Source organism: Nicotiana tabacum, chromosome 8, assembly GCF_000715075.1.
Source record: "Nicotiana tabacum cultivar K326 chromosome 8, ASM71507v2, whole genome shotgun sequence".
NCBI lineage: Eukaryota > Viridiplantae > Streptophyta > Magnoliopsida > Solanales > Solanaceae > Nicotiana > Nicotiana tabacum.
Window position 1 is genome coordinate 1,762,799 of NC_134087.1, and position 72,089 is coordinate 1,834,887.

Sequence of the window (72,089 nt, forward strand, 5' to 3'; positions counted from 1 at the left end):
CCGAGACATCTGACGATTAAAGATGAAGGAGTATGACTTCACCCTTATTTCATTTCATTCTCTTCCTTCTTAATTTCTTGGACTCTCACCACATTTTAGGACGTTTACCAAAAATAAAATAGAGGGAAATAACATCATATTGAGTCCGTTTCTGTCTTGTCCATACCTCATTCCACATATTTTTTTAACGAAAGAAAAAAAGATCAAAATTAATAATTTGTACCAAATCAAACTTTAACTAAATTTATAATTAAATGAGAATACTTATGTGCATTTACCTTTCTTCTTATTCAAATTAAAGATAATATTATTAATGCTAATAATATACATATAGTTAAAGGTAATAGTCTAGTGAACTTAGTCCCTTTGTTTAGATTTGTACAAAAACACTAAAAACAAAGGGATCATAGAGCAAAACATATTCATATGTAGCTAACTGCGTAATGTTTCCTTTCCGTACATGTCATTTATATTTATCTATACATGCAGCTTAAGTGATAATTTTTTTTTAGTAAGGACACATATTTTGCATTTATTATAATTTGAGGCAAATAGTAAGTTATGATTTGGGACTACACTTGTTGCATCCTTTGTCCCAACGGCACTTAATTTTAGTAATATTTGTTTCAAAGTTAATAGAAAGGTAAACCAATTGGATGATCAAAACATGATCTTTTTCTGATTTTTGTATCCAATTTTAATTTATAACAAACTTTCCAAATATTGCTTTTATTTTTTTGTAAATTCTGATGCATTATTTTTTAACATATCTTTTATTCGAGAGCTTCCAAAACTTGCATACTTACAAGGTTTTAATTTACATTATCCTCTTCTCTTTTTTCTCATTATCGATATTTGCAAGTCCACTTTTATAACCCAAATGAAGAATGTTGATCTTTCTAATTTTCATAGAAAATTGAACATATCAAACGCGCAGACAGATCATTAGTACGTTAATTATATGCATCATTTATTCTGTTATTGATATTTATAAATTGTAAATTTAAAATATAAATTATTCAATGCTAAAATATTGACCTCATCCAATCAAGAGATTGTGAGTTCGAGTCTCCCCAAGAGCAAGGTGGGAAGGGAAGGATGCCGGGGGTCTATTTGGAAAAGGAATGAAGAATGAAGAAATTTCCATCTGAAAATATGTAAGCATTTTATTATATATCAGTAATAAATAAAGTGTAATGAATTAAAAAGGTATAAAAAAAGAAAGAAAGTCATGTTCTGATAAAATTGCCTTTCCACTAGCAGAATATATGCTTTTTTTATTTCAATCAGTTGCTTCATCAATTCTCAGCTTGATAAGGCAAGCAAAACATGGAGGTGAATTATTCAAATTGTTGCTTAAAGAGGCAAAAGCCAACAAACTGCATGACCAGTTTAGCTTAATATGGGAATGATCAAATCATGGTACTTTATATATATGATTTTATTCAAGAAAAAAAAAAGTCAGGACAACTCAAACTTAGGGGTATGATTATAATAAAAGAAACTAATATTGTATTACAATTTTTTACGTTGAACTAAATAATTATTGAATCACTCGTGGTTTAACATTTTCATAGCTGAAAAATAATTACTGAATCACTCGCGGTTTAACATTTTCATAGCTGAAAACTTGAATCTTGATCGCTCGAAACTTTGATGTTACTATTCTCTTATATATATATATATATATATATATATATATATTTAACATTTGAACCAAAAAATGTAGAAGCATCATCATTAATATCATATCGCGGGATGGATGACATCTTTCACGTTTAATTGTCTTAAATTTGAGTTCGGGAATCATGCATATATATATATATATATTTTGGTTCAATTTGTAGAGCAATCAACAAATTAAAAGAAAATATAAAGGCCGGTGTTTCATTGTGTGAGTTCGAAAGAAAGAGTTCGTATTTGATGGGTGGACTGAGAGTTTTTTCTTACTTAGAAAATTTCTAAATAGAGTAACTTACTTTTTATAAGTCCATTATACGATTTGGACCACCTCTTTTTTAGGTAGACCATCTCTTTTTTTAAATTTTCATAGTTCTGGGTTTGATCAAAGATCCCCATGTGATGTTAAATTTTTTGTATATGCAATAGCTATATACTAGTTTCTTATTGACTTGATGGATTAGCATTTATTTTATCTATCTTGTTAAATCGTTCACAAATTAATCACGAGGGAAAGCCATATTTTGATACTAAGTTATTTTATCTAGTTAAATTATTCGTGACGGTATAACATGACTTGGTATTATCTTCGTTACCTACCTTGTTTAATGGTTCACAAGTCATGATAAATGTTACGCAACGCCTTCCTGATATTCTTTGGAAGGGCAACGTAAGGCTAAGCAACCGATGTTAGTGCGGTTGCTGTCCGCCAATGAGGTCCCCTCCGCACGCTAGACTAGATTGTCAGTGTCGTGCGGGAAAACCAATGTCATGAGCAATTGCGGAAGCTGAGAGAGAATTGGGTTTTGAATGATGATGATGATTTTATTGATGAATAAATTTGCTGATTACAAAGATGTGGTGTCGAGGGGGAGAGACACCAGGAAATGCTTGCTTGAAATGTTTGATTGTTTGGTCCCCCTTAATAATGCTTAAAAAAATAAACCAACATTACAAGATTAGTCCTAATAAAGCTGTAGAAGCACACTGAAATGAAAATGATGTAAACTAGCCTATGATTACAATGAAAAGGACTTAGATTATTACAAGGTAAAACTAAGTCCGATGGCAGCAACTTTGTCTTGCGGGTCAGGATCTGCGCGCGCGTTGTTGTGGGCGCGCGCGACACTTGATGTGCTGGCCTGAGGTTGGGCACTGGTGCTTGGCATCAGGGTCTGTGCGCGAGGCGCTGTTGGAATGGGCCTGCAGCTGGGCGCTGGCGAGGCATCAGGATCTGCGCGCGCGGCATTGTCAGGGCGCGCGGCGCTGTTGTCATTGGCCAGCCTTTGGACGCTGGCGAGAGGCATCGGTGGGGCGGCAGAGGCACATGCGCGCTTGTCACTTGGCGCAGCCAAGACCACGGGGCCGACCATGGCGCTAGGCATTGTGAGGCTTGCTAGGCCGCCATGGGGCGCGGCCAAGGGGTCATGGGGCGTGTCTGGAAAGCAGCCCATGACATTCTCCCCCACCTGAGTTGGCGCCGTCCTCGGAGCCTTATGATGATGATGATGATGATGATGATGATGATGATGTTTCTGGTGGTTGTTGGATGGGAGGTCTGCGCCCCTCTGTTCTGTGAGCTTGATGTTGTGGCGACGCAATGATTTCATGCGGCTGACATGGAAGACTGGATGGATCTTCCACCAGGATGGAGTTTTTACCTGGTATGTGGACTTCCCAATGCGTTTTTCAATGGGCAGGGGCCCGATGTATTTTTGTTGCAGGCGAGGGTCATGGGTCCTTTCTGCAAACAAGTACCGCTTTGGGATGCATAGCATTACTTTGTCCCCTGGTTGATGTTGGGCAAAGCAAAGCTTTTGTTCGGTGAACCTTTTTGCTCGCTCTTAGGCCTTGATGAGATAGCTCCGCACTATCCCCATATTGCGCTCCCATTCGCTCGAGAAGTTGGCAGCTCGAGGAGATTTCGGCATGGTTGATGCATTCACCGTTTGCGGGAGAAGCGGTTGTTGTCCGGTAACAATTTCAAAAGGGCTTTTGTTTGTATGATGGCTCTTTTGAGAATTGAAACACAGTTGAGCAGCATCCAGGAGCTTCACCCAATGCTTCTGTGATCCGGTTGCAAAGTTGCGGAGATATTCCTCTAGCATGTCATCGAACCGGTCTGTCTGGCCATCCGAGGGTGGATGGATGTCTGAGTTATGACTCAATGTTGACCCAAAGCACCTGAAGAGATGGGTCCAAAAGTTGCTAGTGAAGCGTGAGTCGCGCCTACTAACAATGTCTTTGGGCAGGCCCCAATGTTTGACAATGTGCGAGAAGAAGAGTCGAGCTGTATCTTCTGCTGATGCATTTTGCGGGGCTGCTATGAAAGTTGCATAGTTTGAGAACTGATCTATGACAACCATGATGGATGCAAGATTGCCGACTTGGGGCAATCCCGTGATGAATCTGAGGGAAACACTTTCCCATGGTCTTTGAGGGACATGTAATGGCTGCGAGGGTCCCGTCTGTGATGAGTGATCCGACTTGTCCTTGTGGCATGGCTGACAAGTCTTCACACGATGATGAGCGTCACCAGTATTTTGAGGCCGATGACATGATGGCTGATTGTTGCTGCGAAGGGTAGCCGGAACCAGGGGTTCATGTCTGTCGACTACCTTCTCCAACTGTATGGCCGAGATGTTTTCAGCGGCCATCTTTATGGGAAAACATGGTATGGTGCAGGGCTTGGCCCCTTTTTCTCCCATCATCAGGAGTATGTTGGCATATGGTACCGGAATGGTGTTGGTTTCCCTCATGAACTCCAAACCCACTATGATGTCGAAGTCATCTATGATTGCGATGCGCAGGTCGATGCTTCCTTTGTATGGGCCAAGTTTCACTGAGACATTTGTAGTTGTTCCACCCAATGTCTGAGGTGGTGAGTTGATAGCCTTGACGCGGCCTTTGCTCTTTTGTACAACAAGACCTGGGCGCTCTACTTGCGTTGATGACAAGTAGTTATGGGTGGCACCCATGTCTATCAATGCGTGAAGGGGCTTGCCGTTCACTTTCAATTCGACGAATATTAGGGTCCTCGCTTGTTTAGGAGGGCTCTCGTCCATCTTTTCTTTCCCTTTCTTGGTGATCGGGATTGATGTTTTCTTAGGAGGACATGCACTGGTCCCCGCTAAGGCATGTGGGATAGAGCCAACAATTGCATTGAAGGCGCCTACCTGGCCATCTTCTGATGTGTCTGATGTGTCTGACTCATCCTCGACAGTCTGATGAGCATTGACCTTGATGTTTGGGCATTCATTATTCCAATGTGCCCCGCCGCAATGACGACATTCTGAGGGAGGCTTTCTCCCCTGATTGTTGTTGATGGATGCAGCACTGTTGCTGTTGGAGGGAGGAGTCTTAGTTTTGGATGCACTCCGATCTCCCCACTTTTGCTTGGGCCACCATTGCTGGGATGGTGCCCGTTGAATCCCCCTCGGACAGACGGCTGGGGTCTGTCGTTCTGAGTTCCCAAATGATAATCGCCAATTCATTCTGCAGCTTGAATGGCCTTGGGCAGGGTGTCTACCCGTTGTCGCTGTAGTTCCATACAGGCATGAGGTTTCAAGCCTTCTATGAATGCGAAGAGTTTGTCTTTGTCCCCCATGTCGCGTATGTTTAGCATGAGTGCGGAGAATTCGCGCACGTACTCCCGCACTGATTTTGTGTGGCGGAGGTCCCGTAGCTTTCTCCTTGCATTGTATTCCACATTTTCGGGGAAGAACTGCAGGCGTATGGCTACCTTCAATTCATCCCATGTCTGGAGAGTATCTTCACCGGCCTTGATGGCTTCGTATTTGACCCGCCACCAAAGTTTGGCATCGCCTTGAAGATACATGGCAGCAGTCGCTACCTTTTTGGATTCTTCCAAATGGCCCACAGCATCGAAGTATTGTTCGATGTCGAAGATGAAGTTTTCCACTTCTTTAGCATCCCGGGATCCGTCGTATGGCTTTGGCTCCGGTATCTTAAGTTTTTGTGGAATGGGGGTGAGATTTGCTGCACCCCTGATGTTGTTGTCGCCTTCTCGAAGTAGGCTCTGTAAGGAAGCATTGACAACATTGAGCTTGTCTGTCAAGTCGTCTATGGTTTGTTGCATGGCAGTTAGTCTGCCTGCCTCTTGTTGTTGATGGGCTAAATCGTCGGCACGCTCCTGTTGGAGGTCCTCAAATTTGCCATGAATATTGGCAGTTTCGATGGCTGCCGTTTGTCGGTCCTCGTCAGAGTCACGACTGATGTTTGCAATGTCATTTTCCGCCTGCCGCATTTGGCGGTCCAGGTCGTCCAACCTTTGCACTAGGTTGTTATTTTGATCAGGCACCGTATCCACGATGGGTCGTAATCGGTCAACCGTCTCTTCTAGGGATGCTAGACGCTCCCCATGATTCACCAAGGTCAGAAATGGTGATGATGGAAAATGTTCCCTCGTCCGATGTCGAGCCTAGGCTCTGATACCAACTGTTACGCAACGCCTTCCTGATGTTCTTTGGAAGGGCAACATAAGGCTAAGCAACCGATATCAGTGCGGTTGCTGTCCGCCAATGAGGTCCCCTCCGCACGCTAGACTAGATTGTCAGTGCCGTGCAGGAAAACCAATGCCATGAGCAATTGCGGAAGCTGAGAGAGAATTGGGTTTTGAATGATGATGATGATTTTATTGATGAATGAAAATGTTGATTACAAAGATGTGGTGTCGAGGGGGAGAGACACCAGGAAATGCTTGCTTGAAATGTTTGATTGTTTGGTCCACCTTAATAATGCTTAAAAAAAATAAACCAACATTACAAGACTAGTCCTAATAAAGCTGTAGAAGCACACTGAAATGAAAATGATGTAAACTAGCCTATGATTACAATGAAAAGGACTTAGATTATTACAAGGTAAAACTAAGTCCGATGGCAGCAACTTGTCTTGCGGGTCAGGATCTGCGCGCGCGTTGCTGTGGGCGCGCGCGACACTTGATGTGCTGGCCTGAGGCTGGGCACTGGTGCTTGGCATCAGGGTCTGTGCGCGAGGCGCTGTTGGAATGGGCCTGCAGCTGGGCGCTGGCGAGGCATCAGGATCTGCGCGCGCGGCATTGTTAGGGCGCGCGGCGCTGTTGTCATTGGCCAGCCTTTGGACGCTGGCGAGAGGCATCGGTGGGGCGGCAGAGGCACATGCGCGCTTGTCACTTGGCGCAGCCAAGACCACGGGGCCGACCATGGCGCTAGGCATTGTGAGGCTTGCTAGGCCGCCATGGGGCGCGGCCAAGAAGTCATGGGGCGTGTCTGGAAAGCAGCCCATGACAAATAATGAATTGGCATGACTTAATACTATTTTTTGTTCTACCTATCTTGTCCAATTATTTCAAATCATGACAGATTTGGCAATTTGCAATTATAGAAATGGCACTGACAACAAGTTGTCCTTACTCTAAACACTCTTTCATCTAATCTACGTCCCATGGGAAATCTGCTGGGCTTTTGTATCCAGTCAAGTGGCAAATTTAGAATTTTTTGTTCGTGAGTGATTAACTTTGTTGAGAAAAAGTAAGTATACATAATATAATTAAGTACACAACTATTTGAACATAATAGTGAAAACAATTAATGAGAAAACTCACTGAGCATCGTGAATCTGTAATGAGAATGCAATTAGCAAGAAAATGATGGTGCACGTTATCATTCTAGAGGAACAGTTCGTCTTTAGAAAGGGTCCAATGCGAGAATCTTTGTTTAAGCAGATTTGTTTTTTTTGCTATAGAGAATTAGGTTGAGTTTATAAAAAAAAGGGGGGGGGGGGGTAAAACAAAGGTCAGCTAAGAAGAGTTTTTTTTTTTAAAAAAAAAGGTAGTATTAGCTTAAGAAAGTGTACTTGAAAGAATAAAAAAGAAGACCCACACTTGAGGGAATGATTTTAAGAAAGAACAGAAAGAAGAAAGAAAGTAGCCTCAATATAAGGGGGAAAAAGCAATAGTTTGCTTGATTAAGAACCCGTTTGGTCAAGCTATAAAAAATTATTTGTAACGATCCGGCCGGTCGTTTCGAGAATTGTAGTCTTGTTCCCTCATTTTTTGCTCCTTTTGTATTCTGCAACTGTTATATGACTTACTGGGTTAGTTGGTTTGGGTCCGGAGTGATTTCAGAGTGAATTAAGACACTTAGTCTCTTAATTGAAAGCATAAGTTGGGAAAATTGATCGGATGTTGATTTATGTGTAAAGAATCTCAGATGTAAATTTTGATGGTTTCGTTAGCTCCATTAGGTGATTTTAGACTTAGGAGCGCGTCCGGATTGTGATTTGGAGGTCCGCATTAGAGTTAGACTTGAAATAGCGAAAGTTGGAAATTTTGAAAAGTTTGAACGGGAGTGGACTTTTTGATATCGGGGTCGGATCGGCTTTCCGGATGTTGGAGTAGGTTCGTGGTATCATTTATGACTTGTGTGCAAAATTTGAGGTTAATCGGACGTGATTTGATAGGTTTCAGCGTCATTTGTAGAATTTGGAAATTTCAAAGTTCATTAGGCTTGAATCCGTGTGTAATTTGTATTTTTGACGTTGTTTGAGGTGATTTGAGGGTTCAACTAAGTTTGTATCGTGATTTAGTACTTGTTAGTATGTTTAGTTGAGGTCCTGGGAGCCTCGGGTTGATTTCGGGTGGTTAACGGACTTGAAATGGGAGTTGAGGAATTGTTGAAGTTTGGTGTTTTGCTGGTGTGATCGCACCTGCAAGGTGCAATGCCGCAGGTGCGGCAGGTTGAGCCCAGGTGCGAAGAGGGGTGGAAACCAGTAGAGGTCGCATGTGTGATGGTTTCTCTGCACTTACGATAGTGCAGATGCGAACCCGTGGTCGCAGGAGCGGAGGCAACCAGAGTTAGTAGTTTTCACAGGAGCGCTCATTTTTCACACAAACGGGCGTGCAGGTGCGAGCCCAGGCTCCGCAGGTGCGTAAATGCCTGGGCAGAACCTATATAAGCGAGGTTCAGAGATTTTTGGCCATTTCCAATGTTTTGAACTCAGATTTTGGAGGGTTTTTAGAGGGTTTTTGAAGAGATTGTTGAGGTAAGCTTCTTGTGCTTGTTTTTTTATCAATAATATTGTTTCCCATTGTTTTTCCCACCTAGATTGTATAGTGTTGTGGTGAAATTTTTGGGTTTGAGGCTAGGATTTTGGAGAGTGATTTTTGGGGATTTGAATGACCATTTGGTGTCGGAATTTGGTAAATTTTGTATGGTTAGACTCGTGAGTGAATGAGCTTTCGAGTTTTGTGAATTTTGTGCGCCCGGGGGCTGGTTTTTGGCCAATTTCGGATTTTGGCTTATAAATTCGTATTTTTCTTGTGGAATTGATTCCTTTAGCCTATATTGATTGTATTGTACTGCTTGTTGCTAGATTCGGGACGTTTGGAGACCGATTTGAGATGCAAAGGCGTGTTGGAGTAGAGTTTTGCCTGGATTGAGGTAAGTAACACTTTCAAATTTGGTTCTAAGGGTTCAAAACCTCGAATTATGTGTTATGTGATTGGTATTGAGGTAACGCACATGCCAAGTGACGGCCTTGCACCGTGAAAATTGTGGCTTGGTCGATTCCATGGCACTGTATAGTGGTTCTATCTTGTTGATATTCGTGTGTTTTATCATGTGATAAAGTAATTGAGCTTTTAATCTTGCTAGATATCATGTTTAGGCTTTATGCCGATACTGTTGAGACCCATAGTGATCGTTTCTTGCTGTCATTTTACTGATTTCATTGATATTTCGTACTTAGTCATATTCATTCATTTCATATCATATCTCAATCTCAGTTATTATTCATTAGCACATCATATTATTGTTCCGGGTTAGTCTTCATGAAATTATGATCCCGTGGCTGAGACTGGAGAGATTGATGACTGAGTGAGGCCGAGAGCCTGATTACGAGTGACAGTTATGGGATCAGGTTGCATGCTGCAGCATGTTATATTGATTTATGCCTGGACCTAGCTTGTGATAGCATTTGGGCTGAAGGAGCCCCAGTGAACACAATTGATATTATTGACGGATGGGTCTTCCTTGGACATCGATCTTGTCCGAAGCATTATATACCTGGAGATGGATCTTCTCCACGGGATGGATTGGCCTTACTCGATACTGGGTGACTGATGGTCAGTGATGTATATATTCCGGGATGGATCTTTCTTGGGTCGTATGTGCCATATACAGTACCGAGTGATTGAACATTTGAGAGTGCGAGCACATGAGGCTGTCAGCATAGGGCATGGCATACAGCATGTGCATTGGCATGTAGAAGTAGCAGAGTTATATTCTTCACATTGTTTAGATTTGATCTATTTTACTATCTTGAGCTATCTATTTTATTTGAAAGTATGCCTACGTTTCTGCACTGTTATTTCTATTTTGAACTGTGCAGGTTGAATTCGTCACTACCTTTCAGCCCAAAGGTTGGACTTTTTACTTACTGAGTTAGTTGTACTTATGTTACACCTTGGACCTCGTGTGCAGATCCAGGTGCTTCTGGTCACGGCGGCTGCTGATTGAAGAGTCGGGATTCGGAGACTATCGAGGTAGCTGCATGGCGTTCGTAGGCCTTGACTCTCCTTCATTATCTCTATCTGTATTTCAGTTCTTATTCCCTAGACATTGTAGTAGACTTTACTCTGGTATAGATGCTCATGTACTCTGTGACCCAGTTTGGGGTAGATTGTATCATATTTTGGATTATTTCTGTTTCAAAGGATTTTCCTTAAATATTAATTGCTTTCGTCTTTATTTTTAAGTTTTTACTGTGTTGAGATGTTGACTAGTAGCTTGCCTAGTTCCACAATAGGCGTCATCACGACGGTTGGTTTTGGGTCATGACACTATTTATTTTGAAAAGTACCTTTGTTCAAAAGCGCTTTTCGAAAAAGTAACTTTTGAGATAAGCAATTTGTGTTAGGTCTATTTGTTTGAGAAGTACTTTTTGTCATATTAGATATATAAATTGTGTTTGACCAATCTTTTCAAAAAATAATTTTGCATGTCAAATTACAATAAAGGATAGTAAAGATTTACTTTACAATTAGCATCATTTTAAAAAGATAAATTTTAAATATTTATTATACATAGGAGATTTTAATTAATTTTTTATTTTTATGCAGTTAAAGTATAAAATATAAAGTAATATGTATTAAAGATTTAATCAATATAAAATATAATTATATAAAAGTAATAATATTGGTAGGAACATATGTGCAAGCAAGTTACATGTATGAAACTAATTAGTATTATGTCAACTATATTATATGCATGCACGCCAAAAAAATATAAACAAAACTACAAAATGGAGATAATATAATATTGATATTGTACAAAAGAAAAAAAGAGATCATACATTATGAAAAAGGTTGCTGTCACACCTCTTTTTTTCCTACCCCGAGGGTATAAGGGAGTTTTTCCAATTAAAGTGACATTCAAAACTAGATTATTTATTTAGAATTCAGAGTCGCCACTTGGAATAATTTATGGTGTCCCAAGTCACCGGTTTTTTTTCTTAATCCCAAATCGAGGAAAGATTGACTCTGTTTTATAGTCTGCGAACACAGAAATCCAGGTAAGAAATTTTGTTAACCCAGGAGAAGGTGTTAGACATTCCCGAGTTCCGTGGTTCTAGCACGGTCGCTCAACTATTATTATTGGCCTAATTATCTGATCTTTTACATGTTTGAAACCTATGTGCATTTCTATTCTTTTAAATCGCTTTTAATAATTCGATTGTTATACAACTAATTATTTGATTACACGTTGCGAATCATGTCACGGGAGTCGTACCCACGATCCAAAACATATTTATTTTATTAAAAAAAGATTAAATCGTGGCAGGGTCACATAAATGTACCCCGAATTTTAGAATTTAAGCGTCACAACTACGTCACGGGAACCGTACCCGTAATTGTTATGTTCTAATTACATACCTAAAGCTCAAGAGAAAAGAATTCATTTATGCTATTGTCTTATACCAAAGACTAAACAATCGCAAAAGATCAAATCTTCCACAGATCAAATGGATTCAACCACTAAACAATTATAAACAAAGATCATAACTTTAACAGATTAAACTTATCCAAAACAAAACTATTACTACTACCCGTACCTCAACCAAATACCAAGTTCTTCCTAAACTACTATCAAACAAAAATGACATAAATCAATTTGTGCAAATTCCGAAGAGAAAAAGAAAGGAAGAACGAAAAATGATAAATAAAACAAAGTGACTCTTTCAGTTAAAAGCCAACAGAAACAGCTCACTACTTACCCAAGAAAATTATACTACATTTCAAGAAACCTTAGTCCAACAAATAATAACCATGAAATATTTTCCCAAAATGCTTCCTCAAACAACCCAGAACTCTCTGACAATAATATTAATTTTCAAAGAAAAGGTGTAGCACTACAAGGAGAAGAATTAATTCTCCTAAAATTGTCACTTCTTCTGTTACAGCTAGTTGTAGTTGTCGTGCTTCTCTTGAATCAGTTTGGACTAACCTATTTCCACCCCAGAAGATTATCTACCCAGAAAATCTTCCTACGTCCATTATTGTTCTGTAAACATGCTCTCAACCAACAAATATACTGATGGAACGAAACAAATATACATACACAAGCCAAATTTTAGTGATTCAATAGACCCTTTATCCGGTTAGATCAACTCAAATCTAAACCTTGCAACTCTAAAAAGTAGCCGAAACTGAAGCAAATTATCCGGCTTAAAGCAGAAATTATTATTCAAAATATCGCATAACATCACGTAATTGGACAGCAGCCGAAACTGAAGCATCGAATCATCACATAAGTAACGGAATGAAACAGAGGAAGAAGAAACCGAGTAATGAAATTTTCAGAGAGAACAAGGAAAAATTATTACACATTTCAACCTAATAGAGCATCCAATGACGATTACAGCATTTCAAATCGAAAGTTCATACCTGAAATGCGAATAAAAATCAAAAAATAAACTAGAACAAAGACCAAATCGCCACCGGAACTTCAGTAACTGAACATCGCTTGAAATCGGAAATGATTTGACCCTGTTTTTGGCTCGTCCAGATCTGTTTTCACTACTGTTCCCTCGATTGTTTTGGACTGAAATTCCCCATCTCTGTTTCGTATGGGTGTGTGTATTCAGAAATGAAGAAGAAGATGAAGAACGGAGGGTCGTTTGATTTTGGTTGCTGCAGTGTAAGAGCTTTTCCGATGGGGGAGGTCTGTGGTATTTTTCGTTGGTTGTTCAGCTGGAGAAGAAGAAGATGGGGTGGGGTTCTGTATTGTTTGGAAAGCGGCACAGCTTTTCAGCTCTAGGCCGCTCCTCATTCTTAAGAGTCTAGGCCTAACTTTATAGTCCTTGTTCTTATTAGTATATATTAGGGGTCTAGGTTATATCTTGTGTATTTCTTTGCTAATTGCTCTTAGGTCATAAGGTATTTTTATTTATTTTTTGTTCCAAAGAAGAGTCTTGAATGGTCCTTAGGGTTAGCTTAATAGGTATTGGGTATTGGGCTTAAAGAATGAGCTAGAAACTTGGACATTTATGACTAGTTATGCTTAAAATTAGCTTAATTAACTAAAAATCTATCCATATAGAAATATTATCAAAAATATTAATTCACCCTACTTAAGTAAAAATAATTACTAAAATAAAGACTGACCGTTAAAACAAAACTAGTTTTTTGGTATTTTTCAAGATTAAAAATGACTACAAAACATTAATAAAATTATTTTTTGTAATTTTTATTTTCTTGTAATAAAATAAAGTAAAAGAGTCAAAATTAGTTAAAATAACGCTATTAGGCCTAAATTAAATATTTACATACTAAAATATAAAAAATCTTGGGAAGGGTCAAAAATCACATGTCTACGGTTGCTTGAATATGGTGATTAGCCATGTTATTTCGAAGAGTAATAGGAGACTAAGAAAAGAAGAAACGGCGCAAGAGAATAGAAGAGATCTATTTATAGTAGAGAGATTATTCCAAATAAGAATAAGAGAAGAAGAATAAAAGTAAAATAAAAATAAAAAAGAGGATAAATAGAGAAAGCAAGAAATTATCCGAAGCCAAATGACTGAATAAAACAGGCCACCATTTCTTTTGAGTGTTCTGTTCATAGATGATTTAACCATTTCATGAAATGGAAAAAAGAACCAACCAAAATGGGGAAAACCATAGAGCCGAAAAATAGTTTTATGATAAAGTAGCCATTTTGAGGCAATTCCCCCCCCCCCCCCCCAAATGGTGATAAACCATAAAATTTCTCATAGGGGAAAAAATAAGATCGAAGGTTAGCATTGCTAATTGAGATGGTTTAGTCAAATATTCTTACATAGACCTCTAGATACATCCGTCCATAAGTGTGAAATCATGATGCATGGTTAGAGGTGTTAAAACGAGCCTTGTAGTTCAAAATATCACATGAAAGAAATGGTAATGAAATACCTTTAATTTTAATTTCTTAGAATATGTGAAACTTAGCCAAAATAAATTAAAATACAACGAAAGAAAAATACCCATAAAGCCGTTATAACTTATAAACTAAATAAGGTTATGTCAATTATTTACGCTCGTCTAAAATTTGCTTGAGATGATCATATCAATCTTGTCGCGATTTTATAATGTCAATAGACAAAATCTAGATAGCTTTTTAAGTTAGAGAATTTAGTGAAATGTGACTAGGCATATCCTAGCTACTTAAACTTGTACTGATTTGTCATTCCAGTATATAAACTTTTATTTTTTTTCATTTAGACACCTCTATTTAATGAATGGAATAGTGAATAGTCTAAACACATCCGACTGAACGTGTCCTTCACTTGCTGTGATATGACTGACACGTCATATACTAAGCCTTTTATTCTTTGACATGTGTAATCTGTGGGGTCTTACTTTTAAAAAAATTATTTTATCAGATTTTTATTCTCCTCCTTTTTAAAATAAAATTAATTTTTTGTCTTCTTCTTCATAGTCAAAGCTCCTGCCGGTGCACCACCATTCCACCATATTCAATACTCAGCCATCATTAATTATTTTTTTCCATTCTCTTCATCTTAAAATGGTCCTCTCAAAAGATGTCCTAAATCAGTAAATTAGTCATTACCTCAACGAGTCATCATTAAAAGGCCAAAAAAATTTATTTGCCGCCGACAATCCCTCAAACAAGAAAAACTTAAAGATTATATTTATTTTAATTTTTGCAGTGAAGCTTTTAATGAAGAAAAATGGCTGTCTATTTTGATTCCCAAGGATGATGCGTTTTTGGGTATTTTTCAGTAGTTTTAATGGGGAATGAGACATAGGTTAGTAGATCTAGGAGATATTGTGATGTTTGGGAAGCCAGACCATTAGATTATTTGAAGTATTTTTATAGAGAATAGATGCACCGTTGTTGTACAGTGAAGAGCTTCAAAGTCATCCACCGAACGCCTTGGCTTTCTTTTTAGTTTTTCAATCTTCTGTCCTTCATTCTTGCAGATGCAAATCATAGATGACCTAGTGGCATTTATGCCAGACCAGAGCATTCTTCTCAAGAAAAGAAAGCGGAAAGGGTGACTAATATCACTCATTATCATTCCTTACTACTCCTCAATTCCCATCAAAATATTGTCTTATTTTCCAAGCCAATGCTCAATCCTCCTTTTCTGATTGATTGAAAGTAGCATGGAAAGGCCAGCAAAAACTTTGTTGGCTCTAATGGAGATAAAAAGGAAAAAAAAAAAGGAGAAGGACACGACAATATTCATTACCAGTGAATATTTTAGCCAAAAGTAGATGATATAGGATAAGTAATAATCCCACCTAAAGGGCACGAAGATAATAAATATCCGTGGAACTGAGAGGAGAACTTCTGCAACCTTATGTCGGGGCGAAAGAAAAGAAAAGAAAAGAAAGGGAACGGAGATGAGGTGTCGGGTGGTTATTTGAGATTTTTTTTTAAAATTCTTTTTCACTTTTTATCTTTTCTTTTTAGTTTTAGTTACTTAAGCAAACAGCTTTCTCTCGTCTGATTTGCGTGATATGCACGCACTATTGCCACATCATACATATTGTTGCCACATAGATTCGTCAACCGTTAAAGGTGTTTATTGGTACTCATTTCTCAAGTACGATCCAACGCCGAAGCCGCTCAAGCTCGAGCAAAGGAAGTTGTCGAAGTTTCTCAAGTTCGAGCACATTGGGTTGCTGAGTTTGCCAAGTGCCAGTCTCGAGGGGAGAGTCTTGAGGAGGTCCACGCTCGTGGCTTTGATCTTACTACCGAAGTGTTTGGGAAACTTGTAAGTTCGTTTACCGGATTGACAAAGAGATACAAGTTTAGGTGGCTGGGAGGCCATCATTTTGGAACAAATTAGATATTAAGGATTCATATATTGCCCACCTTAACTACTTTTTGGTTGAAGATTAGTTGTTGATTAAGTTAACGTCATTTCTTGTTTCTAGCTACAGAATGCTGGACCAAGCATAAGTATTCAGCGATGAGAAAATAAGATACTCTTCTCTTTTAGTAGATAAAAAGTAGTAGCTAGCGTCGTATGCATTACATGCATACAGACAGATTACATTATTAGAAAGCATAAAGATTACAAAACATAAGAGTACATAACATGCCTCACTTATTTACTACTACTACTAAACACTGGAAGTAGAAACAGTAGTGTACTTCCATTTGAGGAGGCGATAGTATTTACATAAATTTAGGGCAATCATTTCTTCAAGGTGCAACCTCAACAGGACAAGTCATTTTGCCCTCGCGGCAGTATTCCATGCAGCAGTTGAACCTCTTCTCATCTGCATCATTAACAGATAAATAAAACATGTGAAGAGAAGCATATTAGAGAGAGATCATTTGACCCTTTTATGCTACTATTAATTTTGAATATATAAAGCCTATACAGATTGTGTGTGTTCTTTCTAACAGCTTAATTAATCTTTTAAATGAGATGGTGACGCAGAACATGATACCAAAGAAATAAACTACTAGCTAGGCTTGAGTTCACTGCCATATTTAATTGGTAGAAGAAAATGAAGAAGTTTACATAATAAAGTGCAAGAACTGTGGTCGAGTCTACACTCGTCGTCCAAAGGAGGGCACGGGCTGTTTAAGGAGGCATATAAAGAGTTGTTTTGCGCGTTCTCCAGACATTCGTATTTAAGATTTTAAGTTGATTTGAGACAACTTGTGTTATTTTAAAATTATTAGATGTATTATGCTTAATATTTTAGTTTGTTAGATTAATTTAAAGTATTACGTTGAAGGCATTGAACTTTAATTTGAAGTATTAAATGTATATATATATATATATATATATATATATATATATATATATATATATATATATATATATATATATATATATATACACACACACACACACACACACACACACACACACACACACACACGTCAACTGATAGTCAATATATCGAAATTCGAATATAGCTTATATACTATACACTTAGTATATACAATCTTATATAAGGCAATATACTATATAAGGCAATTTCTTGTAAATTATCTAAATTATATATATATATATATATGTTATAGATGTAAATAATATTGCCTTTGTTGTTCAAGTATTGAGTCAACACATGCATGCTCCTAAGCAGTCACATATGGAAGCAACTATAAGAGTAGTCAAGTATATCAAAGGAACTGCAGGTTTGGGACTGTTTATGCCAGCAAAAGGTAACAAGGAACTAGTTGCATATTGTGATTCAGACTGGGGTTCATGTGTGGAAACAAGAAAGTCTATCACTGGTTATATAGTTAAGTTTGGTGAAGCTGTAATCTCTTGGAAGTCCAAGAAACAAAGCACAGTTTCCAGAAGCTCTGCAGAATAAGAATTCAGGAGTATGGCAGCTACTGTTGCCAAAGTCACTTAGCTAGTTGGTTTGTTTGGAGAGCTTGGAGTTGCAGTGACCAACCCTGTGCAGTTGTTCTGTGATAGCAAAGCTGCTATACAAATTGTAGCACATCCCATATTCCTTGAAGGAACAAAATACTTTGACATTGATTGTCACTTTGTAAGGGAGAAGATTTAGAGTGGCCAAATTCAGACTCAACACATAGGGACTAAAGAACAACCTGCTGATCTGCTTACCAAGAGTCTATGCAAACCACAACATGAGTATTTGATTAGCAAGCTGGGAAGGAACCTCTTCCATCCCTCAGCTTGAGGGGGAGTGTTGAGAAGAATGCATAGTGTAGAAGTTAGTTAGGATGTTAGAAGTTAGTTAGTAGGCCACATGTACAGATGTCAATGGCTAATATATTATTAAGTAGTTAGTGGCTAAGTGATGTATATCTATACACTAAGGGTGGAAAGTGGGCCGGTTAGGCCCGTGCCCGACCCAGGCTCGCGAGCCCATATGTGTAGTGGGCCTAAATGGGCCTACCCGTTTAAGCCCGGGGCCAGGTGGGCAAAGTCAAAAAATTCAATAAGGGTGTTCAACTATTGAACACCCTTTGCTAGTGACTATATATGCAAGAGTGTTCAAAGTCTAATTTTTTGTCAATAAAAAGTAGTAATATTTTATCATATACACAATATAATTTTCGGCGAAGGATATTCAATTGACCACTCTTGGCCACACATAACTTCACCGGCCCTGCGCACATCATAAGCATGCTAAAGACACAATTAATTAATACATAAAATTGTGCTCGATCGATCTCAATAACAGTTTAAACTTTTATATATATGATTGGTAACACAATTCAAGAGAGGGAGAGAGATATATATACCATAATTCAACAGGAACGCAGAGCAGTAGCCAAGGGCACATCCAACAATATACTGGTTGTTAATTAATTTGAAAAGCACTTCTAAGCAGTAATTAGTATTTGGCCAGACTTTTAAACAGTGCTTTAAGTGTATTTTCTCGAAAACACTTTTTTGAAAAATACTTTTGGGGAGAAGCTACTTTTTCTGCTTCTGCTTCTCCTAAAAATACACTTTTTTCTTTCTTCAAAAACTTCGCCAAACACTTCAAATTTGAAGAAGCTTGGCCTAACAGTTTATAAGTATGATTGTTGTAACAATAAATTAGAGATTAGATGATTTGAATATTATGCTCCGAGTTCAGAATTTTACCATAAGTTATTTAATTTATTAGATATAAATTCTATATTTGTAAATATTTAATAAATTGTTTAATAAAGTTTGAACTAAAATTATTGAATTTCAATAAATTTGTAACATATTAACTATATCCGCCTGACCGCCTCTAGATAGTAAATGGATAGTTAAGTTTTATATCGATATGATAAATAAAGTGAAATGTATAATATATGCTTCCTCTAACTAACAAAAAAGAAAGACAAAAAGCTCTTACACACTTTGATTTTGTCGGTATTTTTAATTTTTTCAGGTACATATTTCAACTTGTAGTCTTGTACAAAGTATACAAGATATCCTCTTACACAGTCACTGAACATCTTATGATTATTTTACTTGTTATGTTTGTCAAAAGTAATTAACTTTCCCAAAATATCATCAACAAGGTTGTGGTGGAGTGGTAAATACTTCTTTATCCTTAACCAGAGGTCTCGGGTTTGAGTCCCTAGATATGGAGTCGCCTTTGTTAGGAAGCGCCTTACTCTCAATGTGGAACTTTCCGGTGCGAATCCGACTTTAGTCGGGCCCCAATGTGGATAATGGACATCGGGTGGGAAACCAAAAAAAATATATTAATCTAAGGAAGAATTATTGATCTTTTTTTCTTCAAACTTTACCCTACAGAAAGTATTTATTAAAGGAAGATCAATGTAATAAAAGATCAAAGCATAAATAAGAGTAAAATAATCAAATAAATCTTATCATTACTATTTTCTTTAACGGATGTGCAAAACGTGCTAATAGGACAAATAAATAGAAACAAAGTACTAAATCAAAGAACCTACGCAGAAGCAATAAGGCAACAAGGCAAATCTATCATAATAACAACAACAACAACAACGACCCAGTATAATCCCACAAGACAAATCTAGTAAGGCATTAATATTAATAACACTTTTCTCGTACGATCATATGATTTCGTTAAATCTATAAGTATTTTTGCACGTCTTTTTCACTTGTCTTTGAACAAGTTTCATTGCTTCATATGTGAATGAATCTTATTTTATAAGAATGTATATTTTACTATTTCTTGTGTCTTAATTGATAGAGTTTTTTTTTTGAAATTATCATTCCAACTTTTACGCCCATATTTTTTGGATTAAAAGTTTGCTCAACGAAGATTGGGATCGTAATTAATTAGCTGATTTTTTTATCATGACATCATGACTTAGGGTACCTTTATCATAATACTCTTCTTGCACAACTACTACTTATGATACAAATACATCTCAGAACATTGGTTAACTTTACAAGGTTTTGCATTAAACAATGTATTAAAATTTTCAAAAAAAAAGAAGAAAAAAAAAAAGAAGAAGGTTTGAAAACTTAAAAATGTCTACCAGCTCTCTATGGGAATACATAGGAGTAAGGATTAAAGTACGTCATATGTAGGGGTGTTTATAAAAATTCGAAAACCCGAACCAAACCGAAAACCAAATCAAACCGACCAAAAAAACCGATACTTTTTAGTTTGGTTTAGTTTTAGTTTTGAAATTTAAAAACCGATCAAATTTGGTTTGGTTTTGGTTTTAATAAAAAAAAACGAACCAAACCGAATATAGGAGTAGCTATTTTAAATTTATTATTACACCTATATATATGTATTCTTTGATACAAAATTTCAAATTTTTTATAGTAAATGTTAATCGTTTGCACTTTTAGTACAGGTCTTTACTTTTACATTCTAGTTTGATTGGCAGTTTTCTTTTGTTAAGTGTAAGAATCTATTTCATGTTAAAAATAATATATTTTTAATTGAATCCTTAAATTATTCATCACTATTTGATTCAATTATCATCAATATATCTTGGTAAATAATAGATTTCTCAAAGGGCAATTGATTTGATAGTGTTACGTTGAAAATGTGGTCACCGAAATATGTGTTTGGTAGTGTATGTCTTATATTTAAGAAAAAACCGACAAATAACCGAAAAAATCGAAAAACCGACATAAACCGAATCAAGAAAAAATCGACTTAATTGGTTTGGTTTGGTTCTAATATTTGAAAAACCGACTTGGTTTGGTTTCTTTTTAGGGAAAAACCGATCCAAATCGAACCATGAACACCCCTAGTCATATGTCTTCTTCGGATTAATGAAAGTGATCTGATGCAAAAGTAAGGAAGGAAGGATTAACAAAATGGTCGCTCACTCAATCGCTTAAACTAAAAATAGCCGATTGAGGTATAATATATGCATAATTTATGTATATATATATATAATCAATGTATAATCTATGTATATGGCTAAAAAAAGTTCATTGCATCTGTATTCCTATCCTCCTCTTCTGTTATACATACTAAGCAACTAGCAAGAGAGACAGAGGGGTTTTAGACGGTATTTTCTTGTCTTTATTTCGAAATAAAAGGCCTCCCGACTTTTAATCTTCCCCACACAGAAAAAATGGGAGAAATTAAAAAAAAGCCAGATTTACAAGTGGTCATTCAAAAATAGCCACAGTTTCAAAAGTAATCAAAATTTAGCCACTTTTCATGTAAGATAAATCTAAACGAAAACACTGTTCTAAATCAGGAAAATACTCCAGCATAATATACTGGAGTTCTAGTATAATATATCGGTCCAGCATAATATACTGGAAGTTCATACACAGGTGCTCCAATCTCTAGTATATTATGCTGGAACTTTCCGCGAGTTGGAATTCCAGCATAATATGCTGGAAGTTCATACACATGTGCACCGATCTCCAGTATATTATGCTGGACCGGTCCCTGTTGCAGTAAAATAGTGGTTATTTTTCAATGACTTTACAAAGATTGGCTATTTTTGAATGATCAGTCCGAAAACTGGCTAGTCCGTGCTATTTTTACGGAAAAATGGGAAATATCCACTTTTTCGGACAACTAATTGATATTGTTATTTTAAATTTATTTATTATTTAGCCGCTTTTTGATGCAAAAATAAATTTTGAACAAAAAATGCCCCTAGATAAAATACGAAAAAATTCCAGAAATTTTGCTTGGAGTTTGAAAGTTGGGGAGTTTGAACTGGACATTTGAACTTTAGGAATTTTTCGAACTCCAAGATATTGTGATGAAGTTCCATTTGTCAAAGCTTCGAATTCCAACATTTTGCTGGAGTTTCGTATTTTAGCGAAGGTATTTTTTTTCAAATGTTAATTTCATCTTTAAAAGTACTTTATTTTTTTATTAAATTTCAAATAGTGGCTGAATATTAACAAGCGATGAAATGCACAAATAACCCTCAAAAGTAGATGATATTGAATTTTTGTCCCCGCTTGTCCCATTGGCAGAACTTCAAATTTAACAAGTGTTGCCTCTCGCTTGTCCCATGAACAATAATTATAACTTTTAACCTTTGAACTCCTGCTCAAGTGGCAAATGAGGGTCGAAACTTAAAAACCACCCCCAAAAAGTGACATATTACTACAATTTAAAAACTAGCCATCCGGGCTAATTTTTACGTTTACAAGTCTCCAATCCAACAGGTGAAGGAACATTTCGGCCCATCTACTAGGCCCACAAATGAGAATGGTGGAGAACTGACCAACGGTTCCTGCGATTTTCAGTTCATCGGCAAAACCCTTACATCTTTCTCTGTGTATGTAGTATTTGTATTTGTTCGTGATTTTACACCCAAAGCAGGGCTTAACTAGGGCTCTCACCCATAACCATGTCTTCTACACTCGAAATCGAAGCTCGAGAGTAATCACCCAGAACCCAGCTCGTTTAGCATCCTTTTCCGGCGAGTTTTGAGTTTTCCGACTGAGTTTCGATGACTATTTCTACTGGTTCCTTGTCGAAGTCCGATCGAGGTTTCGTTTTGAGGTGGCTTGAATCCGTCGAGCTGGCTGTCCGAGGTTCTGTTCCAGCTCTAGCCAATCCGTCGCTTATCAAGGTCCTATCCGTTTGATTCGATTTCACGAAACTGAGGTCAAAATTCTTTCCCAATTTTGTTCCTTTAAAGCTTATCAAGGTCCTATCCGTCTGATTCTGTGAATTCATTGATATTTGACTATTGAATGGAACATTTGCCTTAATGTGAATTTCGTGGCTAATCTGATTTTAGTCATGCACTGTTATTTGATTTTAGAACAATCAAAATCTGATTGTATGTTTTGCCTTAATGATGTAAAAAAAGGAGTATTAAACTGATTTTAGTCATGCAAGTTGAATGGCTAATCTGCTATTTGACCTCAATTTCGTGGGGAAGAAAATTGCCATTGAATAGAAACAGAAACATTTGCTATTGAACATGGAGAAGAAATTGGACCTTAAACGTCTTACTACTTTTATTTAATTGCCTTTAACATTGCTAGTAGTATGTTTAGGCCGTTAATGTACGGGTAGGTGAATATATTAGGATTTTCCTTTTATTTTCTTTTATATGAGGTGAGAGGTCGTTCCCTTAGTTAAATTTATCCGGGGAATGCCCCGAGGGATTTGTATACTATATTTTATTTCAGGGGTATGCCCCGTAGTACTTGTATTTGGAGGCTAAGAGTAGAGCTTGCAGGATTTTATTTTTATTTTTATTTTCTTTTATTAGGTGGGGACGACCTCGAGTCCCTTTTGTGTGTTTATTTTTCTGTGTTTGTTTTACCTCAATTCGAATATTTTAAAAGCCGACTTGACCATGTATGCAACCGTACTAGTTACGGGCCTTGGGGAGTGCCTAACACCTTCTCCCCGAGTCAAATGAACCCCATTACCCGAATCTCTGGTGCGGACTTGGTTTTGGAGTTTTAAATGTTTTAAAAAGAAAAATCATTTTAAGAAAAATGGTGACCTGGCACATCGAAATCAAAATCAGGTGGCGACTCTGAGTTATTTTCCTTTTGAATACAATTTTTGTCACGTTCTAATTGGAAAACCTTTTTTAAGCTTTACTAAATCTTTTATTATTTTAGGAGGGTTGAGTGAAGTTTGTAAAAAAAAGGATGTGACAACTATCCTAATTGAAAGTGATGTGATCTGAGCTGGTGAGATTATTTGAACAAATTTTTATATCAGTCTGTAACTAAATCGATTAAAAAAAGAAAGAAATCTTGGCCATAATGACCATATGTATGATTTTTGTTCATATAAGTGCTAAATTTGTATATGTTGAAATGATGAGTTCTAATTATGTCTTTATTTAATTTTCAGATGTGGGCATGATCTGAATTGTTGTTGAGTTCTGTCGTGCGGTTAATCCTGTGCAAGTGCACCATCAAAAGAAGAAATCTCATTTTGCACTAGTGACTTGTGAAAGGTAATGTTTGTCTCACAAAGCTTCGAGCACATCACATGAATACATTGAGCCCAAAATCTGTCCACCCAATATTCAAACTCATAGAACAATGCAAAAACATAGCCACTCTTAAGCAAGTGCATGCTCAAATGATCACAACTGGGCTTATTCTCCACACTTACCCTCTCAGTCGCATACTTATTTCGTCTTCCACCCTAGCTGCCACCAACTCCTATGCGCTAACCATTTTCAACCAAGTAAGCAATCCAACAATTTTCCTTTTCAACACCCTCATCTCATCATCCCTTGCTAGGAAAGATGATCAACTTCACTTTTCCTTAGCTCTTTACTCTCGTATGCTCACTCAAACCACTCTCAAGCCCAATAATTACACCTACCCCTCTCTTTTTAAGGCTTGTAGTTCTCAACCATGGCTTCAACATGGCCGCGCCTTGCATACCCATGTCTTGAAATTCCTTGAACCACCTTATGATCATTTTGTTCAAGCCTCGTTGCTTAATTTCTACTCCATGAGTGGTGAATTGGGGGTTGCAAGATTCCTCTTTGATCAAATCACAAGACCAGATTTAGCTTCTTGGAACTCCATACTTACAGCTTATGCCCATAATACTTCTGTTCAATCGGAAGCCAGTTTTGATAATGCTTATGATAGCACTAATTTGTCATTGGAAGTTTTGCTTTTGTTTAATCAAATGCAGAAATCTTTGACCAGTCCTAATGAAGTTAGTTTGGTGGCGTTGATTAGTGCTTGTGCTGATTTGGGTGCGCTTAGTCAGGGGATATGGGCTCATTCTTTTGTGCTTAGGAATGGCCTCAAGCTCAACCGCTTCGTTGGCACAACTTTAGTCACCATGTATGCAAATTGTGGCCGTCTTGATATTGCTCGACAGTTGTTCGATCAATTGTTCGAAAGAGACACGTATTGTTATAATGCCATGATTAGAGGACTTGCAGTGCATGGCCTTGGGCTGGAGGCTCTTGACCTTTTCGAGAAAATGGAATTAGAAGGTTTGGTTCCTGATGATGTAACTATGCTAGTTATAATATGTGCTTGCTCTCATGTGGGGTTGGTTGATCAAGGTTGCGAATTTTTTGAGTCAATGAAGGAGGATTATGGAATTGAGCCTAAGCTTGAGCATTATGGGACCTTAGTGGATCTTTTGGGTCGAGCAGGCCGGGTGAAGGAGGCTGAGGAAATAGTTCAGACCATTCCTATGAAGCCAAATGCAGTTCTTTGGAGATCTTTACTTGGAGCTGCTCATGTTCATGGTAACTTAGAGGTAGGTAAATCAGCATTAAAACAGTTGATACAGCTAGATCCAAAGACTAGCGGGAATTATGTGTTGTTATCGAATATGTACGCTAGCTTGAACAAGTGGGATGATGTGAAAAATGTAAGGAAATTGATGAAAGATCATGGAATCGACAAAGCTCCTGGTAGTAGCATTGTCGATATTGATGGTGCTATGCACGAGTTCCTTATTGGCGATAAGACTCATCCACACGCTAAACGGATATATCTGAAGCTAGATGAGATGAATAGAAGGCTGCAAGAACAGGGTCATAAGTCAGGAACAAGAGAAGTGTTGTTTGACATTGAAGAAGAAGAGAAGGAAGATGCGCTTTCATACCATAGTGAAAGGTTAGCCATAGCTTATGCTCTTATTGCATCTAATTCTGGTGCCCCTATTAGAATCATAAAAAACCTAAGGGTCTGCAGTGACTGCCATGCAGCTACTAAGCTTATTTCAAGAATTTATGAGAGGGAAATTATAGTAAGAGATAGATCTAGGTTTCATCACTTTAGAAATGGGACTTGTTCTTGTTTGGATTATTGGTAGAATTTCTTGTACTTTGTGTTATTTGGAACAACATATAGTTTACTTAGTCCGGAAAAAAAAAGTAAATTAATGTTCCATTTCCTTGTGATCTTGCTTTTGGTGAAAGATGTATAAAAGTAAATCTACTGTGTTAAACTTGTCTCTGTCTTATAGTATTGCTGAATCAAAGGCGTCTCAATAAAAGTCGTGGCCTAAAGTCAAATTTTGATCAGTGGCCTTAATTTTTTATTTTTTTTGTCTATCGTATAGTTATCTTGCATAATATAGTATTAATATTACATTGGTTTCTTTTTTTGCATGTTATGAAGTTATCTTATAAAATATAATATTTATATTTACATTGGTAAGAAAATTCAAGTTTATAAGATGTTAGCCATGTATTTACAATTTGTTACCTTGGATCTTATTGTAATAAACGTTATTTATCAATATGAAGATGTGAGTATCTTAATTCAAAGTTCTAAAATCTTTTTATTGTTAAAAAATAGATAGTTTTTCTTTCTTTTTTTATAAGGATTTTGTATTTTTTTCTTTTTTCTATAAACTTCTAAGCGAAAAAAAGATTGTAAAGTCACAACTAAAAATATTTTTAGGGGCCTAAAGCACTTTACTAACCTCCCCCTTGAGCCACCTAGTGCTGAATTATAGCAAGTTGATTAATCATGAAGAAAGAAGTGTAGTCTTACATGCACACCAAAAAAAGCTTTTATGGACTCCAACTAAACAATTTATTGCTTCCAAAAGTACTTTAATTTACTTTCTGAAACACTATGAATTGTGAAATTAATCCAATTAAGAAGAATTACAAACCTGAAATCCACATCTACTTTTAGTCCTTTTAATGAGTAGTCATATAAATTTATTACCAAAAAATTTATATCTATATTATATTATTATATTAAAAGTATGAAGCTCTTTAACAAAATATCGTTCATCTTTTTTACCCCTTAAAATAGAATTCACACACAAAATAGTCATTGTCATTATATTATTTTCTTAATTTTTATGACTTTAAAATTAACTAAAATTTTAACTATTAATTCTTTCCTTATTTGAATTATGTAAGAACTATTAATATTTAGGAGTTTAAATCTTTCCATAAATATAATATTCTTAACATACTATAGAAGAAAGAATCATAACTGTTCATTCATGACTTCTTTAGAATTCCTTGTTTCCATAAAAAAATTATTTAAGAGAGAAATATAAATAATTTGTATTCTTTTATTTTTTTCATAATAATCGGAAAATTAAAATTGGACAACTAAATTGGGATGGAAAAAGTAATAAATACTTTGTGGTGCAACAACAACAAGAACAACGACCCAATAGAATCCCACCAGTGGGATCTGGGGAGAGTAGTGTATACGCAGACCTTATCTCTACCCCGGAGGGAATAGAGAGGCTTTTTCCGGGAGACCCTCGGCTCATAGACACTAGATCTGTAACAACAAAAACCCAAAATAATATCAACAATGTGAGAGATAACAAATAAATAGAAAAGCAGTAACACAAATATTATGCAAAAATGTGAAACATAACATAAATCGCTAGTAGTGCTAGACAAAAACACTATCATACTCGCCGGAACAAAAAGAGAAACAGGGACAAAGAGGAAAACCGCTCGACTACCCCTTAATCCTTCTAGTAATGCCATCAACTCTGCATGTGTAGGGGAGAAAAACTAAAACTATGTGTTTTGCATGTTTCAATTATATGATCGTATTGCCTCTAATACTTTCTGTGCTGTTGTGGATTTTCGGATAAATTTCAGCGCATGAATTTCCGTATTTTTATTACTTGCTTCCTAGATTTGTTTGCTGTCTACTTTTCTCTTTTTTTTGTTTGATTGTTATTTTCTTAGGTCCAATGTTATCATATTCATTTTTTTTGACACAAAATACGGATAATTATATTACATAAACAAAAGTTACATAGACATAGTAGATAATTTTAGGGCATTATTATTGCCCATAGTTGCCAAATAGTTTCAAATAGTAGTAGAAGTATTCTTAATGCTATTACAAGCACCATGCTTGTTCTTGATCACTTTTTGTTCAACAAAAAAGGGTGGACAAGCATGGTAAAAACACTTAGTAGAGGGTGGGCTCTTGATAGCTTCTTTGGCCAGCATATGTGCCACTTCATTTCCTTCCCTTAAATTATGCTTCAGTTGTGGGAGCTTCAATGGGTGCATTAACCATCTGCAATCAGAAACAATGTTAGAGAAGTTATAACTATCCTCATATATAAGCTTGATGACTTCCGTACAATTAGTTTCAATTTCCAAGTTTAGGAAGTTCATTTCTTTAGCATTTTTTAGTCCTTCTAGTAATGCCATGAACTCTGCATGCGTATGTGAAATTGCTTGACTTGCTTTGTGGAATTCCACAATCCAGTCTCCATTGCTATTTCGGAATGCATCACCAAACCCAGCTGCATCATTGCTACTAGAAAAGACACCTATCACAATTTAATTTAATCATACCTTTGGGTGGTTTGTCCCAATTGATTTCAATTTTGATTTTTTTGAGCATGAAGGGATTTTTCTCCGTGAAGAACTTGAATTCCCATGCTAGATGAATAATCTTTCTTGCTTCCAGGTTACGATTAAGATTGTTGATATTATTATGATTCTTGTTTTTCCATATTTCCCAGATAGAGAAGGGAATTAAAGTATCCCAATTAATCTGGTGATTACTACTTTGAATGAAGATATCCCTCAGCTTCACTAGCCAATTTGTATCACACTAATATTTAGGAAAGGAAGGCCCATATTCTCCCAAAAACGATTAGAGACTAGACATTTAATAAAAATGTGTTGGATGTCCTCCACCCCAATTTTGCAAATAGTACATGTAGCATCAATATTGATTCATATTTTAGCTAGATAAGCTCGGCAAGAGGTACGATTATGCATGCATTGCCAAAGGAAGAACTTTATTTTGTTGGGGTAATGGAGATTCCAAATCCACATAAAGGAGGTGGAAGATGGATTGACCTTTGATAGAAGGTTCATGCATACAACCTCCTCTCGAAGTGTGCGTCTTTTTGCATTTATCGGTTCTTCAACATCCTGAATTTCTTGACAGGCTTCTCGGCTTAAAACTAATTAAGAAGAGAGTAAAAGAAAAACAAAAGTCTTAACGTTGGTTAAACCATTTTGCTTTGCTGGAAAAGGAAAAAAAAAAAGGGTAAGAACAAAAATTAGCTTTCAACTAAACTTTATAAAGAACTACTTACTGTCCATGTAAAATAGAGAGACTACTTCGGCAGAAAAAGGAGAAATAACTGGTAGCAAGTGTTTGCTTCACTGAAAAAGAATTTCAAAATTGAAAGGTCAAGCTTTTCACCAAAACTGTCAGCTACATTTTCAAGAAATGAACTGCAAGAAAAATGGATATAACGTTTATGTTAAACTCCAAGTGTAAGCACAAAAAACATAAACCTTTCCTATCCAAATTTACCTGGATTTGCATGAGCACATCTAGCAAAAAATAGAAAGTGCCTGGATTTCAATCTGATACACTTTTTCTCTATACAAGCCAAGTTCAATTAACATAGAATAATTAAGTATTAGTACTGCCTCCCCATTGACTAATTAAATGAAGCATTACCTCAACAAAATGCAGATGACTAACAGTTTCATTAGAAATATCATATGGATTACCAATTGTTTTAAGAGAATTTTTCATAAAGCACCATCTTTTAGCCCTAATTAGTCATTTATAGATACCCTTTGTTATATTACTTGTTATAGATACTTTTTATGTTTTTATACAATGTATTTCATGTATTTAAGCAGTTGTATTCATTAATACAACCAAAAAATAGGCGTAAAAACGGGAACTCCAGCTAATGGGTATTTGTATTTATCTGTATTCAAGCTTAATACAAATAAAATACAGTAACATTTTTGCGCAAATTCTGGGGAGTTAAACTTGTTAAAAACGGAAGGAAATAAATTCACATGATAGTCTCCTAATTTAACTCAAAGAAATAATACGAGTACACATTAATCTGCCCAAAGAAAGCAGAATAATCTTCTCCCTTTTTTCGTGAAAAGAAGCAAAAAACAGAGCAAACACTTACAGAATTGCATATTTCATAGCAAATCAGTTTTGAATACATATCAATACAACTACAAACACTTACAGAAGACTAAATACAGTAACAAGGCTAAATACATATTAAAAACTAGATACCACACACATGACATAAAAAATAAGTAAGCTGGATACATATGAATACATTTGAAAACTTACTGGAAAATTGAACAGTTGCAAACAAAAATACAGTTGAATACATTGCATATTTCACAATGTAAAAGAGAGAGAGAACGTGTTTAGGAGTTATACAGTAATTAGGTGAGAGAAAATACAAAAAAGGAGAGAGAAAAATATTTTTTAGCATATATGGTGCCTTAATTGTAGGATGAAACTATATTTAGATTTTTTGCTATAAAGAATAAAAGATATTTATAGAATGTAATATTTTAAAATGGTATTTATTTAATATAAATAGGGTACTAATGTATTCTATAGGTCGTAAAATTTCCTTGTTTTAATGACATCTAATATGTGAGATTAGGAGTGGCAAATAGCCGGGTCGGGTCGAAAACGGGTAATGAAAACGGATCAATTATCCGACCCGACCCATATTTAATACGGATAAAAAACGGGTTAACCGGCGGATAATATGGGTAAGGATAATATGGATTACCCATATTATCCATGACTTCTTATATATGATCACTTTTGGGAGAATCCTTAGTCTCCCTAACTTGAGGAACCCCCAATTTGAGGGTTTACAAATATAAAAGTTAGACTCATTGGTTATCCATTTTCTAAATGGATAATATAGTTCTTATCCATATTTGACCCGTTTTTAGAAAGTTCATTATCCAACCCATTTTTAGTGGATAATATGGTGGTTAACTGTTTTCTTTTAACCATTTTGTCACTCCTATATGAGATGAAAACAGCCTGTGAACTCAAATCCTCACATTTACATTTGCTAGATTCCCACTGCAAGTAACGGCACAATCATCATACTCTGGTTGCAGGAATTTGACGCTCAACTGCAGCGAAGGCCAGGAAAAAGTAAGGATCTCTAATATCCACTCTTGGGCCATGCTTGCCTGATTTAAACAATAGGACAAAAAAAAACTCAGAAAGCTTGAAAACTCAAATCAGAAAGAGAGTATTTAGGTAGATACTGGAAACATGACATTTGAGAATATATGCATAAAGTGTAGTTGGTTCCTACTGTGCTGCTTCACCATTGACCACTGATATAAATAAAACAATAGGAGATTCTGTTGTAAATTTATCTGTAATCTATAAGAATAAAATTTATGCAACAACCTTTAATATGAGTTCCAAATTACAATTCAAAAGGATTGATTTCCCAAAAGAATTCTCGTGAAAGCTCTTTAGCTACTGATTTCAGAAAAAATTCACTGCAACACAATCATTTCAACACAACAACCTAATTAGCCTATCAATGTAAAGAACTTGCTCATGCACAAGGTTAATTGTTTGGTAGCGACCAACATGAGATAATTCTCATTAAGGAGAGTTTAGAACAGAAGCAGCTCCTATATGATTATAAATCTCGACTCCTTGAGACAAATAAGATAGAAAGACAGAACCATGCCATTCCCCCAGCCCTTTCCCAGTGAATTTTAACTTCTGGGTTTTATAGTCATATTACTTTGGGAGCTCAATCATTTGCACAGACTAGAGAACACTAATATCAGATCTACTTATAATATTTCACATAACAAGATTCCAAGTTTCTATTATGTAAAGAAAATGCACTGGGGATCTAATTTGATCCTAAAAGCTAGCTAGTAACGTGAGGATAGCCCAAAACAATAAAAGAAATTCCCTCATTAAATGTGAGACACTTTGGCACCTCCCCCTTCCTGGCACGCCCAGGACTGGACATTTGAAGTGTGACAATATGAGATGGGCCCCAACATTGGGTAAACCAAGAACAAGGATGAGTTTGGTTCTGATACCACATAAAGAAAATGGACGTTGAAGCTAACCAATCCCATATAATGAAATAATAGCTCACTCCTCAACCAATATGAGATATTGTAATATATTTCGGGCAGAGGTCTAATTTTTCCCCTAGAGTATTTGATTTAAAAGAGATTTACCCTCCGTTTAAAGTGGACTATTCATACCCCTGTTTCACGTGGCAAAAAAGGCAAATCCAAGGAAAAAGTGTAATGACAGGGGTACAAATAGCTCTAATTCCATGCCTCAATAGGAATAGTAAGGTAAGGTTTAGCCCGGTATGTGTTGCTTGGTCCCATGTCTTTGGAAAAATATCCACACGGCTATGAGATTATATGACCTCGTGAGACTTTGCCGGCAGCTACACCATGAATCCTCTACATGAGGCTGTCATCTTAAGGTAATGTGAGGCGCAAAGGAGTGATTATATAGCCAAGACATATAAGTAACAAAACCGGTGCTATTGTCTCCCTAATTTGTATTTTTCCTAATTGTTGCATTTTTATTTTCATTTATTAATAAAAAACTAGCCCTAGGCGCTTGCCTAGCGGATTGCCAAAAAAAATAAAAAAAAATAGCTCTAATCTAATTAACTCTAATACACACACACAACACCCCCACCCCCCCAAAAAAAAACCAACCCCAATCTAACAGAAATCACAGAATCTATGGTCCCATACCAACCCCTCGTCGCGGACCTCGAACGACAAACCCTATCTCTACTTGACTGAAAAGAGCCGCGTACAGAAAGATGATAATGGGTGGACCTCTGGTTACTAAAAACAACTGATTTTGGAGTTCCGTTGCCTGTAAAAAATGGAGTTCAGGTGATGTAAACGGAGGACGAGATGGTGGCTGTTTGAGGTGGTTTCAATGGTGGAGCTCTTGTGGTAGCATAAAGGGTCCAGCAGCTAACTTCCTAGCAAAAATCACACTTCTAACATTCTGGCTACACTTTTGATCAAGCGACTTCTCCTCCGTCATACAAGCATTGTGATGAATATGCTCGTTAAGCTTCCATTGGAGAAGAGGAGTTTCAGGCCTGCTCCTCGCTCCTCCAATATTTCTTCGCAACTTCACTCGGGCGGCGGCAAAATTTTTCGTCTTCCAGCGAGGCTGTTTACAAGTATTTTTAGGCAGTTTGTGAAAAAGATCTGGTTCGGAGAATGTAATCGTTGGGAGCTTAGTGTTGTTGCTGGTGTTCTTCATCTTTTGATGCACAGATACAGCCATTACACAACTCCTTTCTCTGAGTGGGTGCGCGTGTGTGAAGAGCTAGTATTAGAGCAGGGTGTGGTGGGGTGAAAGAAGGGGTGTGTGTTATGGTTCATTAGATCGGTGAGGTGAGTGGATTTTTATTTTATTTTTTAAATGAGGAAAAGCATTTTAAATTTAGGTAGATGATTTCTGTTAGAAAAAAGGGCAAACTCGAGCCAAATGTGTAACGGCAGGGGTATGAATAGGCCACTTTTTGAACGGGGATAAATCCGCTCTAAATCAAATACTTTAGGGGTATATTTAGTCTTCAACGTTTACTTCAAAAATCAAACGATTACATTACAAAATCCAATCGACTTATTAAATATTCATCTGTTTAGAGTAAGTTCCTCCAACTTTCTGATAGTGATCCAGATGAAGATAAGAATATTGATCTATTCCAGAAACAAGTAGTGTACAGAAATTAAGCAGGCAAGAGAACTGATGCCAAACAGCCATTTAAGGTAAGCAAAAAAAGTCTTCTGATCTTGTATTTTCATAAACTGTTTAACAGAACTGAACTTGCTTATATCTTGTCTTCCGTTAAGGAGGCCAATTAAGCAAGTTACGACTAATCCTTATTTACTAACCAATTGATGTAGAATAGTGGAAGAAGATGAACCTATAAAACCAGTTTGTCCAAAATTATACAGCAAATTCAAATGCACCACAACCTCAAAAGGTGTCTTACAACAGAATTTTTTTTGTTTCGATAAGGTGTATACAACAACAACAACAACAACAACAACAACAACAACGACCCAGTATAATCCCACAAGTGGGGTCTGGGGAGGGTAATATGTACGCAGACCTTACCTCTACCCCGAAGGGTAGAGAGACTGTTTCCAGGAGACCCTCGGCTCAAAAAAGCAATAGGAGATGATATAAATGCACCACAACCTCAAAAGGTAGACTACAACAGAATTTTTTTTGTTTCGATAAGGTGTATATTACACATAAATGTGTCTGTAAGATTTGTAAGAACAAACCAAATATTATACAACTGACAACCTGATGCACTTACCTGATATCAATTGCCATTACATCAGGATTGCTCCTTTCAGGTAGAAGAGTATAGTTTGGTGAAAAAACCTGATAGAAGGAAAGCAACATCTCAATTTCACTTGAGGCTAGAGAAATATCTTCTAATTATAGCAGAGTGTTTAAAATATACCGACCTTATAACAGATTTACAAGTTGTTTAACCAAAAATCTGAGTCTTTGGTCAAAGCTAAAAAGAAATTCGGGTTACTGATAATCAAGAGACAAAATAAAATACTTTTGAGAATGATGGTAAAACAGCAAATAGTTGTGTATTTCAATGAATTCTCAATAGTATTCCGTGTCCTTACAAATGATGATACTTCTTCCTTTTATAGATAATTCTAGGTAAAGGAATGAAGCCTCAGCTTTAATGATATAATTATGAGTAATAAATGACATTAAATAAGCCGTTATACAATCATTCATATTAAATACCAATTTTTTAACGTATCAAGTATTTAATAATGAATTTGGACTCCTTTCTGTCATCAGATCTTTGTCTTTAATGCCTTCTAATCCGTTGGCTGTAAATAATTTAAATTGATACGAGACTCGTATCTATACGTCATCTCGTGCCTATTTAAATTCTTCTTCCGGTGGCTGTCTCTATCCGTGCCTCTTAGTCAATTGTTACGCTTTGACCATTTAACTAAACCACGTGTCATGCCACGTCATCTTTAATATAAACTCAGTTTTTTCCCAATACACAAGTGATGTCACCTTTTTTGTTGCACAGTCTCTGAATACATTTCCTATGAGTACATTGCAGGTCCAATAAAAGACAGAATCTCAATACTAGTTCTTTCATGTCATTGTACTGAAAATTTGATTATATTGGCGTGAAATTTCAGTATTAGCAAACTCTATCAATTCAAATGTGAACATATGAATTGGACATAAAAAGGGAATTAAATCTAGTTGACTATGATTGAACAAGCTTGAGCCAGTCCAGAAAAACACATTTGAGAATGATCATTCAATTGCAATCAATGAAGATATGACCTTAAGACCCAATTCAATATCTTATTTTGGAAAACATTTTAAGTGGCTCAAAACTGAACCCAAAACTGTAAACACTCGTGTGGATCCAGAATAACTGAAAGAGCTTTACCTAAGAACATTATGACATTTGAAAACATAATTTCACATATAAACCAATATATCCCATTTTAATTGACATGCAACAGTAGGCACTTGGGAAAGTAAGCATTATTTTTCAAGGAAAGATTTAGTGCGAAACTTTCCGAAACTCCTAATATCTTACCCATTTACAGTAATTTAATCTCAAGAGTTACAAACTATAGTGAAAATGTATGGTACTCCATCCGTCCCAAAAAGGATGTACTTTTCGGATTTCAAGAGTCAAACTTCTTAACTTTGACCATAAATTCGGACACAGAATCTTTAAGTTTTTTTTTTAAAATAAAATTTATATAATTGGAAACTACATAAAGTGTACTATGTGTCACAATAACTAACAATTCAAAATATTTAAAGAAGGTATATGAGAGTCATTTTTAAAGAACAAATCGTTTGACTCTTGAAATCCGAAAAGTATATCATTTTTGGGACAGAGGGAGTAATAATTAGCTATGGCCATGCAACACACTTTTGTCTAAAAGACACATTTTTTGCATTTAACTATTTGGTCTATATTTCAGCTGCAGGTCTCTTTTCTCTTCTGCAAGAGTAGAATATTAAAAATCCACATTTAATGAAAAGGATGAGAATAGAAAAGGGCGAAGATATTGATTTTCCAGACAAGAACAAGAATAACTCCTAAAGTTGCAGAGCACACGGCATTCATCATCAGTTTGAAGTTCAAGACATCAGGTAATACAACCAAAATAACTGCTCTTGCGAAAGATTATCGTTTCTTGAAAATAGTTCAATGACTAACCAGAAAGTAACATATATTCACAAGACATATAGTCACAAGAATCAAGAAGAAAGTGCTCAGCGCAAATGCTCTAGCTCTAAGCCTCGATATAAAACATGTCAAATAGTATAAATACTTAAGTTCTTCTCATTGCACTATAATTTCTAAAAAGAAAAAAATATCTTCTTGTATTTTTCTTTAGACTTCAAACCCTCGGGAAACTGTTTAGGAAGTCCATAGTGGAGAAAAGTCCAAATTTTTTTGAAACTTTTACCTAAAAAAAATTACTACCATGTTTAAAGATTCATCCCTTAGAAAAGAACTATAACCGTAAGAAACTCAAGGGGGTTATTTCTACCTAATTTTTTTTAAATTTTCTTTCAACACACATAAAATAGCACAACTCGAATAGCATAGAAAATCATCCAAATAGTGTCCCCACCCTACACTTAAAAGTGTGCATTATCCTCAATGCACACCATAAATAACAAGATGATAAAGAAACTCCCTGGTATGCCAAAAACCGAAGCATTAGTAGCTCATGGGATACTCAGACTTCTCCCAAGCCTGATCCTTTATGCGCGCACCCCATACTTAGTTCCAACTATCTGGCTTGCTTTTGCATCCTTCCAATGATTTTGCTTCCCATGCTCCTACAAAATAAAAATAACATAATAGAAAAGGTAAACAAATAGAAAAAAAAATCAAAAAAATAGTAAAGTTGGGTTGCCTCCCAAAAAGCACCTTAGTTAATGCCATGGCATGACGTGGATCATTTTTTGTCTTCACCTCAAGTTTATGAATTGAACCCCAAGTTTTGATTAAAGCTTATGATTATTCTCTTGGGAAAGTACAAATTATTGCGAGCCAAAAACTAAATAATTTCTTATGCATTTTTTGGCTTTTAGATGAGGAGTATCACCTTGCCTAGACGGCCTCAAATACTGTAGTGAATAACCTTTTAAGCCTGCTACTGAAGTACAACAACCATTAAGCCACCAACTATATATTGAAACATCTCAAACAGTAGAGAAGGTTTGGATGATAGTAAAAAGTAAATCCAACGCACAAAGGGAAATGACTGTAGCGAATGAATCTGCAATATAAAATACAAATAGTTTTGGTGCTCTAACTTATCAGAACTCTCAAGTATTGGTGCTTGGTAGAAAGTGATTCTAGTAGAAATGGAGGACAGTGTAGCTAAGAGACGAGGCGATAATACAGTGGCTGGTCCTTGGCTGCCATGGGTGACTACGATGATGTATTGGGCTTTGAGGACAAATAAAATGGGAGTCCTATTACTGGACTCACTGAAGTTAAAATATTTACATGGACAAACAATCATGTTCGCAGAAGAACTGACAGAGCCTTAGTGAATATAAATGTTACAACTAGAGGTTATATTGCATGAGCCATTATTTTCAGATCATACACCTTTGTGCATATCCTTCAGTCAGGAACAACAACAAGCATCTAGATCTTTCAAGTTATTAATTAACTTACTAGCTGATCACAAGGACTTCTTGGCTATTGTGAGGAACAACAGAAACAAATACATGCAGATGCATGCTTGCTATGGAAGTATTTGAAGACAACACTAGCATTTTGGTCAGCCCTTTTTTTATCCCGACTTGGAACTATTTAAAAGAACATGAACAATTGTGGGGGATGAAGTGATTGATGATGTGCAACAATTCTTTGTTTTAGAATATACGTATAGACCCATCCGTTAGGGATATAGTAGATATGCCCTAGATCCAATATCATATTTGATGATTTGAACATATTTTTTGTGAACGTTATTTGATATAAAATATATGGCATTTGATATTCTTTTATCAATATTATTAATTGTTTGATTAATTTGATAAGGTCATTGATTAAGATTTGAGACTTGTCATCGTGATAGAGATCATGATAATGAGAGCAAAGTCTCTTACAATTTAATCTAAATTTGTTCTTGATCGTAAGATTATTAATTTGGACATTAGTAATCCAGTTAGATCAATATTTATGTGATCGTCTTTATGGGATAAAGATTAGTTGATCTCATTAACTAAATTACATAGATAGATGATGCATATAGAGATATGGTCATTGAACCGACTCATTGGATAATTCTTAATGGTTAGAATTACCATAAACTGTCAATAGGATATTCTCTTGAAGAATGTGATGTAAAAATTTCCTTTGACCTGAGATCGTCATAGTAATTGACAAGTTATTTATTGTGCTTTGATACTAGACACCTATGGCCCTAGAGGGATAGTTGAAAGGATATTGGGTATGATTAAATACTTGTAGAATTAGTGATTGATTAAGATGGAATCTGTCAACTCTTAGTAATGAGTTTAAGCTCCATGTTGTCATGAATTATAAACGGCCAAATTAAGACCTTGGTCAGGGCAGTTAAATGAAAGAAGAAAAGAGTTTCTTAGGTCATTCAATGGTTGATTATATTTGACATGAACACATAGTTGGTCGCCTATTAGGATTTGACAGTTGAACCATATCCTAGGGTGATCCAGAGCTATAAGGACAGAAGGAATTACTACATTATTCTTCTAGTGGTTCTTGAGAGTAAATTGTATACTTTATGCTATCCGGTCGTTAAGGAGTGTTGCTAGACGTCACCCTTGATTAGTATATTGATATGGTCAATTTACTACCGGCTTAGTATTGAACCTATGGGGTCGCACACTAACGAGTCTTCTGATCTTTGCTAGAGGATTAATTATTTTATTATTTGGTAATTAAATTAAGGAATTTAATTAGTCAAATACATTTAGTTATTAGTCCAAATGAAATATTATTATATTTTTTGCTAGCACAGAGGATATAATTAATATTGTGAACAAATTGAAGTTTTTTATTTGGAATAGAAAATTAAATTATATCTCTTGGTTAAATATATATGTGATATATAATTAATACTTATTTTATATAAAAGATGTTATATAAACTATTAATAAAGGACTTGTTAGCTAAATCCAATTTTGAATTGGATTAGTAACGTGAAAGTCCATGAAGACGTGAAATCAGATTGGAATTGGATTCTAAAGGAACGTACATGTTGCAATTTTATCCCATTTTGTAATAGGATTAATATTTGATTAACTTTGAGTTGGAAAATCTGACCGTCTTCGGCAGCCACAAACCCATTTGAATGGGATTCGTTTTTTTTTTTTTTGGAAAAATTGTACAAAGTTTATTTTTGGAATAAACTTTTACTTCAATTAAATCATTACCTCAACCAAATAGAAAAAAGGTTTATAGGTGATGCTATATAAAGGGTGATGGAACAATATTTGTATTATTAATTCTTGAGAAGAAAAATCACTTTGTGAAAGTGAGAATGCAACGCAAGCCAAGAAAGAAAATACAATTACAAGAAAAGTGTTTCTTGTTCTTCTTATAACATTGAGTTGATATTTTTGAGAAAAATTTCAACACAATATTTCGTTCAATTTTGTTCACGGGTTTCATTGATCAAAGAGTTGATAGCAAAGATCGGTCTCGATATGGATACGCATAGAGTCTTCGCACTATCGAAGAAATTTTGAAACAAGACTCTCTTCACCAGGTACGTCTTAGATCTGATCTTTGACATGTAAATAAATTTTAAACACGAAAAGATCTGCCTAGGATTGTTATTGTCTTCCGCTGCGTGTTACGAACACCTATACACAATCCTTCACCATCAACTTCACCTCTTTTACCCTTATCCAAAGCTTCCAAATCCCTCAAAAGTCTCACACTTCATACCTATTTCTTGCTGTATAACTTCATACAAACTCATCTCAAATATCCTAACTAGTAGTAGACTCTGATGTGCTTGTGGATGACAGTCAATCTGCTTTTGTGCTTGGTAGGTTTAAGTTCACATAAATTGGAACGGAGAGAATATTACACTTGATCTTTACTCCAAATTTATGAATGCAAGATGCATATTTTCCTTACACATATCAGGGTTAAGTTGTATGTATTTCCACTTTAATTTTAGCTAAATAGTTTAATGGCAAAAAGGTCTCATGGCCACTTAAACTTGTACCAGATTGTCATGCCTGTAAATAAACTTTCAAAATTCACATATGAACACTTCAACTTGAGCATAAGGGAACTAATAAACACCTCCGACAGTTGAATCATAGCGCTTGCATTACAATTTCACAAACGTGGCAACCCAATCAGAAATAAACGAATTAAAACCTACCACGTGTTAGGCGCGAAAATCCACTAAGCACCGACTATTTCCCATTAATTTTTGACCTAAAACACTCATTTCATTTTCATTTTCGGTCGTCTCTCTCAATTCCCCTCTAACATTTTCAATCGTCTGCTCAAATGGAGTGAACGATTGTCATAGGATTTTTCTTCTATTAGATCATCTGAAGGTTGTGTTTATTTTTCTTACAAAATCGGTCCAAAAATAAGAATCTGAGACAATCGTGTACCGTTGCTTTCTCCTCCACCAAAAATATAGAAGTCATTAAAGGTCCAATTGTTGTCTTTCATGAAATTTATGGTTGTTTTCTTGTATTTTTATTCGTTATTGAAGTTGGTCATAATAGAATAATATTTTATATGCATGCAATGGTTCTTTCGTTATTTAGGGTTTAAAATTAGGGCTTTTTGGAATAACATACTAAATTCTTATTTTTTTTCTCTGGATTTTGCCGGTTTCATCGCTGATTTGGCATATAGGGTTAAAAATAATTAGGGCTTTTTATCATATAAAAATAATTTGTCCCTTAAAGTGATAAAGTTAGGGTTCTTTTCCCACATTTCCTTGTTCCTTTTCAAAAACCTGTTCAGAGAATATTGTCTCTTTCTTTTGAATATTTTACTAATCTAAACTTTTCTTATCTTATTTTCATAGGCGTAGTGAGGCAGGATGGTTGTTCTTGTGAAATTACAATTTTACTATCAGGAACAACTGGTAGGTGGCCCATTAATGAGGTATGAAAATGGTATAATATGGCTTACTATTGTAACTGGTGACACTGATGAATTGTATGTTATTCAGTTCAACAAATGGGCAAATGATACGGGGTACTTAGATGTGGAGAAATTTGCATTTCAAGTCAATAAAAAAGGACCATTTTGATTTATTAATGATGTTTTATACTTCAATACCACACAGGAGGGGAGGGGTGATTTGTGTGGTACCCAATTTTCGCTTAACTTGATTATAGAAGGACCTGGTTCTTCTATGTGTTCCAACTACTACTGTTGCGGAATAATAAATACAGAAAATAAAGAACACAAAGATTTTACGTGGAAAAAACCTGGCTCAAAAGGTGAAAAAAACCACGACCTACCTTCCAGTAGGATTTTCCCAAACTCTCCACTAAATCACTGAGCCAAAAACTGCATTTACAAAAAACTCTTTTGTAAACCTAGGATTAACTCTAATCCCGTTATGCAACCGTTAGCTCAAGAAGTTGCAAAAGTTGATAAGGATTAAGTATGGTATGTATGTAGGAAAAATAAAATGTACCAGGGCTAGACAAAAGGTAATGAGTAAGTATTTAGGTGATTACAAAATGGAGTTTTCTAGGATTTATGATTATGCTGACATGATAAGAACTACTAACCCGGAAAGCACTGTTATGGTGAGGACTTCAAAAGAAATAGAACCTGGTAAAGAGTTCTTTGTGAAGATATATATTTGTTTACATGCTTTGAAAACAGGTTGGTTAGAAGGGTGTAGAAATGTAATTGGATTTGATGGTGCATTTCTGAAGGGAGTGTGTAAAGGTGAGCTATTGTCATGCATTGCTAAGGATGGTAATAACCAGATGTACCTTGTTGATTGGGCAGTGGTTGAGAAAGAGACCAAGAACAGTTGGTCCTGATATTTTAAGTGTCTAATGGAGGACTTGAAATTGACAGAATCTGAAGGTGAAGGACTAACAATTATGTCTGATATGCGGAAGGTATGTGTATTATTTTAATCTTATTTTTTACTTTAATATTTAAGATTGCATTGGATAACTCTAACAGTGTGTTTTTATTGTTCAGGGGACTTGTTCAAGCTATATCTGGATTGATGTCAAATACTGAGCATAAAATGTGTGCAAGGCACATATGGAGCAACTGGAAGAAAACTTGGATTAGTGAGAAAAGAAGGAAGAAATTCCGGGGTTGTGCAAGAGCTTCATTTGAAGCATTTCTGAAAGTTAAACTAGATGAGTTGGCAGAATTGGGTGGCAATAAGAAAATAGAAAACTTGCTTAGATATCCCAAACAGTCATGGTGCAGGGCCTTTTTTAAAGACTATGTAAGTGTGATATTGTGGAGAACAACATGTCCGGTACCTTCAACAGTTGGATACTTACTTCTAGGCACAAGTCAATCATAACCATGTTGGAAGAGATCAGAGTGAAGGTAATGGAGAGGATGCTAATATGAGAGAATTTGCTATAAAGTGGAATTTTGATATATCTCTTATGGTAATAGGGTGTATTGAAGAGAAATATGTAAGAGCCACCAAGCATGAATATAAACGAAATGGGGACACCGGATTTGGGATCCAAGATGGAATTTACAAACACATAGTTGATTTTGTAAAGAAATAGTGTACATGTAGAATGTGACAGCTGAAAGGCATACCATGCTCCCATACACTTTGTGCAATTTTTTTAAAGGTATGACACTGCTGACTATGTTGAGCATTGGTATAAGAAGTAAACATACCTCAAGGGATTCAATTGTTACATTCAACCTATGACCGACATGGAGATGTGGCCTCCAACTCAAAACCCCAAATTTGAGCCTCCTGTAATTACTAAGATGCCTGGTAGACCTAAGAAACATAGAAGGAATGCTCAAGATGAACTTACAAAGAAATTTGGTAATCGATCAAAGAAGGGGACACCAATGACCTGTTCTCATTGCAAGACAGTAGGGCAAAACAAGAAAGGTTGTGCAATCTTGGTAAGAATCAAATACTTCTTATGCTTTAAGTGTTTTTTAGTCTTTTGCTGAATTTTTATATTCTGGATATTTTAGAAAGGGCAAAATTCAATTGATGGTACTAGGAGTAGTACTGCAAATGCCTATGCTACAATAGCTGTAACAGGAGGTCATTCTGGCACTACTGCTGGTGGTGGATCTGCAGCACAACAATCTGCTACTATTGCAATAGCTAGATCTGTAACACAAAGAAATTCTAGAACTACTGTTGATGGTGGATCAGGAACACAACAATCTGGAGAAAGATCAAGGACTCCTCAACAAATTCTTAGAACTTTAGATGGAAGGCCTTGGACTACTGTTTGGTGAATCAGGGACACTCATAGAGAGGGTAAGTATGTGAAATTTTGTCCAATTGTTGTATCTAATTACTATACTAAGTTATAAAATTATATTTCTATTTGAATGTAGTTTGGGTTAAGGGACATAGTCATACATGATCCTAGGCAAATAATTAATGCTAGCCAGACCAATATTGATCTTGGATATAGAGCACCTCGACTAAGATGGAAAGGAACAAATGCAGTAACACAAAGGCAGCTTCAACAATAGACTAGAAAGAGACAAATCAGGCAACCCTAAGCCAATTTGAAGCTCCTTCTTCAACTTAACGAAACCTGAGCCAATCTCAGTCCAACTTCAACCTGTCTCAACCATAATGATTTGAAGAAAAGTTTCTTTTTGTGAAAATTTAAGTCTGTTAGTGTAAGCACGTGATTTTTGCCCTATATGAGAATTGCTCCCAAAAAATTCAAAAAATAAAATAATTTTCCTTGTTGTGCAATTTTGTGATATTTTGAATAATTATTTGTATTTGTCTGTGCATGTTTATTTGCTAAATTAATAAAAAATACAAAAATATGTCGTATTTTGCATGTATGATTTAATTCTACAATTTGTTAGTAATTAAGTTTGTTTACAAAAAAATAAAAATTTACAAAAATAGGCATCGTTTGCATTTTTAGCATTTAATGTCCAAATATACAATTTTATGCTTAATTATTACTTAATTGTTATTTGGAGTTAATTTGCGCTTTTATAACTTAATTTAGTTCTTAATAATAGTTTAAGTATTTTTATAATTTAGTTTTAGAAAAATAAAATAAGAAAAGAGAGCAAAATATAAAGAAAGTCGGAATTGGACCTCTTCTTCGATTTCAAGCCACAAGCCCAAAACATGGCCCAATTTCCCAAACGACCCAGTCCATTTCGAACTGGGTCGACCCAGTCCATAACCCAACACCCCTATTATCTTACAAACAACACAAAACAAAAAAAAAAAAGAGAAGAAAACCCTAAAAAATACTAACCCATCCGCCACCCCCCTCTCTCTTTCTCTCTTCTCCTTCACCATCTTCAAGCTCCATCCATGGCTGCCCTACCCCCAACGACCACCCACCCCCCCCTCCATCCCTTCCCCCTCACCCCGTCACACTCACACACACGCACCAACAACTCCATAGCTGCCCTCCTCCATCGAGCTTCGTCATCGTCGAGTTTGAGCTCATCCATGGCTTCCCCTACTGCATCGTCTGCTCCTTCTTGCTGCGTTCAGCTGCTTCTCACTGCCGCTGCGTTCCAACTGCTTCTCCTTCTCGTTGCTGCCTGCTTCTGCTCTTTCTGCTACGTCCAGCCATGGACGAGCTTCATCGAGCTCAAACTCGAGCTCCCATGGCTGCCCGCGTCTCCACTGCTGCTGCGTTTTTCTTCCAGCTGTCTGCTGCTTCACTTCATCGTCCTCGTTGCTGTGTTTGCTGCTGCATTACAGCGTTTCCGAGTAGCTGTTTCTGCGTCTCTTCTCTTCGTGCTGCTGCTGCTCGCGACCGCTACTGCTTAAGCAAAAGCTTCGTCCAAACGAGCATCGTCGTCTCCATCGCTGCTACTAGTTGAGTAGCGTTGCTACTGCTGCCCGCGTCGCCACTGCTGCTGCGTTTTTTCCAGCTATTTGCTTCTTCACTTCATCGTCCTCTTCGCTGCTATTGATGCTTGTTGCTTTGTCGTCTTCAAGTCCGTTTATGTCCAAGTTTCGTTGGTTTCGTTTAGAGTTCGTTCGATGTTCGTCGTTGGTCATTCACGGTTAGTTGTTCTAAGTTCTATTTCGTCCATAATTTGTTTGATATTTTCAGATTTTGAATTAACATAAGTTTGCTTTATTTTTCTTATTTGTTTTAGATAAAAATTGTTAGTTTAATTATATTGTTGTTAGATTTAAGTTGAAGATTCAATTTAATTATTTTCAGTTTGTTTTATTAATTTTAAGAGGATTTAGTTTTAATGTAGAAAGGTGTTAGTGTAAATCGTTTAAATCCGTTGTTTGTTGTTAATATAGATTTAATTCGTATTCATTTTTTGAAGTTGGTTTTAATTCAGTGATTTAATGTGAAGTTATGTTTTGGTTTTAATTTTTGGATCATGTATCTTTGTTATAATTTTTGTTGAATTTAATTAAGAAAGATTAATTGATTATTTGAAGATTAGTAATTTGAATATATTTATTTGTTTTGTTTAAGTTTAATTCGAAGTTTGAACAAAGTTTGTTTGTTATTGTTATTGAATATTTTCATTCATGTTCATACTTTGTTTGGTTGATCTTGAATCCGAAATTTGTATAGTTTGATTTCTTGTTTATCATTTATGATTATTTCTTGAATTTGTCTCATAATCTTGTTTAAGTTTAATATAGGAATTGTTTGTTGTAATGTTGTTAGAGTTGATTTTAAGTTCAATATTATTGAATTTAGAAATCTGAATATACTTGTTTGTTGTTGTTGTTGTTGTTGTTGAATCTGAAAATAGGTTTGTTTGTTGCTAAAAATATTGTTCAATCAAATTTTAGTTGTTCTTTGTAGTTCAATTTGTGTTCATGTGATATTATTGTTATGATGTTCATCCGTGTTCATATTGTTGTTTGAATTTATGTAAAAATTGGTCATATGGGCTATATTTTGGTTGAGTGTGATTAATTGATTTGTTATAGCTGATGGGGGTAATGTGGTAAATCGCAGTACGTTTGGGGGTAAAATAGTAATTGTAATAAGGTCGGAAGGGTAGTTTAGGAATTGTACATGTTTGCAATTTTTTTATGTGAAGCATGGGGGACAAAATATAATGGGGTGGGTTGTGATATAGTTGTTTAATATAAAGGGGGGACAAGACAAATTTTAGTGTGGGGGAATCTTGTATTTGTTTATGTTAGGCATGGGGGACAAAATATAATGGGTGGTGTGATATGTTTATTTAATGTAATGGGGATGAATGGGAAGATAATGGGTTTGGTAGAGAAAATGGTTGATTTTAATATAATGAGGATGAGTGGGAAGATAAAGGGTTGGGATTATATATAGGAAGGTCTTGAATAACAAGAGGGGAATAACAAGAAAAGAATAAGAACGAGAGAGAGAACAAAAAAAGAAAATAAGAGAAAGAAAAAGGGCTGAACATTTAAGAGAGAGAAAATTCCGAAAAATATTTAAACTTTCAAAATAAAATAAAAAAAACAAAAAAAAAACTTCTGCTTTCTTTCATTGTTTGAAATCAGAATTAATTGTTGTTTCATCAAAGCTTGAAGCTTTTGTTTTTTTTGGGATTACTGCTCCACTGGTTTGCAAACTCTGTTCCTGGGTTGTTACTGTTGTTGGGCTGTTGTTGCTGTGTTGTACTGTTATTACTGCTGCTGATTCTCATCTTCATTTTCTTTTGCTTCCAATATCAGGTACACATCTGACACGCTGGTTATTGTAATCCGAATATGAAGCATGAATACGAAAAATGAGGAGTTGAAATTCTGAATTAGCTTTAATTATATTCTGAATTTTATTTGTATGTATAATTTATTTAGTTTGCAAAAAATCAGAATCGTGTAGCTATTTAATACATATAGTGGAACATCCGACGATAGCTTAACGATTGAACTATCTACATATTGCCAAAAATAAATAAATGGTGTAGTAACTCCGTCAAGTAAAAAAAAATCAAACGAATAGGCCATCTAGTAGGAACTTGGTAAAAATATTGTTTAGTTAAAATAAATTGGTTAATTTCAGCATGTAAATGGTCTAGGATTAAAATTAGATTGCTAAGTTTTTTTTTAATTTGACAAACTGATAGCATGCCTAGTATAATGTAACTAGGTAATAACATGTGAATAAGACGACCCAAGTTTAGTTTTATGTCATACACGTTGGGTCTGGGCCTGCAGTGACAACGGACTGTCATGTTTGCATCATTTTCAGATTTTATGAATCATATTCAAAATTCATCTATAACAACTCAAGCATGTAAATAAATTAAGATATTTTTTCTTTTATTTTGTAGAGACAAATTTCAATAGGAAAATGTAAGTATTTTAGGACTGTTTTTTTTTAAAATAAGATGAGACGAGCCTTGCCAAATAAAACACAAATTGTGGGGCCCTCGTAAAATTTAAATTGATTACTTAAACTTCGGGATGGGCCGTTTAGCTAATTTCACGGCCTTCCCCAAAGTAATAAAGCGCTAATCGCTTTAGGCGCGATATAATAATAATACATTCTTAAACACGGGTACGCATTTATGAGACCCAAATCCAAATCCCAAAACATTGAATAAAAATACGTTCCGGATCGTGGATGCATTTTATGTGACGCAATCCAAAGACATGTTTTTTAAACGATGTTCACATTCTTTAAAAATATAATAATAAAAGCGGCCAAAGGATAAAATTTGCACATAAGTTTATAATACGTATTATATCAAATAATCAAGCCAAATATAACAGTTGAGCGACCGTGCTAGAACCACGGAATTCGGGAATGCCTAACACCTTCTCCCGGGTTAACAGAATTCTTTATCCGGATTTCTGGTTCGCGGACTGTAATATAGAGTCATTCTTTTCCTCGATTCGGGATTAAAATTGGTGACTTGGGACACCCTAAATCCCCCAAGTGGTGACTCTGAAATAAATAAATAAATCCCGTTTCGATTGTCCTTTAATTGGAAAAACTCCCCTGTACCCCCGCGGGGGCGGTAAAAAGGAGGTGTGACAGTTAGTATCAAAACTTATTTGTAGGTCATTCTATGGAAGAATTGGTCTGAAATATTCATAACTTAATTAATATTCTTTTGGTTTGGTTTTAAACACACTAGTAAACTGGTTTTTGCTAGTATGCAGATTTGATGGCCTGCTAGTGACAATCAAAATAGTTGTTTTGAACTTGTATAATATATGTTCAGATGTTAATGCCAAGCATAACTTTTTATTGCAGTAAAATACTTTATGCACTTGACATTGTCATTGTTTGTTAAGAATAAACATATAACAAAAGATCCTAAGCTAAGAATAACACTACAAAGAGCAGTGCAACAACAACAAACACAATGACATATTATTTTCCCATGTTGCTTCGCTGCCCATTGATGCGAATTCTTGATAGCAGTCCCGAAATTACTTGTTTGTAATGATCTGAAAAAGGTGGGTCAACCCACCTGAAAAAATTACAACGACTAGTTGTACCATAATTTGAGTATCCTAAGAACCTTCTACCCGGATTAGTGGGCTTCCAGGTTATGCACACAACATCGTCAACTCCACAACGACACACTACATGATTTTCCATTGCATTCTTAGCCTGAAGAATAAAATATTGACCTAGAGAAGAAATAATTTGACTTGAATCTGTAAAAAATTTGAAGGAAGAAGAAATTTAAAGCTTGTATAAATCAAAAATGGAGGTTGTAGGCCAAAGAAGGAAGAAGAAGCCCTCTAAATAGATGGGCCCTTGGGTTTATTACAATTGTCCATTGAAAAAAAAGGAAATTTTACCTCCCATAGCAAAGGTATACACCCTATTTATTATAAATCAAAATTATTTTAAAATATTATTTTCTATAGTTACCTTTTATATTTTATAGCAAAATAAGTATTTATGGTATATACTACCATTGAGGCATGAAATACGCTATTTATGTTTTTCCTCTCTCTTTGACGGCTGGACATACATATTTTTAAGGTAATTGCCATTCCTGTATTCATGAATACTTGGTGCGAATACATGTGAATATATGCGCATACAGCTGGACTACCTTGATTTTAGGCGCTTTTTTACTGTTGTATTCATGAATACATCAGACCGAATACATGTGAATACATGCGCGTGCAGCTGGAATGCCCTGATTTTAGGCGCTTTTTGCTGCTGTATTCATGAATACATGGCGCGAATACATGTGAATACATGCGCGGACAGCTGGTCTACCCTGTTTTTTAGGCATTTTTGATGTTGTATTCATGAATACAGCAGCGCGAATATAGGGAATACACTACCGTAACACCTGAATAGTAGCTATATGAAGTAATTATATATATGGTAGTTATAGTAAGTTAATAGCCACTAAACAATAGTGGTTTCTGAAAATTCCTCTTGAAAAAATCACATTCATGCTCCTGCCAGGCGTGACGTACACGCACAATAGCTGACTAGGAATAATTGATACCACGTAGATTGAGTCATAGGTTAGAGGTATTTATTAGTTCACTTATGCTCAAGTTGAAGTGTTCATATGAGAATTTTGAAAGTTCATTTATCGGCATGACAATCGGGTACAAGTTTAAGTGGCCAGGAGACTATTTTGTCCGGTTTAATTTGATGTAAACTTTGGGTTCTAAAAAGTATTTACTTTTCATTTCCCATCGGCCAACTCAATATGTTTTTCAAATATTTCGATTTGGTATTTCAGATATTCAGTTGCTTAAAATATTATACCGATATCATGCCTAATTAAGTTTGGTATTGTTCGTTTTTTTCTCTTTTTCAGTTCAAACTTGACTGATTTGAATAGAGAATTGTAAGTTTATTCTGTCTTCAAAGATCGCAAAATAATGTAGTTAGTTCTAACTGCCCACTATTAGTTTCATGACCGAAAGGAGGAACATACTTTCTTGAAACTTGATAGAGAGTGCCATACAAATTATACTGTACACAGTGACCACCATGAATTGGAACTCCTCTTTATGTTATTACTATGGCCACCATGATTAGCTGAACTCCAATCAAGAGACATAGCTATAAATTAACCAAAAGGACTCAAAAAAATTAGGTAAAAAGATGTTGGTCCGAACGCTAAATCTAAGAAAATGCCTTTTCCGAGTTTTGAGCCTCTGAACATTTCTTTCTATTCCTTTTTGGATAGGGGTAATTTTCTAGAGAGTGAGTTAGAGGACAGGCTTGCTTGATCATGTGTGAACCTTTCAACTAGACTACCACAACAACAACAACAATAACAACAACCCAGTATAATCCCATAAGTGGGGTCTGTGGAGGGTAATATGTACGCAGACCTTACCCCTACCCCGAAGGGTAGAGAGGCTGTTTCCAGGAGACCCTCAGCTCAAAAGCAACAGAAGCCGATATATTAGTACTATAAAAATGCATAATAAAATAACAGCAATACAATAAATATGAAATACATAATACGAAATACGAAAAAGATGGCTGGTATAGTAAAACTAGCAGGTAAAACCCTGCATCAATAGACGACCAATGACATTCTTAGTCCAACTCCTAACTGGCTAGTCTCACTCTATTGTGCTGTAGAAATATTCACAACTCTCCCCTAACCTACAACCTTAATACTCGACCTCCATAATTCCCTGTCAAGGGCCATGTCCTCATTAATCCTAAGTCGCGCCATGTCCTGTCTCATCACCTCTCCCTAATACTTCTTAGGTCGTCCTCTACCTCTCCGCTTGCCCACTACAGCCAGTCGCTCACACCTCCTCACCGATGCATCAACTAGACTACCACAAGTTTCAAAAATAAATATAAGAATCTTGAGAACAATGCAAAATAAAGTTTATTCAGATCTTTCAGTGCAGAAGAATCTTGATTTAACCAATTTTCTGGCTTTCACTTAATCCTCTACAGCATCTTCAAAAAAATGAAGTGCCAGAAGAGAAGAAAAAAGAGAAGATATAATAGTAATAAATATAACTTCCCACTATAAGCACAGAAAAGAGGCCCTGTCCAAAACTGCCTGGATCTGTATGTTGCCATCCCCATAGACCGATATTTTCAGATAAAACATGCAATACTGGGCAAAAACTGCCAATGAAACTGACCTCTGTATCGCAAGGTTGCGATGATTTAAATGAAGCTTTACCTCAACAAAATGCAGATAACTTACTGTTCCATTAGAAATTTCATATCTGATATTATAGAACAAGGTGATAGAAACCGCTAGTGAACTCAAATCCTCACATATTTACATTTGCTTACGAGTTCACGGGTAGGAGAAACTGGGGAAGAGCTTATATGTAGCTCAAAGAGCTAAGGGATTTTCAGCACCAAAGTGCTAAGCTAAACTTTTGCACCTTGGAAGATAAATACAGATATTAGGGAAAGAGAAGGTTGATGTACAGCAGCAGCATTTGTCCAACATTAGAGACGAGAAAGGCTGCAAAAGGTCATGCTACCAACCATGGCTTCCTTCTTAAGCCTGAAATCAACCGTTAACATGTAAGATAAAGCAAAAGAACTTTCCGTCTGCAGCTTCAGAACCATCAGAAGCCTAAGATCTCTAACAAGAAAACGGAAAAGGAAGTCGAGATGTCTTTCTTCACTAAAAATATCATTTGTGTATATGTGCATGAAACTATATGAAATTTCTCATATTCAGCTCAACCACGTTAAAAGAAAAGGTCTTGAGTTGGATAGAAAGTATTACATAGCAACATTCAAGCAATTCTAACAATGGACAGCAACTTACAGAGCAGAATTAAACAACTTAAAGAAAAGCATTAATGTTGTCTTTTTTAGTACACTATATTTCAAGATGCATATACTACCAACTCTGTCAAGGATAATTTAGTCTGGAGCAATTGAGTGCAAATCCACTTTCAAAATCCCAGCGGTTCATTTCACTAGAATTAACTGTATTAGGATAAGCCATGGTTACCATAGCGATCATATGAGAATCCAAGAAATTGTTAGGAAAAGGAGTCATTAAATGAAATTGGCTCTATGGAAGTCTTTTAAGTTAGCAATGATGTATGAGCGTAGAAGTTGTAGTGCTTCAGAAACTAATAGACAAAAACTAACTGCCTGAAAAGTTTTTGAAAAAAAAGAAAAGAAGAGATGAATCAATAGTAGCAAATTAGCAATAGTTACCAAGGAACCAATTTCCTGATTTTATTCCAATAAGCTACTTCGAATAAGGCAGAGCTAAGCAATTTTAGTTCTCAGGTTCATCAGAGATGCACATCTTCTCTTTGTACTTGATTCGGTTCTTTATGACTATGGTTTCATCGTATTTAGCCAACCAAGAACTAAAAAAGGTATGCAAAATTGAAGGGCAGAAGGCAAGAGGAAGGAGAATGATTAGGATAACCGATTAGGTTAACACGCCTGCCTCCTTCTTCGGCATTGTATCATGTACCATGTCCGAGCCATTACATAATAAGGGAGGAGGAAAGCCACCAGCTGTAGAAGTGAAATCTGAAACTGAAGTTCACAAAACATGCTTCAGACAGATTTACTAGAGTGTCTGTGCAAGTCTCGCTATGTATAGAATGATTAGAATAAAACAGAAGTTGTCCATAATAAACATGCATCCACAACGAACAACTTAAACTACAGAAACATGATATAAATGTCATATTAATTTTTGATACGAGACGGCATACATTTTAATCATATTCAGTTATGCAAACCTAATGAAAGGACCGAGTATTGGAACAGCATGACACTGCCACTCTCCAGCACAAGTTATTGATTAAAGATATACGGAGCTACAACTCTAACTTACGTTGAAGAATATAGATGAGTCCTGCACCATTGAAAAGTCCCTTGTGGCCATCAATGTTTGGCGAATCAGCAAGAGTAGCATCAACTGCATGAATAGAAGATAACCCACCTTCAATAATATTATTCTTACGAACAGAATCACTAAATCGTAGAAGCATTACACAGTTTTTACTTACGATGATTGCAACGTAGCGGAAACATGCTAAACTCCCACTGCTAGCAATGGCATAGTCATCATACTCCGATTGCAGGAATTGACGCTCAGCTGCGGCAAAAGCCAGAAAATGAGGGTTTATAATATCCATGCCAGGGCCCCATGCTTGCCTGATTTAAACAAAAGGTAGGACAAAGAAGTCAGAAAGCTTGAAAAATCAATCAGAAACAGACTACTTGAATAGATGCTGGAAACTTGATATTTGAGATTATATATATTAGTGTAGTTGGATCCGACACTGCTGCTTCACTTTTCGACCAGTCATACAAAATATTTGTTTTCCATTTGCCCATTTTGATCATGAGGCAATGATAGATTCTGTTGTAAATCTATCCGTAATCTACAAGAATTTCTGAAATTGATGGTATTACAACTTATGCAACAACCTTTAGTCTAAGTTCCAGATCACTATTCAAAAGGATTGATTTCCCTAAAGACTTCTTTTGAAAGCTTGTTAGCTACTGATCTAGAAAACAAATTCATTCAATGCCAAAGCTACTTGTAAGATTTCAGATAACAGATTCTAAGTTTCTATGTAAAGAATGAAGTTTCATTGTTTACTTCAAAATAACAGATATTTATCCTACTAAAATTTCCATAAATTATTAAGTACTCAAGCTGTTTGGAGTAGTTACTTCGTCCTATTTATGATAGTGATCTAGACAAAGATAAGAATGATGACCTATTTCTGAAACTAGCAGTGTAAAGACATTAAGCAGGCAAGAAAACTGACACCAAAACATCCATTTAAGGTGAGCCAACAGAAGCCTTCGGAGTCTGGTATATTAATATTCTGTTTAACAGAACAGTAAATTCTTATATCTTATCTTCCTTTAAGGAGGCCGATTAAGCAAGGTTACAACTAATCCTTATTCACTAACCAATTCGTGTAGATAGCGGAACTAGATGAACCTACAAAACAGTTTGTCCCAACATATACAGCAAGTTTCAATGAGCCGGAACCACTAAAAGTGCCATACACACAACAACTAAAAAAGAACTTTTTTTAAATAAAGCATGTATTACACAGAAATGTGACTGCAAGATTTGAGAAAACACATCAAATATTATACAACTGACAACCTTACCTGATATCAATTGCCATTACATCAGGGTTGCTTCTTGCAGGTGGAAGGGTATAGTTTGGTGAAAAGACCTGATTGAAGAAAAATAACATCTCAATTTTCACTTGAGGCTAGATAAATATCTTCTCGTAAAAGTAGCATACTTCTTTGAAGCGCGAAGCGTTTTTGGTGGTAAAAGATACTCTTTTGATTACTTGGCACAAGTATACATGTTTTCGCTGTCAAGGGCTCAATTATTCTATGCTGACATGGTTCATTCGACCGTTTGGACCGATACACCATTTTCCTATCGAGACCCTTTTTGGCTCATCTTGACTTCTTCGAGAAGGTGATCTTCCGGGGGCTGCCTCAGTGTTCGAGGTTGATTGAAGAGAAGTCTTGAATACTTGTTAAGTTCTACTTAGATAACATATAGGTGTTTCAATTTAATTTTCTTCTTTACCATGGAAGCTTTTCTTCTAAGGTTCATGGTAGCCGTGGAATTTGGAGAAGGGGGAATGAGTTTAGCTTTTACTGCTGGATTTACTTTTTAAAAGTGGCATGTGTAGTCACCGTTAAATTTTAACCAAGTGCTGTTAGTAAGACCAAAAATGCTTCACTTTACTAAACATAAGGGACTAAAGGTGCTCAGAGTGATAGTTAAAGGATAAAAGTAAACCTACTCCCAAAGATAAGGGACAATTTTGGTTAAAAACTCGCATTCCTCATGTGAAAAATCAAAAACAATTGCTGAGGAAGTTGGCAAATTAAATATTCGTTGATCTAAATCAGGATCACATTTCAATCCAATATGGAAGTTTTGTAGGTCATGAATATCTATCAAAGATCGGATAAAAAAGGAGTACGGGTTAACTGTCAACATATCCATCAGTTCCCTCACTATAGATTCATTAACTTTGTTAGAGCATGCTATTCTATTTGCTAACTCATTGTTGTTGTCATAAAAGTACAACTGTAGATTTTTTGGTTTTTTACCTTCGGGATACAAATCATCTATTAGGTGATACATTCGTCCTTGAACTCTAAAAGTATAGATACCATGATTCCTTCACGCTAAGTCTATATCATAGTTTACACCAAGTGATGTAAATGCAAATGTATTATTATATGTTCTGATGTATATTCGAAAGTGTTGGGATTTTTCACTATTCTCAAAATATAGATCATGTAGCTTAGTGGGCATTCAATGTAAAATTATCTTAACTGTACCAGTGCCACAATAAAATCCAGGAGATTCATTTTCAAATCTTTTCGCAAAGTAAAATTTACAATTTGGAACCTTTTTTAATGGCACATAGTCTGAACGTAATTCAATATTCATAGCAGTTTTGTTATTTCGAGCGCGACCTGCATGTTGTAGAGGTTGTAAGGAGTAAAATAGTAAGCACAAAATGATATTGCCTAAAGATGACACAAATACAAACCTTTAGTTATCATTATCTCGATTGTATCATTTTGTTCATTAGGCATAGCCGACATTGAACCTACCAGATAAGTAGTTTTTTAGTCAACACAATGTCTTGTATATTAGTGTAAAATTATGGTAACTTTAGGCAACTTGCCTTTCTCATAAGTGCAAAGAGGATTTCCCTTGTCAAAAGGAGGAAATGATAGAAGCATTGTAACCTTACTCTCTGCATAGTAGGCATAAGCGCAACAAATGTCTATAGTGTTAAATTTATGGTAGATATTCATGCACACAAGAAAATTATATTTGTTCTAAACAATGAAACAATTGCATACTGTATAGATTGCGATATAAAATTAGTATACTAACCTGTTTTGGAAGTATAGTAGGAGCCCTTTGTATTAGAAGTACACTGTAAATGTGCTGATGTTGTTATATCGGTAGAGATGATAGAAGTCGCTCTTTCAAAGCGATTATGTTGCAACGCCTGATTTTTGAGTATTTCCTATAATGATAGTGCATTTTTTTCATTCGCCATCTTAAGTTTATACTGTTCGCGTCGTCTAATATTCCTATCAGGACATTTCTTTTCAGAGCAGGGACGCTTGTTTGTTTGTCCAGAGTCCATCAATATTAAAATTTGTTGCTCCCTAATATCAGTTGGTACAAGAGTCCTACAATTTTTAAACGTTATAAAATTCATGGTCAGTAAACAAACAATAGTGCAACCATACTAAGAAATAGTTCTAATGACTTGTACAAAGAGATTCATTAAAAAAACATTGGCTGAAAGTCAATATTGATTTAATTTCAGAAAGTCAGTCATTAATTTCAGAAGGTCAGATCATCTGATCCGGTAGAAATTTTACCAAATCAAAAATACAAATTAGGAATTGCACAAATAGCATTGATCTACGTAATATATACATGGTTAAATGATCAATTTTAGCAGCTTATTAGATTCTCAAACACATTTTATGTTATATGTTAGCTCGTGGTAAGATAAAGCTTTTCTTCAAGTGAGTACAGTTGAATGGTCACATTTGAAGTATTTAGCAACGGCATAACCAAATGAACCACTAAATGCAACTTATCTTTCACTTTGTGCAAAGTAAACTGTAACTATTTTTATATCAAAAGCAGAAAAAATAGGAATTGCACAAATAGCATTGATCTACGTAATATATACATGGTTAAATGATCAATTTTAGCAGCTTATTAGATTCTCAAACACATTTTATGTTATATGTAGCTCGTGGTAAGATAAAGCTTTTCTTCAAGTGAGTACAGTTGAATGGTCACATTTGAAGTATTTAGCAACGGCATAACCAAACGAACCACTAAATGCAACTTATCTTTCACTTTGCGCAAAGTAAACTGTAACTATTTTCATATCAAAAGAAGAAAAATAAATTAAGAAACCAAAAATTTTAACCACACAACAGTAGCCATATCAAACAGCAAATGTATTATTTTGGGATTATCAGAAGACCAGAAATGGGAACCACGTTACCTTTTGATTCTATTAAGCACATCAATAGGAAGTCCAATAATTGGTCAATTTTACATGAAGAAAATGAAGTGTTTGAACAACTTTTACGTCAAGCCTTAATTTCAAACCAATCCAAAATGTTATGTCACAATGATTTAAGTTAAATGAGCTAAGCTTTTTAGGTTTAATTTCTTTTCTCTCTTTCTTTCCGATTTTAGGTTTAATATTGTTCATCATAAAGCGTAATAAGAAGGCTCTAGGTTTAACATTTTCAACTATTCTTTTCCCTTGGTCAAACCAAAACTTTCTTACCCTTCTAAACAGTAGTCAAAAAGAAAATTCATTTCTTGTAAAATAGTGTTTAGCTTCAGAAAGTTCAATGTAGTGAGTTCTTGGGAAAACATAATACAGTTAGAAAGAATCCAATTTGTCAATGGCAGGCAGGCCCAGTTACACAAGTTGGCACATAGGAATTGTTGAGTAATGACTGCAACTAAGCTGCTTGATAGTGTAATAGCGTTAACCCCATCAAATTTGAAAGCAATACCCAATTGAATTTCAGTTGATTTTTAAAAAATCCACAGCGATTGCGAAATCTATTAATGGAGAAGGAGACCTCCAAATTATTACATAATCACACAGTTTTTCCAATTTATCCAAAATCATAATAAGAGAATAAAAGAAATTAGGGCTTTTAGCATAAGGATAAATTTTGGAGTGCAAGGGTAGAAATCAAGAGGAACAAAGTCAATGAAAAAGAAGGGTACCTAACAGTAGCGAGAGAGAACCAAATTCGCCGCCTAAGAAGAGTGTTGTTTCAGTTCACTGCATCCAAACGTTTGCTGTAACTTGTCGTAGTTATCCTACTGAGCGAATGTTTTAACAGAAGAGAGTGAGAGCGAAACACGTGTGCAATATCAAAGACGGTGGAATTTTACTGAGTTACAAATAACTATCTTTTTAGATTTTTGGTTTTTCATGGGCTGGCATGAAGCATTTGGGCCAGACATGCATGTTTATGACACTGACAGATGCAGAGAGGTTACGCGGAAGAAGTTCAAAAATTCTGTGCGTTGTTATCTCATAGACAGCATGGTCAACCAACTTTAGCAACCTGTTGCTATACGGAAGCGCAGGGAAATTTCTCATAGCACAAAAGGCAGATGAAAATACCTAACTGCCTTCATGTCGGCAAGCAGAGATGACAACGGTCTCCTGCTTGCTCTAGGGATCTTCTATATAGTTAGAAAGAATAAAGAGCAATTTTGATCTGCAATGGCAAACTGATGCATTTTATGATTAATAGATCCTTAGCTTTCTCTATCTTGACTAAATTAGGGAACAACAGAATAGCAAGACGATTTTTATGTTACTATACTATAACAATATCCAAACAAAAATAACGATAAAGACTACAAATGAAAGTGTCGAAGCAGGTCTTACAGTGAGAAGGTGTTTAACTTTGGGCCTATTACTACAAGAATCACAATCCTCTTTCTGGATTATTGAGGACGAATCAGATAAAATTCTAAATTTTATCAATTTCTCAAATTTCCAAACCCTAGCACCATCCACCAATTTTTCCCAAATAGAAATCCTAATCTTACAATACATTACACCAAGACCAGCCCTTTTACACAGGAAAATACAACAAATTACACAACTGAGAAATCCCATGATATAGAGAAAGTAAGAGAGAGATGTGATCGAATAGCAGAAAAGGCAACTAAATGAGGAAAATGTATATTACCAATTATGGTACAACTCTTCTGAGTGAAACCCCTTGCTGCACAAAGTTGTGAGAAAGAAACATTTACCCTTGGTGCAGAAGAAGAGCAGGGAAAAATAAACCTCGTATAAATTTTTAGCTAAGTGGGATTGTTGTGAGAAGTTGTAGGAGGAAAGGATGCGTTCTATTTGTAAACAACTCTCTCTGCCCAGATAGGGTAAGCTCTGCGTACACACAATACTTCCAGACCCCACTAAATAGGATTATACTGGATTGTTGTTGTCCTATAAATTTTTAGCTAGATTAGCACCAAAGTTACCTCCAGCTGTCAGGGGAAAAAGTCCATGTCGTATGCTATTAATACACTGACTTAGCAAAAAAGGCAAAGCCTGCAACTTTTAGAGCTATTTTACCTATATAAGTGACCCTTTAAATTGTCAGAGAAGTTGTCTTTACTTACTAAATTGTCTTATGGCATTCAACGTAATATAATAAAGAAAACAGTGGCAAAATTCTGTAGCCTAAGCAGGCATGTAGATGACACTGACTTATAAGTGGCCCTTTAAATTGGCTGAGAAGTTGTCTTTATTTACTAAATTCTGTTATGGCATTCAACGTAATAATATAGAAAAACAGTGGCAAAATTCTCTAGCCTAAGCAGGCATGTTGATTACACTGACTCCTGATGGAGCTCAACTGTCGCTTCTATAATAAGAGAATTTTGGTGCATTTGCATCTATACCCGTTTTTTGGGTCACGTTTTAACTTATACCCGCTTTGCAAAAAAAATTACAAGCATACCCACTTTTCGCGTAACTTCAATCATACGGGCCTGAAGTAGCAAAGACAATCACGCAAACTTCAGCATTCTAGTAGACGACCTGAAGTAGCAAATTGCTGAACCAAGTGTTGGCTGAAGTTTTTGTTTGTAATTGTTGAACTTAAGCATTCTAGTACCTGAAGTTTTGTTCTCTATTTGCTGAAGTTTTTGTTTGTAATTGTTGAACTCAAGTATTCTATTAGCTGAAGTTTTGTTCTCTATTTGCTGAACTTCAGCATGTTTTAGCTGAAGTTTTGTTCTATATTTGCTGAACTTCAGCACGTTTTAGCTGCACAACCCATGCTCTCAAGATATGTCAACAATCTTACCATAAGTTGAATATGAAATCGTGAAGTACTCTGAAAACTCAGCACATGTTTGTGAGGATTTCTCCATAAAACCATCAAATATGAATGGACTTCATATGATTTCAAGTAATATAATCTAATATATAGCTAAAAACCACATTTAAATTCTAATCTATAGTTATATATAAACTTTCAAATTTGGACTGAAACTAAATTATCAAGCTCAGGTGAAGAAGAAGAAGAAGAAGAATAAGAAGAAGAAGAAGAAGAAGAAGAAGAAGAAGAAGAAGAAGAAGAAGAAGAAGAAGAAGGAGGAGGAGAAAGAGGATTGTAACTGTTTAAAAAGTGGGTACAAGTTAAAACTTTTAAAAAAAATGGTATAGGTTAAATGGGGCCGACCAAATAGGGCGCCCAGTGCAATTTTTACTATAATTTCTGCATATCATCCTAGTCCTCTGTTTTCACTCCTTATGTTTCATTTTATATGACACTATTTCATTTTTAGTCTGTTAAAAAAAGAATGACATCTTTTTATATTAACTTAAAAATAATCTAACTTTAAATTTCTCATTTCATCCTCAATAACTCGATTTTATAGCCACAAAAATATCATAACAAGTTTAACATAAGTTTTAAAAGTATTTTTTTCCTTTTTAAATACCGTGACTAGTTAAACACCTTCACATAAAAATTAAATGAAGAAAGTTATTATATTTTCCTTTATTTGTAATTTGCTAAATCATTCTTTATTAGCAAAGATGTTCTGCAACAGATATTGTAAATCCAAACATGTATTTGAACAAATTAAAACACACACAAAAAAAACTGATTTGAGTATAACTGGTTATAGCCCATTTCCTAATGATTTCTAACATTCCCATTAGTATCTTAATTATCCCAACTAGACAGAGGACAGATATGATATGCTTCAAGTGTTTATGAAACAATTTACCATCTCTATTATTTCCTCACACATAATTCAACCGAAATACCACATCTATTTGCAAAATAAATGTTTTGACATCTGCAACAATAACATGCACTTTTTCCCCTGACTTTTACTCAGTTTTATTGTATTAGACCAAATATGCACCACTTTTGCATACTATAGGGACTATTATTGCTCATCTCATAAAATAGGAACTATTATTGCTCATCTCATAAAATAGGGACTATTTCAGTAAACCCCACAATTTAAGGGACGATTTTAATTTTTTCTCTAATGACCCAGATTATACTCCCTTTGTCTCAAATTATCTGTCGTGTTTTTCTTTTACACGCCCTTTAATAAATATTCGTTAGGAAAGAGATTAGATTATTTTACTCTTATTTATATCTTAAAATAAAATCTCTCTTCATTGAATATTTATTCTATTTAGTTGTTATCTTCATCTTCAAGAACAATTATTACTAAGGGTAAAAATGAAAAAAATAATAATTACTGTTATCGTGAATTTTTAAAATGACAAATAATTTAAGACAATTATTTTTAATAACCATGGCTGATAATATAAAAGTATGATACGGAGGGAGTAATACTCAAGGTCAACTTTACAATGATATGATTCATATGGCGAGTATACACATTCAAGTTCTATCTTTTCTTAAATGTCGATCTAGAATAGATTTTTTTTAAGTAAGAGAATTATTCTAAATTATTGCTTAAAACCAAGTCTTACCATAATTTTATTATTCAAGCACCACCAACAATTTATTAACTCTAAACCAGCCGTTAGCACCCACAAAAATTTTGCAAGTGAAAAACCATTTTTTGGAGGCTATTCCAAGTTAATTTAGTTTTCTTTTTTACATATCAATTGACCAACATCAACATGAGAGATGTGAGAAGTTCTTTATTAGCTGAAGCTAGACCGCCCCTTAAATTTGTCCGACTTTTTTATTTAGATATCTTAACTGAAAAATTGTACCCATTAAGTACCGATCTCGAAGCAAATTGCACGGGGCGCTCTATTTGGTCTCCCCCATTTAACTTATACTTATTTTTTAAAAAAGCTTTAACTTGTACCCACTTTTTAAATAACTTCAGCCCCCTTTCTTCTCCTCCTCCTCCTCCTTCTTCTTTCTGCTGCTGTTGGTGTTGCTATGAAACTTCAGTTCATAGGATGACTGCCATAAATATGTTTATCAGATTATTTAAAAATAAATTATAAATAATTACGTAAGTTAGTAGACAATAATTTGTGAATATTTCCACGTACGTAAGTTAGTAGACAATGATAATTCTGTTCTTTTCACGTTTATTGTTTCCAAAATTTATGATTTAGATACTATTGGCAATCTGATTATTTATCTAGTATGTTGTAAAGCTTTTTCAAAACTTCAGCTTATATAGTGCTGAAGTTTTTACAAATGAACTAAATAACTTAAGCAACTTCTACTGAAGTTTTTGAAAAAGTTTTATAACAAAACTAATGAATCACGACAAAAAACTTCAGCTTTTAGTGCTGAAGTTTTTACAAATGAACTAAATAACTTCAGCATCTTCTGCTGAAGTTTTTGAAAAAACTTATTAAGGACAAAAAAACTTCAGCTTATTTAATGCTGAAGTTTTTATAAATAAATTAAATAACTTCAACATCTTCTGCTGAAGTTTTTAAAAAAGCTTAATGACAAAACTAATGAGTCCAGGACAAAAAAAAACTTTAGCTTATTTAGTGGAATTACAAACAAAAACTTCAGCTACTATGCTTAAGTTCAGCAATTACAGACAAAAACTTCAGCAAATAGAGAACAAAACTTCAGCTACTATGCTTAAGTTCAGCAATTACAAACAAAAACTTCAGCACACTTGCTACTTCAGACCCGTCTACTAGAATGCTGAAGTTTTGCGTGATTGCCCTTGATACTTCAACCCCGTATGCTGAAGTTATGCGAAAAAGTGAGTACATTTGCAATTATTTTTACAAAATGAGCACAAGTTAAATGTGACCCAAAAAACGAATATAGATGCAAATGCGCAGCAAATTATGTCTATTGAGCATAAATTGTTGATATGACACGACATTTGTAATACTTTTTGTTTATTTTGATCTCTTTGCTTTTGTCTCCTTCAATCTCAATGCGCTGCTAGGAGCATATCTACAAGGAGGGGTATGTATGTGAACTTATACTTTTCTCCTTAAGTAATATTAGTATTAGTACTCGCGGGATGTGCGGACAAATCATTTCAAATTGCGATGTATGTTGTTTGAATTATGTACAAATAACCTTAAAATATATATCTCTCATATAAAAATTATATAACATGAGAATTTAATTATAAAGTAGGATATGAAATTATTGATCAAATCTCGTAGTAGACAACTTTTATTTTATTTGTAGCAACCTAATCCCTTGATTTTAGTACTTGTATTTCGTTTCGGTGTCAATATTAAAAAATACTAAATATGTCATGTTGTGATCTGTGTTGTTTGAGCACATTATATCATATTATTTTAAGAAAATTCTTATTATCACTTTATTTTTGACTAAAAGTCAAATATGTCTTGTTCATCACATCATTTTATGCAAATTCTTTTTTATTTTTGTTCTTTTCTTATAGTTATTGTATTATTTATTATTTAATATTATTATACTGTCATATAATTTTTTTATTAGATTAATAATTTAATTAATATCTTGCTTATTATCTTTTGAATAGTCTTTAATAAATATAAATATTTTATTCTTGAAATTTGGTATATTTTTATGCTTGTATCCTCTTATTCGGAATTTTTTAATCATTTAAATTTATCAGTAATATTTTTAAATATAATTTAATTATTTAATTTATTTATTTTTCAATTAATTTAAAGTATAAATCACACTACCTTTATTTTTTTTTATAAATCTCTTCCCTACTATATTTTAAATAGTTTTTATATTAATATTTTACCTATAACCAAAATAATATCATATTTTATTTTAAATTGTAACTTTGAATTAGTCTAAAATATTAATACATAAGTTATTTGATTATTACGTTCCAAATATATTGAGTTCTCTTATAATTATTTTTGTATTAGATGCAACTAAATTTTCTTTTCTTTTTAGCTTTAAGATACAAATTTAATTTTTAATTATCATTAGTAAAATTACCTATATTAGAAATTAATTTATATTTTTAGAATTTTAATTTAATCATAGAAAAATATTTCTTAATTGTTGGAACACATTATATCTAAATATTATAGTAATATTTTTACTGTTTTATTTCTTTACATGACATTTTCAAAAATAAAAAAAATTATGAAATAAAAAAATCTTATCTTAAATTTAAATAATTCTTATCATTCTATGTTGTAAATTGGACCGCATTTTCAAAATATTATGTTATTCTTTCAAACTTAATCTGACTGCACTCAATTCAGATATTAATCATAGGAAAATATTTTCTTAATAGTTTGAACACATTATATCTAAATATTGTAGTAATATTTTCATTGTCATTTTATTTCTTTACGTAAATTTTTTTCCTTTTTAGTTTTAAGATTCAAATTTAATTTCTAATTTTCATTAGTACCTATATTATGTATTTTTAAATATGCATTTATTTTTTTTATTTTTCATAAATAAGACTTCAATTTTGTGGTATTCTCCATAGTTTGAGCATTCTCAATATAGTTTTAAGAACTTTCTAATCTCAAATTCAAATAGTCTTTCCCTTTCTTTCTAATAGTAAATTTTTAATAATTTAATATAATTTTGCTATTTTTAATCTAATATATAGTTTTATTACGTTTTATGTGGCTTTTCATCAATTTGTAACTTTTTTAATATCACTAATCACTACTATTCTTTATATAATATAGATAAATATATATAAATTTTTGTAATCATAAAATAAATATTTATTTTATTTTAAAAATATTTCTCGAAAATTTTAAAAAATTTAAGTTTTGATAATATTTTTAAGTATTGTATATTTACATTTAATTTATTTTCTAAACTTATGATTTACATATTTCCTCACATTATCTCTAATTTATTTTTTATTATTCAATATTTTAGTTTTTGATTTTATCTATTAGACTTGAGTTATGTGGACTTATCCATATTATGATTTTTCTTATGATAATATAAAAAACTTTCTCATCTTAAATTTAAATAAGTTTTACCCTTTTTCTCTATGATAAAAAATCTGAATTTTTTATTTTTCTATTTCTTAATATATATATATATATATATATATATATATATATATATATATATATATATATATATATATATATATATATATATATATATATATATATACATATATATATATAATTTGTAATCATAAAATAAATATTTATTTTGTTTTAAAAATATTTCTCGAAAATTTTAATTTTTTTAAGTTTTAATAATATTTTTAAATATTGTATATTTACATTTATTTTATTTTCTTAACTTATGATTTGCAAATTTTCTCACATTATCTCTAATTTATTTTTATTATTCAATATTTTAGTTTTTGAATTTATCTATTAGACTTGAGTTATGTGGATTTTTCCATATTATGACTTTTCTCATCATAATATAAAAAACTTTCTCATCTCAAATTTAAATAAATTTTACCTTTTTCTCTATGATAAAAAATCTGAATTTTTATTTTTTCTCTATTTATTAATATATATAAATTTTTGTAATCATAAAATAAATATTTATTTTGTTTTTAAAATATTTCTCGAATTTTTTTAATTTTTTAAGTATTGTATATTTAAATTTATTTTATTTTCTAAACTTATGATTTACAAATTTCCTCACATTATCTCTAATTTTTTTTTATTCAATATTTAGTTTTTGATTTTATCTATTAGACTTGAGTTATGTGGACTTATCCATATTATGATTTTTCTTATCATAATATAAAAAAATTTCTCATCTCAAATTTAAATAAGTTTTACCCTTTTCTCTATGATAAAAAATCTGAATTTTAATTTTTCTATTTGTTCTTTATTTATAATATTATATTATTCAATAACTAATATTATTACATTGTCATGTGAATTTTTATTAACTTGTTTGAATTTAATATTTATTTCTACCCCACTCATTCTAAATATAATATTGATAAAAATTTAAAAACTTTCTCATCTCAAATTCAAATAATTTTTATCATTCTATTTTCTAATTTGGACCGCATTTTAAAAAGTATTTTATGCTTTCAAATTTAAACTTACTGTAAATTTATATCTAAATATTGTAGTAATATTTACGTATAAAATATTCGTTTGCCTGATTTATCAATATTAATATGACTTTGTTATTAAACTATTTTTTCTTGATTATTTAATTTTTTTACCTTATAAATAATTTGTATACTTTATGTAAGATCTTAATTTGCTTCTTGAATTTATTTAATTTTTAAACTCAATAAATTTTTAATATCGTAAGTAACTTTTAGTTTTTTTTATAGCTCCAAAGTACAAATAGTCATAGCTTATCTCAATTTATGTCTTTCTATATTTTTTTATTCTAGTTTTTTAATTAATTTTTTACCTCCATATTTCCATCTAATATAGAAGAAAATTTATGAGTGAATATACACACACACACACACACACACACACACAAATATACATATAAATATAAATATAGATATAAATATAATTTTTTTATTCCTAAATTTTAATTTATTTTTGTACTTTTATCTTCTTACTTGGAACTCTATTTTCATTTAAATATTTCAATAATATTTTTGAGTATTATTTAATTATTTAATATACTTATACTTAATTAATTCAAAGTATAAATATTCTCACACTATCTCTATTTTCCTCTAACATCCTCTTCCCTACTATGAATTTTTAATTAGTTTTTTACATTAATATTTTACCAATAAACAAAATATATAATATCACATTTTATTTTAAGTTATAACTTTGAATTAGTTTAAAATATTAATAGATAATTTTTTTATTATTATATTTTTTTGGAAGGAATTCTTTTTTTTTTGGTAATTAAACTTTGTATTACCGGGGAAAATATTTACAAGTAAGTCAAAAAAACCTTACAAGATAGCCTTCTTTCCTATACTTCACCCACTCCCCATATGCTGTTATATACACTTATATCTAACTATTACACTGGGTACCAATCTAGTCTATGTAGTATCCCCGCTGTATGTTTGGTACTTCGACAATGTATCACTTGAATGATCTTCTTACTCATTGCTTTCCAACTTGTCACTTTTGCTTGAAAAATTCTAGTATTCCTTTCTTTCCATACATGGTATACTGTTGCTGCTACTGCCATTTTATATAACTTTGCAGCAGCTGTATTTCTTTTAGTCTTCTTTTCAGCCCATCGTAGTTCCTCATCCCAACCAGCTACAGGTCTTCTAATTCCTTGCCATGTTAACAACGCGCTCCACAATGTTTTCGTATATGTGCATTCAAAAAAAAAGTGTTGTATAGTTTCATTGGCTTGGTTGCACAATACACACTTCTGATCCACCTGCAATCCCCGCTTCTGCAATCTATCCTTTGTGTATAGCTTCCCATGAGCTGCCACAGTTAGAATAAATGTCCATCGTGGGCATCCTGTATTATGGCAGACTAACCTTCTCCAACTAACTTTTTCAAATCTTCCACGCAAACTGTGATATATGTTTTTGATTGAGCAGCTTTGCATATTCATGATGTATTCATAGCTGAGTCCTGCATCCACGAATGTCTCCTTTGCTTTTAAGATCTTATTCATTATCCACGATGCTTGTTTTAGTTGAACATCCCATATGTGTCTTCCTTTGATATAGTAGCTATGTATCCACTGGATCCACAATTTCTTTTTCTCCTTGCACAAATTCTAGAATTGCTTACAGATGGCAGCCTTGTTCCATACAGCTATATTCATAATGTTGAAGCCTCCTACAGATTTAGGCAAGCAGACTTTCTCCCATGCAAGTAGAGCCTTCTTCGATATACTTCCTTCGCCAGTCCACAAAAAACTTCTACACATTTCTTCAATTAACTTTGTAATCTTTTTAGGCAACACAAAAACTTGTGCCCATTATGTCTGTATAGAGAATAGCACACTTTTTATCAGTTGGACTCTGCCAGCATAAGATAGAAATTTGGTAGTCCATGACTCTATTCTTCCCATTATCTTGTCGATTAGAGGTTGACACTGGGCTATGGATACTCTTTTTGAACTTAGTGGGGCACCTAAGTACCTTACTGGCAGCTTAGCCTTTTGAATTCCTAGAAACTCTAGGATTTCCTCTTGATCAGCTTGTGATACTCCACCAAAGAAGATGGAACTCTTGTGTTTATTGATCATCAGGCCAGAAGCATTTGAGAACTCCATGAAGCATTGGAACAAGAGCTTTATTGAGCCTATATCACCCCTGCAAAATAATAAAAGGTCATCAGCAAATCCAAGCTGCAAGATTTCATCTTTGCACACTTAGGATGGTAGTTGAAATCTGGTATCTGGTTCAATGTTTTGAGGCTTCTTGTTAAGTACTCCATTGCCAGCACAAACAAAAATGGAGACATATGGTCTCTTTGCCTTAACCCCTTTTTGGCCTCAAATGGTTTTGTCAGGTTTCCATTTATCATCACAGTATAAGTCACAGTCTCCATGCATGTCATAACCCATTTCACAAATTTGTCAGGAAAAGCCAATGCATTTAGAACTTGCTCCATGAATGGCCATTCAATTGAGTCATAAGCTTTCTGCATATCCAGTTTCATCATACATCTGGGTGATACTCCTCTTCTTCCATAGCCTTTCATTAATTCATGGCTTAGAATTATGTTATCACCTATCACTCTTCCAGGCACAAAAGCTGATTGTGTGTTGTCTACTAAGTCCTCCATAACTTCCTGCAATCTCCTGGTTATAACCTTGGAGATCACTTTGTATAGAACTGTGCAACATGAGATAGGCCTATATTCTTTAATACTCATAGGGTTCTGACTTTAGGCACTAAAGTTATTGCTGTGCAGTTGATAGGTTTATGCATATGTGTTGTTTCAAAGAATTCCAACACTGCCATTGTTATATCCTCACCTACAATCTGCCAAGTCTTCTTGAAAAATAAGGCATTAAACCTATCATAACCAGGTGCTTTAAGGTCACTGATACCCTTCATGGCTTCCCACACTTCCTCCTTGGAGACTGGCTTTATTAGCTGAACCTGTTGGTCTCTATTTAATGTTGTTCTCTGCTTCATGGTATTTGGATTGATGGCTGGTATGCTGTCAACTCTTGATCCAAGCAATTTTTTTATAGTATCCTAGTATCTCTGCTTCTATATCTTCCTCCATCATGAGCTGAGTTCCCACCTCATTTGTTAAGTTTTGGATTTCATTCAAGTGATTCCTGTTCTTCATTTGTGAATAGAAGTAGGCTGAATTAGAATCTCCCAACTTCAACCATTGCACTCTTGACTTTTGCCTGTATATGCTTTCTTCTATCTTTCCCCATTTTTCTAATTCACCCTTCAGTTCTTTTTCTTTGTCACTTAGCTCCTTATTCTGCAGCTTTGAGCTCATTTCCTCTTGTATTCTCTGTAGCTTCCTCCTTATCTCTTTGATCTTTCCATCGACCCCTTTGTAATGCTGAGTATTTAGGCTCTTGATAGCTTCTTTTACCCCTTTAAGATTGTTCCATACTGTCTGCATTCTACCATTTGTGCTCCTATCCTTCCAAGCTTCTTCAATGTGTTGCATGAACTGAGGGTGGTCAGCAATACAGTTAAATAACTTGAAAGGCCTATTCTTCTTTCCTTGTGCCTGACAGATTTCTAGCTTCAATGGTGAGTGATCAGATACCATTGGTTCCAGCACCTGAACTTTCACATTTGGCATTGTCATCATCCAAGTAGTATTTACAAGTCCCCTGTCAATTCTGCTATAGGTATGATTATTAGTCCAGGTGTAGTTCCTCCCCACATACTGCAACTCATTCATTCTTGTATCCCTTATATACTCCTTAAAATCTTTTGTTTCCATATCTTGGACCTCTGTACCACATAGTCTATCTTGTGGATGTACAACAACATTATAGTCTCCCATAGCTAGCCAAGGTCCTTGTTGTATGCTGTGGATTTGCCTCATCTTGTCCCATAGCTTCAACCTGTCTTTAACAGTATGTAATCCATATATTGCTGAAAAACTAAACATAACAGCTTTTGCAATAACTCTGACTTGACCATGTATCAGTTGCTCCTCTATTTCCACTGGCTCAAAAGTGTATATCCTAGGATCCCACATGAGCCAGATTCTGCTTTTATGGTTTATAGTTGAGTTAGAAATCCATTCCCAACTAGGTGCTAGCTTCTTTATCACTGCATTCTCTTTTTGATTTTTTACTCTATGCTCTACTAATGTTATTATTGCTTTATTATTCCATTTTATAAATTCTTTTATCTCCTTTTACTTATAAGTCTTATTCAGTCCCCTCACATTCCAAGTTATCACACTCATACAGGTATAAAGTATGGGTGGTGATACAGCCCCTGCACCTTTTAACTCCTCTCTTGCATTGTACTTGTACCTGGCTCATCATATGCTTGATTTATTGCTAGGTTTTGTAATCCATTGCTTCCCAATATCTCTTGCTCCTTAGCTTTTTTAGCTTTAGCTGCCCTTGCTGCTGATTTTCCTAGGACAGTTATCCACCCCCCTTCCTTTCTCTGAGCATCATTGTTTATTGGATCTGGTTCACTCTGTTGATTAATCACTACTGCTTCCTACTGTACTTCAGCCTTCTTCACATTATCATGTTGCCTGTCAGTTCTGAGCCATACTTGCTTATTTTTTATGATCTTCCTCTGCTGCACCACTCTTTGGAGTTGTACTGTTTTAATCTCTGCACAATCATGTCCAATTTTCAGACATTTTGTGCAGTATTTTGGCTCCCAATCATAGGTGACTTCCTGTTGGATTAACTTCCCTTTATGATCCTGTAGCTTCACATATCTAGGTAGAGGCTTTGTGATGTCCATTTCTATCAGCATACGTGCATAAGAAATCCTAACTGAACCAGTAGTACATTCATCTGCATATATTGGATTTCCTAATGTGCTCCTATCTTACTTAAAGCTTTCATGCCCCAGCAATTTATGGGTAAGTTTGGAAACCTCACCCATAGGGGAATGGTTTTCAGGACCTCATCATGTACATTAAAATCATCCGACCAAACCTTCATTATCATAGGCTTGTTATTAATCGTATGTGGCCCAGAGTACAACACTTGATCCCTCTCCTCTAAATTAGTGAACCTTATTACAAAATATCCTTCATTATGATAGAAGATTTGTGGTTTCACTGGAAACTTACCCACTAAGGTCAGAAATCGATCCATAGCTCCAATTGTAGGTGTTTCCCCAATCACATATAGAACAATAGCAGAACTCCATTTCTCAGTTTCTAGTTCAACATCTTCAATTTCTAGCTTCGCGATTTTTTCCCCATTTTGAACTGTTGGAGCTATGTACTGTAAATTCATCCCTTTAATAGCCAATTTATTCCCTGCAACCACGTTTGCCTAGGATTGGTCCATGGTCATCTTCCTTGCTTCTCCTTGCTCGCCGTCTTTAACAGTACCTGAGCTGCATGGTACTGTTACATTCTTATTCTGTTTCTCTCCTTGTGTTTGTACTTCCTTTTGTCCAGATCCGTCAATTATAGCTCGCTCAGCTGTGGGAGTAGCTATAATTTCCTTCGATTTGCCTTTACCCAGTGATAGATCTACATCTACTCTGTTTAGCTCACTTTGCATGCTTCTAGGAGTACAGTTTTCACTCGGCTCCTCAATTCGTAACCCTTTTGGTGACACAAACAGCTCCAGCACAACACTCCTTGTTTCCGTTGATCGCTGATCATTCACTGGTATCTTCGTCTGGTTCCGCTTGGGTCTGCCTCTCCCTCTCATGGCTTCCAAGCGCACGTTAGCAAAGCCACGTTAACGTGCGCCAAGAGAGAATGTTATCACTATTTACACTAGTTCTTTTATTATATTTTAAATCCATTGAATTTTCTTATAATTGTTTTTGTATAACGTGTAATTAAATTTTCTTTCTCTTTTAACATTAGGATACAAATAGACTTTAATTTTCGATCATAAAATTACCCACACGAGATATTTATTTTGTATTTCCTTAGTTTTAATTTGTTATCCAATTTTTAGTTTTTTATCTAGTAAAACTTTAATTTTGTAGTCCTATCCATAGTTTGAGCGTTTCACCATAATTTTAATCT

The 72,089-nt window shown here is 34.7% G+C and overlaps 4 protein-coding genes and 1 long non-coding RNA gene across 12 annotated transcripts; 2 read left to right on the plus strand and 3 right to left on the minus strand.

Annotated features, from left to right (window-relative positions):
- Window positions 1-22,332: 22,332 nt before the first annotated feature.
- LOC107823102 (pentatricopeptide repeat-containing protein At5g43790) lies at window positions 22,333-26,011 on the plus strand. Its single transcript, XM_016649698.2, has 2 exons — window positions 22,333-22,714; window positions 23,930-26,011. Exon 2 carries the CDS (start codon window positions 24,071-24,073, stop codon window positions 25,874-25,876), a length of 1,806 nt encoding a protein of 601 aa, XP_016505184.2. The 5' UTR covers window positions 22,333-22,714; window positions 23,930-24,070; the 3' UTR covers window positions 25,877-26,011.
- An 18,449-nt stretch (window positions 26,012-44,460) lies between these two features.
- Window positions 44,461-46,936, plus strand: LOC142162626 (uncharacterized). Its single transcript, XR_012693848.1, has 2 exons — window positions 44,461-45,139; window positions 46,776-46,936. It is a non-coding gene; the product is annotated as an uncharacterized LOC142162626 (long non-coding RNA).
- Window positions 46,937-51,225: 4,289 nt separating this feature from the next.
- LOC107759198 (uncharacterized) lies at window positions 51,226-59,175 on the minus strand. Of its 8 annotated transcripts, none has more exons than XR_012693847.1 (11): window positions 58,789-59,174; window positions 57,806-57,904; window positions 55,916-56,220; window positions 55,701-55,772; window positions 55,563-55,622; window positions 55,418-55,485; window positions 54,142-54,209; window positions 53,016-53,163; window positions 52,841-52,924; window positions 52,204-52,536; window positions 51,226-51,532 (listed from the first exon to the last, which is right to left on the minus strand). XR_012693847.1 is itself a non-coding variant. In XM_075218886.1 (11 exons), exons 4-11 carry the CDS (start codon window positions 55,756-55,758, stop codon window positions 51,475-51,477), a joined length of 609 nt encoding a protein of 202 aa, XP_075074987.1. In that variant the 5' UTR covers window positions 55,759-55,772; window positions 55,916-56,220; window positions 57,806-57,863; window positions 58,789-59,175; the 3' UTR covers window positions 51,226-51,474. The 8 variants fall into 8 exon arrangements, 7 of the variants coding, with proteins under 7 accessions (XP_075074987.1, XP_075074986.1, XP_075074984.1 ...); XM_075218886.1 differs by having other exon boundaries at window positions 52,472-52,536; window positions 57,806-57,863; window positions 58,789-59,175; XM_075218885.1 differs by having other exon boundaries at window positions 52,472-52,536; window positions 57,806-57,901; window positions 58,789-59,175.
- A 7,785-nt stretch (window positions 59,176-66,960) lies between these two features.
- Window positions 66,961-67,581, minus strand: LOC142162817 (uncharacterized). Its single transcript, XM_075219681.1, has one exon. The coding sequence runs from the start codon at window positions 67,579-67,581 to the stop codon at window positions 66,961-66,963; it is 621 nt and encodes a 206-aa protein (XP_075075782.1).
- A 1,505-nt stretch (window positions 67,582-69,086) lies between these two features.
- LOC107759196 (uncharacterized) lies at window positions 69,087-70,100 on the minus strand. Its single transcript, XM_016577077.2, has one exon. It carries the CDS (start codon window positions 70,098-70,100, stop codon window positions 69,087-69,089), a length of 1,014 nt encoding a protein of 337 aa, XP_016432563.2.
- Window positions 70,101-72,089: the final 1,989 nt, after the last annotated feature.

Excerpts from the sequence above, each read along its gene's own strand:
- LOC107823102 (XM_016649698.2), top strand. The coding sequence starts at position 24,071 with ATGAATACATTGAGCCCAAAATCTGTCCACCCAATATTCAAACTCATA.
- LOC107759196 (XM_016577077.2), bottom strand. The coding sequence starts at position 70,100 with ATGTGGGATCCTAGGATATACACTTTTGAGCCAGTGGAAATAGAGGAG.
- LOC142162817 (XM_075219681.1), bottom strand. The coding sequence starts at position 67,581 with ATGAATAAGATCTTAAAAGCAAAGGAGACATTCGTGGATGCAGGACTC.
- LOC107759198 (XM_075218887.1), bottom strand. The coding sequence starts at position 55,758 with ATGCTTCTATCATTTCCTCCTTTTGACAAGGGAAATCCTCTTTGCACT. Across the intron at positions 55,623-55,700 it reads TCTTTGCACTTATGAGAAAG|GTTCAATGTCGGCTATGCCT; the intron begins GCAAGTTGCCTA and ends CTTATCTGGTAG. Across the intron at positions 52,537-52,840 it reads ACTCATCTATATTCTTCAAC|TTTCAGATTTCACTTCTACA; the intron begins GTAAGTTAGAGT and ends TGTGAACTTCAG.